This window comes from Ailuropoda melanoleuca, chromosome 18 (genome assembly GCF_002007445.2).
Source record: "Ailuropoda melanoleuca isolate Jingjing chromosome 18, ASM200744v2, whole genome shotgun sequence".
Taxonomy (NCBI): domain Eukaryota; kingdom Metazoa; phylum Chordata; class Mammalia; order Carnivora; family Ursidae; genus Ailuropoda; species Ailuropoda melanoleuca.
The window spans coordinates 27,539,532-27,611,620 of NC_048235.1; the positions used below are offsets into that span (position 1 = coordinate 27,539,532).

A 72,089-nucleotide genomic window follows, 5' to 3' on the forward strand; every position below is an offset into this window, starting at 1 on the left:
CTATAGAAAAAAAAAGATATTAGCTACATTTAAGCAGGAGTAATCTAATAGTCATGGCTGAATAGGATGGCAGCTCTGGGAGAAAATGAGCTCTCCGATTCTAGAGGTATTCAAGCAAAGGCTGAATGATAACTGGTGGGATGGCCAATAAGGGGGATTCACGAATCAGATGGACTAAATGGCCTTGAACCATGGTGGCTCTAAATTTCCCCCTTAACAGGATCTTTAGGCACAAATACAATTTGAAAGGCATGTTAGAAAGTGAGGGAGGCTTTGGTGATTGTCTTGAAGCTATGATTTGTATAAAGCTTTACATAAGATTAACAAGTATCAAGTATCCTTATCAAAGCATGAAGTGATAGGCTGAAGGTGAATATTTATTCATTCCTCAAGCACTTTTCGAACACTTACTATGTGGCAGGCCCTTTTCTAGGTTTTGGGGTAGACTGGGGAACAAACCAAAGTTTCTCTTGAGTTTATATTCTAGTTGGAGGCAGGGAAGGACCTGTAGAGAAAAGAAAAGTAGATGCAAGAAAAGGTGGGTATACGTTAAGACCCTCTGCCACCTTTGCTTTTTACCACTTCCTCTGGAGTCTGTTTGTCTTTAGAGTTTCCCTGAGACACTATTCTCTAGCACCTCTCTAACCAGATAAAGGGGAAAGAGTTGACGGATGAGAGCTAAATCTCTGATCCTAAGAGATGTGATCCTACCAGCTGTTTATCTCCCTGGACTCAACAGGGGAAGAGCAAAAACTCTCTCATTCACATAGTAGATGCTTAATAAAAAAAAATACACAATAAAAGAACGTAGAATATGTTACTAAGGGGCCTCATATAAATCCTTCTCTGTATTACTTAAGAGGAAAAAGGATATAAAGTCATCTTTCTGGGTCAGATGTGGCAGACAAGTGGGTCAGATGGTCTTTTAGTTCCTGTGAATGTCTGAAACTTTTTGAGGACCACGCCTTGCATTTCCCTTGGAGTCTCTCATGGCATTGGATCTTCTAACCCCCACTGTTTCCATCACAGAATGGATTCCTGGAAGTGAAACAGGCCTGTTAAAAAACTCTTCTTTATGCAATGAAGGATGTAAGGAAACTGGAGGAGGTTCAAAGAAGAATAACAAGAATGATTAAGGGGCTGAGAGCATGATTTATGTTGAATGATTAAAAGGATTAAACATGCAGAACTTGGCCAATGCTACATACTTAGCTATAAAAAAAAATCAAAATTAAGTGCCAAAGCTCTCAGCTCCCATGAAAAATACAAATTTGCATATAATTTGGCACATACTTCGATATGAAGTTCAGCAGAGCCTTACTGAGGCAGCATTCACACGATGCCAAACCCCACTAGTCTGTTTGGTCAGTTTAAAGTATAGTCTGGTCACATAGTAAAAACTTGCTATTTGACCTAATTGAATAGACGATTGAATCACAGTGTCCACCCAGGGCCACATCCACATGTGATGGATGTGTATAGTATATAAAACAGTGTAATACATCACTATTCTCCCAAGAGTCACAGACTGAAATCCCTGCAGGGGCAAATAGGTAGCCAGATGAGAGAATGAGCCAAGCTTGGAACATGCACAGCCCATTGAAAGGGGGCAGCCGCTGTGGTTTCCAGCTCATTGTTGCCATGAGAAATTTTGGCCAAAGGTTGCCAGATCTTCTTGTCTATCAAATGAAACCAGTGATTCAGGGAGCTTGCAGCAAGTAAGTAATGAGAACCCAGCTCACAGAGGAGTTGCTGGTGGAGCTGGTACCCCTGAGTGACATATCTTCAGAGGGGAAAGAGGGAGCTGGGGGGGGGGGCAGCAGATAGGAATGTATGTGAGGAGGCAACTAAGTGGCGCTCATTAGAGCTTAAAAGTTCAGATGGTACCATTAAAAAAATCTACTGACTTAATTTAAAAAAGTAAACACTGCTAGGAAAGTCATTCTAGGGATCCCAGGTTGTCCTCTCTTATCTGGCTCACTTCTTCATTTCCGACTTAGAAAACTTGAGGTCTGAAGACAGGGAAAGACACTCTCAAAAGCATAGTGAGGAAATTATCAGAATAAGATCTGAGTAGGAGTGGTAGACTGTCAGAGGATATCGGGGTTCTTTCCTGATTCTGCTGTCTGGGTAAGTTGCATCTGAGCTCGGAACTTCTACGTTTTCCAGCTCTATCTGCTAAATAAAGAGGCTGGACAACATGGGTTTATGATTTTCTCATGACTCTCAGCCCTGTACTCTATCAGGATCCCTGTGAAGGGAAATACATCTAAGAATTTTACAATTATAGTCCCAGCATGCACAGGCACATAGATACATAACTTTCATTCATGCGCAAGCTGAACTTGAATGAGGCATTACTGGCTATGAAGGAAGTGTATTTTTTTTTTATAGGACCATGTAGGTTTGTTGAGGTTGTGCACTGCAAAATTCTAGGGGTGTCAGTGTGAAGTGCATGTTCTGTATGTGGCATGGAAAGGAGATATCAGCTTGACAGTGTGAGCCCTGAAACACAGAGGAGCTCTGGTGTTGGCATTCTGAGACACCACAGCTCACACTCTAAAATTCCATTTGCCAATTGTGGAGATTTCTTTTACATGCTTGCTGCCCCAACTGCAGCTACAATGGCTTTGAGAGAGAGAGAGAATCAGAGAAGAATTCTGATGAAAAATTGAAAATGATTACAGTTTCAAAAGAATATTGTCCATTCTAACAGGTGGACACAATTTTTAGTAAAGGAGAGCAGTTGTCATTTTGAGAAAGGGAACATTTGGATTAAACACCCTGAAAAATTGTGACAGCGAGAATTATGAGATTGGGGAAATATGTAGTAAAGGAAGTGCTGGAAACTCCATCCCTGGAGCCATTTGAAAATCAACAGGATAAGGAACTAAAAAAAATCTATTCTAGGAAAGAATCCTCCATTGATTCTCCAGGGCCTGTGGGATGATATAATGGGTCTACTCCCGCTCTAATTGCTATAGTTCTTAGCCTTTATGTATTTTCCAGGGTTTTTATAATGCTGCTGTTAGACCAGCACTGCACCCTCTCCAAAAAAGGGGGAAAAACAAACTCCAAACAAACCCTAAACCAGTTTGCTCCAAGGAGCATAGAGATGCTCCCGAACGGAAATTGCGTGTCATAAAATTCTCCAGTGAGAACTTCATTATTTCCCAAAGGCAGTCTACCAAGATGAGAAACATCGTTATCATTTTACTTCATTTATCCAGTGTTCTCTTTCCGGTTTATTTTCATTTCAGGGGAAAAAAACCAATGGGACTGTAAACCTCATAGCTCTGGTTGAAAAGGATTTGTACTTTTTTTTTTTGCCCTTTCTGCTCACAGATATTCCACCAGGAAGAGCGGCTTTCTCGTGGTGAATTGGTTAAGAGCGGGATCAGCGCACCACGAGGGGAAATGGAGACCTCCACACCTGCCGTCTGAATGCGGGGAATTGTACGAATTCCTCTGGGGCTCCAGAACGGAATTGTTGGGTTCTCTCAAGAAAGCCGGTTTAATGAGTCAGTGAGAATACGTCCTGGCTGTGTACGGAGGCTTTGGTGATGGTGCTTTATTTCCTTCTCCATACATGTCACTGTGTGACCTCGTTTAGTTATGGATACAGAGATGGTAGAAATTTGAGTCTTACTGAGGGAATCTGGAGATTCCTTCTTACATAAAAAGTCTAGGATGCCCAGTTTCCACAGTCCAGGGTTCTCTCTCTATGGCCGTAGCGACAAGGGGGCTTAGTAGTATCATCCAGAATCATGTCTACAATGTGATGAGAGGAACAGATATTTCCATGAAATGTGGATGTCGCACTAACTATAATTTGCCTTTTGGTTTTAAAAAAAAAAAAAGTGGAAGGGCGCCTGGGTGGCTCAGTCAATTAAGCGTCTGACTCTTGATTTCCGCTCAGGTCATGATCTCAGGGGTGTGAGATCGAGCCCCACGTTGGGCTCAGTGCTGGCCATGGAGAGTTAACGATTCTCCCTCTCCCTCTGCTCCTCCCTCTCTCTCTCTCTCAAAAAGAAAAAAAGAAAGAAAAATCTGGTCTAACATTCACTCTCATTTTATCTGAGTCGTAGAAATGGGTCCACAGCCCAGTACCCTTCAATGGTTAACAGCCATCCTTACTTTTTTTTTTTTTTTAAAGATTTTATTTATTTATTTGACAGAGATAGAGACAGCTAGCGAGAGAGGGAACACAAGCAGGGGGAGTGGGAGGAAGAAGCAGGCTCATAGCGGAGGAGCCTGATGTGGGGCTCGATCCCATGACGCTGGGATCACGCCCTGAGCCGAAGGCAGACGCTTAACCACTATGCCACCCAGGCACCCCAGCCATCCTTACTTTTATCTACATATTAAGAAGCTCAGGCACCTGGGTGGCTCAGTTGGTTAAGCGTCTGCCTTCGGCTCAGGTCATGATCCTGGAGTCGTGGGATCGAGTCCCACATTGGGCTCCCTGCTTAGCGGGGAGCCTGCTTCTCCCTATACCCCTCACCCGCTCTCATGCTTATCCTGTGTCTCTCAAATAAATAAATAAAATCTTTATGAAAATGTTATAAAAAAATTAAAAAAGAAACTATAATTAGAAACCAACACTTTATTATAAAGTTTTTTTGCCCCAATTGCTTTATGTGAGTGGTAATTTGCAAACTCACAAAATTGTTTTTCTAGCAAATATTTCTTTAGAGACTTCCAGCTTTATATAGTGTGAAATGGAGAAACCACACTTGTGTCCATGAAGGCCGCAGAGCGCCCCTCGTGGCCAGAAATTCCAGAATGAAAGAATTAAGGCTCCTAACTCCAGGGCCTGGGAATCTATAACAAATGGTCTGGGGAAGAGGTGCCTCAAGGAAGGACCAAGTTCAGTTCGGTTTTGTATGATGACAATTGACGGCTAGCACCTCTTCTTTATTGCCTCCTTTAGAGTCTGAGATAGCGAACCTCCGAAACTCTCCTGTTCATCTTGTCATTTAAAAATTGAAAAAACAAACACCACCACAAAGTGCTGGTATTTGATGGGGATTTTCAAAACTGTATGATTCCGACTCAGTGTGGCCTCGTTCTCGGCCCTCCTTCCCATCCCTGTTTCTGCTCCCCTTTGGAAATTTCTGGATCTGGTTTTGACTCAGGAACATTTCTCCAGGAAATTTTGGGGTCTTTCTTTTCCAATCTCCAGTCCTTCCTCCGTTGCCTCCATCAATAAACATAACCCTTTGCCTCTAGTCTAGGGCCAAAGCCAGTATGTTACAGTGATGGTGTCACAAAATGCCTGGTGATGTCATAAAGCATTGGGAGATCTGGCAAAGCAGTGATTCTTGCTTTTACGTCCCCGGGAAATTATTGGTACCCAAAGGGCCATCCCATCTTCTGTATATGCACCAGTTGTTGTACAAATAGGGCCGAGTTAACTTCGGGCATTTACATGTTTGGCAAATTTCTATAAAATGCCGTGTACAGAATACAGATTCGAGGAGACGAAGTTATTAAAATGGGGTGGGGTGAGAGGGGACATGCCAATGAAAACAGACAATGTGGATTTTAATCCTTTCCACAGGAATTCAGGCAAAAGGGGAATAAAATAATTCTATAGGGTCACTTGTAATTCAGCTTAAACTAAGCTCAGGAAACGGAATATTTCTCAGAAGGCTGATTTATGCACTTAAAGTAACTAAGTCCCAGGTGCCATAGGAAGTAATACAACTTCGAGCGATGTCCTAGCCTGCGTGCTCACACTAACTGCCTGAATCAATTTCTAACTTCTCTTTAAAACCTTTCAGAGTCAGTTCTACTGGGAATGTTTGAGTCCTAGATTCTCCGTTAGCAGAGGCTGCTGCAGGAAAGGAAGTCCAGGGACCTAGGTAGGCTCTATGTTATAAACAAGTTGTGTTCCAAAGTGTGCCTGGGAAGCATTTCTTTGGAAACCTAAACACATTTTCTGTAAAGAAACAGAGGTAGACACAGTTAGGCCCTCTGGCTCTTAAAATGCTCCAAAGCCTATTTAAACCAGATGCAGGTCAAATCCCCTTTACTACATAAAAACTAGAGAGCAGTCACATAACCATACAAAACTGGGGAGTGGGGGGTGTGTGTCAGATTTAATCAACTTTTTTATTTCATTTTTCTCTCCCCCCTTCCCTGTATCCCTTAAATAGAAAAGGATAAGAGATGGAAGGAAATTTGATGGATTCCTGATTGCGGTTTCTCAACATTTTCAAAGATTTTAGAGACCAATGGCACAGTTTATTTATTATAATTAATTTTGCTTTGGGCACCTGGGTGGCTCAGTGGGTTCAGCATTTGACTCCATCTCAGGGTCATGAGTTTAAGCCCTGCATTGAGCTCTGCACTGGGCATGGAGCCTACTTTAAAAAAATTATATATATATTTGTATATGTATGTATATATACAGATGTGTATATATACATATACCTCTTGGCATATGGATTATTTTGAGCTAAGGCCATTTAGGACCAGCCTTGCAGGAAAAGCTCTAAAAGCTGGGTACAAGTTTTCCTTTAGCAAAGGAAATTCACGTTTGTAAAAGTGCCATTCTCCCTTAACTCCAAGGGGACTCCTCACAATTTCTATCCACAGTGAAGTCCTTGACTTAAACCTGCATAACAAACCTACTATGCAACCCTTCTTTACCATCCCTCCCTGACTTCCTTCCTCAACCCCCCAGAAGCCCAAGCCCCTTTCCCTTTGTTTAGCCTAAAATGGTAAGCCCCAGGTGTACCCAGTCCCTTGGGTCCCTCATCACTGGGTGTCCCATGTAATGTGTGATGCAGTGTTAAAAACGTGTTTGTCTTTCTCTTGTGAAAAAAAAAAAACAACCCAAAAAACAAAAAATAAAAACAACTACTTTTGCTTCACTATGCAGAGTTTATCTTTTCTAATAGAGAAAATAGCAAGAAAATGGATCAGCAAAGAAAGAAAAGAAACCTCTAGCAATTTCTGTGGGAAGGAGGCCCGTGTTGGGGGTAGCTATTGTTGTTGCTAAGTCAGGGTATCTTGGAACTAAGAGTCTCAAAGTCGGATTTACTTGGAACCATCAAGCTTTGCTTTGTGCCTTGGTTCCAGAGACTTCACTCACCCAGTTCTTTATTAGGCATGCTAATAAAAAGTAAAATAAAAACATTTCTGGCAACCTAAGAATCTTTTCTCTCAAAGTGCCCCGAGTGGTGGTACAGAGTGGAACTAATACATCCCAAACAAAGGGCTTGGATCCTTCACAGACTGGATAAGAAGACCTTGATAACTCAGTTGACTGTATTTGGAATTTTCCTGTTTCCTCCTGAACGGAGTTAGGGAACTGAATGGAGTGCTTATCTGAGAAGTGTCAGAACCTTTTAACAATGTTATTACAAGGATGTTGGTAAAGCAGAGTGAAGATTTTGGCAGGTACAGATGGGATTATATTTGACTGAATGTATTTTCTTGCTACGTGTTAATCTGTACTTTTCTAGTATTGAGCTTTTAAGGAGGTCAGATAAAGGCCTATCAGAAACTCTGTTAACCCTCTCCTTCGCATCCCTTGTCAGGAATCCAGCATCCCAGCTGTGACATGGGTGGAATGAAGTGATTTCAGTTGAATGTCTGGGAGAAATTACTCTACAGTAGGAATCATAGCAGAAGTCTGCCTACAAAAGAAGTCTCCAGAATATTCCACACAGGGCAAAGGGATGGGGTGATGGATCGTTTCTAACAGTTAACATCCAACTTCAAGTGAAAATCATTTGAAAGAATCCCAGCTAGGATTCACAGGCCCCTAATGAGAGAGAAGGCTGAAATCAGAAGTATATCCACATGAAAAAGTGTAATTCAGGGGGAGAGGACTCTAAGAGGGCCCAGATAGAGCAGGTTGGAGTTTTGGAGGAAAAATACCATTTCCACAAGGTCTTAAATTTTCTTGGCCCACTGACAGAATTTTAAAATCTCTTTCCCCATTTAAGCCAGAGCAATTTTCTAGTATATAAATAATTTAAACTCAAAAGATGAAAAGAAAACCCTCACACAAGAGTAACTAAAATGGTCATAAGAAGAGAAGCAATTTTCTTCTCAACCAATAAGGTTGGTGTAGCAGTTCACAGCACCTGAAAACCTGTCACAGTGTACTTTGTACCAAGGAGGTTTCCAATGAAGTCAGGTTTTTAAAGTATGCAGTTGAAAGGCAGAGGGGAGAGCACATGGTCAAGAACAAATGCAAAGGAATGACAGGAAACTGGGTAAGAACAGAATCAAAAGGATAACCCAGAGAAAGAGAAAAGTGATTGGAAAATGGGACACCCAAAATTAGTGATGAACAGATAATAACAAACAAGGGAAGGGTAGGGATGGTACATTGAGGACGGATGGCAGGCAGGAAACTGAGCTGTTCCACTCCCTTGGGGTTCACTTTTCAGTAATGAAGAAAAGTGTCTTCAAGCTAGAAAGAATAAAATAAACATGGTAAAGAAGAAACTGAAGCCTAAAATAGGGGAGCTACTACAAAACGCATCTTTTATTTTATTTTTTTTAAGATTATTTATTTATTTATTTATTTGAGTGAGAGAGACAAAGATAGCGACAGACAGAAAGCACAAGTGCAAGCTGGGAGGAGAGGGAGGAGAGGGGAAAGCAGACTACCCGCTGAGCAGGAAGCCAGACATGGGGCTGGATCCCAGGACACTGGGATCATGACCCGAGCCAAAGGCAGATGCTTAACCGACTGATCCACCCAGGTGCCCCAAAAGGCATCTAACTTTTAAACTATATCTAAATCTTTAGGTTCAGAAACATTATATCCTACGATACTGAACTTTGCAGATAGGACTTCTTTAAAAATACTTTTATTATGAAATAAGTATAGATACATAAAAATCCACAAAGAAATTTCCAGGGAGGCCCTTAACGTTTGCAGGTGGGATTTTAAACCATTGACCACATTTCTGAAGATGTATGAGGAATGAGAAGAATGGTACCAGAAGACTGACAGATGAGCAAATAATTTCAGAATCATCAAAAATGGTGGGAAGGTAATTTCTGAGATCTATTATTGGGTGAGCTTGTAATAAATCTCTTGATAAATTCTAGGAATGGTTGATCGATGTTTTCAGTATATGTGAAGCAGTGATACTGGGAATAATGCTAAGAAGAAGATGGGCCATTTCTTTTTTTCTAAAGAGAATCTCTTGACTGATAAGCCAAGGGACTATTCACCTCCAATATATGTTTTCCCTCCAGCTATTTGGAAAAGTCTTTCATTATATGTTTGTTGACAAATTGGTTTTAACAATAGTTTAGTTAGAGGATTTCATTGCTAGTACTGAGAGATCAATGAATCGGTATCAAAATGGAAGTCGTTTCCAATGGCCTGCACCCCAGGGTCTTGGCACTAGTTGGATGACTGAGTGAAGACTCAAAAATGACTTTGGCTGTTGGAATACTAGGTTGAAACCAAGATGAATTCTGGTAATTTTTAAAGAATCCTACCATAGAATTACAGGATGTGAGAAATGTGTTTTAACAGTAATAATTGTGAAAAGACTTTGGAGTTCTAGTTGACATCTTAATACGAATCACAAATGAGAAAAACCAGAGTAATTTTAAGATGTTATGTGTGTTAACAAAGGAGACGATAGATACTTTACACTGTCAAAACCTACCTAGAATATTGTGATCTATTGTAAGTCCCAATTTTTAGAGGGACAATGACAAGTCATTACTCATTCAGACAAAGACGAGTGTTCTGGAGACATTCATTTTAAGAGAGAGACCAAAGCAGCTGGGTTTGTCATCACTCTCTTCATATATGGGAATGGTTACCATGGAGAGAAGGATTGGATTAATTCTCTGTGGCCTACGGTATAGAAACAGTGTTAATATGTGGAAGATACAGTATTTATCTTAAAATAAGGAAAATATTTTACTCATTAGGAACAGGGGTCAGATACCATATTTTAATAGGTCAATGAATTTGTCTGAAGCATAATAGGGAGACCTTGAAGGAAGATACAAGTGTGGGAATCAACAGCAATGTAGCTCCAATGAGATAACCAGAAAGTGGGTCAGAACAGGCACACATTTCCTGGGATCCATTTCATCCTAGGGGGTCTTTTTTTCTGACTTCAGAGAACCCAAAGTTTGTTTGTATGTGCAATTCTCCGGAGAGATGGTCTATAACAGTCCACAGATTCCCAAAGATTCCACAACCTTTAAGATGTAAACTTTCCTTGTGTAAGATCAGAAAATAATTTTGACTAAACAGGGGACACTTTAGGAGCACAAGCTTTTAGAGTGTAGGTGAAGGAATGAGAAAAAACTGTCATCGAGACCTGAGGACAATTGGGCAAGGACATAGTGATCGCATTCAATGGAAGGAACTTTGAAATTGTGGGAGTCAGCAGCAGTTCAAATGCTTTGGAAAGGTTTCATAAAACAAAAATTATACCATGCCTGGAAGAGGTGTGACATACATATCAAACAAGGTAAATGATGTGCATGGCAACAGTACAAGAGCTGTCAGAAAGCCAAGTGGCAGACTAATTTAAAATAATGGTGTAGAAAAGGGCCGTAGGGTCAAATGAAGGTAAGTTTTAGTGGGGAGAGCCGGAGGTTTAAGGAGACCCTTGTGGAGACAGTGGGACACATGCTAGATCTGAGAGTCGAGACACCCTTTCTTTCTTTCTTTTCTTTTTTTTAAATCCAAAATGGCCGTTTAAACTTTCTTCTTATTATGTCTCCTGGGTAAAAACACATCCTTCACATGAGAAGTACCTAAGTGTTTGAAAATGACTATTAAGTCACCCCTTGATCTTCTTGCCTCTAACGTCAAGAGTTCCCAGTCTTCAGGGAACAGGCTATCTCCAGTGAAGAGCCTTGCAGAACTTGATTAGGAGTCAGGATTTGACATGAGGGGAAATAAAGCCTTTGCCAGGCTCTGATTAAGAGTTCTATCATGTCCCAAAAAAGAAAAGAAAATTTAAAGAGCATTTTGAGTCACAACGTTGAATGTGAATAGATCGGGAAGAGGCCAACTGTCAGTCCCTCACGACTGGTCTCAGGGCAGGGCCGTGCACACAGGAAGGATGGGGGTACCAGAGAAACACTGCAGAAGGAGGGTTGCAGAGCTTGGTGATGTGCAGATGTGTGATGCGTGAGGTAGCAGAGATTGAACTCTCCTTGACTTCGTAATGTACTTAGCAGCCCCGGTCCTCACACAGGTGCAGCTTGGAGAAAAGACTAGTCACAGCTTTTTACTACATGTGAAGTACAGATGCGTGATAGCCATGGGGGGAAATAGGGAAACCAAGGGCATGTTCCTGATGGAGAGCAAGGAAGACCAAAGGTACATCTTGACTGGATTTTGTGTTCTGGTTACTGAAATGAAAGAGACAATATCCAAGAGGGACTGGAGGGACTGTTACAGAGTGAGATTGTGGAAGTCCTTTAAGGGTTAGCTTGTGCTCTGAGCAGAGGAAGCCCAGGGTATAGCATGGCAATCTTCTCTCACACTCTGTATGGGGAGGGAAGAGGAGGATAGAGAAGAGGGTACAGGGGGACACTCCAGCCAGGTAGGGAGGGCACTAGTTACCTGGTAAAGTAACTTAAACTAATCTGACATTTGTTGAGCCTCTACTAGATGTCAGGCACTTTATATACATTTTTTTTGTCTAAACCTTAAAATAACCATAGAAGGAAGAATAAGACAAGGGGGAGGTACAGTGTGGACCCAGTGAACACCGTATAGACGGTCTCCATTGTTAATTAATAGTCCTTGGAAAGGCTCCTTTCTGGGGAGAAATAGCATCGTCTCTGTGCAGGAAGTGTGTACCTTCTCTGCGACAAGGAAACACTCAAAACAAGGAATTGGGAAACTTTAGGGGAAAATGCTAGTCTTGGAATATCATCTGTGTTAAGCTAAGATTTTATGATCAAAGAATATTTGATCACAGAGCAGACAGGACCATAAGAGTTCCCATAGTCTCCTCCCTCTATGAAAAGAGAGTGTTATCATTAGACCACCTTTTACAACGGACCGGGACCCAGGTAGAAGGAGGGCTGGAACTGAGGTGGTGACATGTTCTGGGTGCCTTGGTCCTATGGGTCTCTGACGGTTTGGGAACCCTGAGGACCCTGGAGTTCTCGCTCTGCCTTCTACAAGTTACAGGAATGTTGGATGGACCGCCACTGTAAATACACAAGGTATCAACGTGCATACACAGACGTCTTCGATACCCATTTATTTGACCCTTCCTGTCCCAGGTAAGGAGACAGGACATCTACAGCCCACACTCCCTCAAGACCAGTGGAAGATTCAGATGATGGAAAGGATTGAGTAAGCCACCTTCTCTCAGGGATGTAGCCCTTGAAAGGAAAGCAGTTGCTTGCTTCCAGAACTTGCTAGAAAATAAATGTAGCTAATCCTTTCATGCTGGGTAGATTTCGCTGCATTTCCCAAGGGACTAATATTTCCTCTCAGGGTTTTTTTTTGTTTTGTTTTTTTCTTGAAATCCTTGTGAATGTCTGAGAAGAGGTCTCCACAGAGAAAACCACCTAAGTCACAGGCACAAGGGCCCCTGAATTATGTTGCAATTTCTAGTGTGAATGCTATGTTAATGTAGTGTCATGGGTGACAATGAAAATGCACCCAAGTCACGAAATTCAAATTTATGACTTTAGCAACAGTCTTCACTTCTCCCACTCTGGTGTGCTCAGTGTTTTATGTTGTTGTACTTCCAGGGAAATTTATGCCTCGATGTGCATTGTGAGTGAGTTATGGTTACTCTGAGAACCTTAATTTTGCATTTCCTGACTTCTGTGTGTTCAAAGGGACAACTTTTCAAAAATGGCCTCCAAAAAAGGCACTGCAGACCAGCTGATGTTGTGTAATTGCGGTGCCCGTGGAACAGGAATGATGAACCTCCATGGCTGGGGCTTCTTTGAGTCTGTTTCCCGTCTGCAGTTTACAGGAGCAGAGGGAAATGGGCCAGGGTAGGGGTGGGGCTTGGCAGCCTCAGGCGGATGTTCAGTCCAGGTAACAAGTCTGAGGCACTGGAAAAGGGAAAGAACGTGGATTAATTGTTGTTTGTTGTTATGGGGGTTTTCATTTATTGCACACCTACTGCAATCCAGGAATCGGTCTAAGAATTTCACTTCTGTTTTCATGCTAGCTTGCTCTTCACCCTTTAAAGTAGGTTTACCATCCCAACCATGGATACCAGAGCACTGAATGAAGTCGAAAATACATAAATCACCCAAGGTCGTGTGAGCAGCACAGGCAGACCTCGGTTCTAGTTCCGTTGATCCCAGAGCCCATGTTGCACCCTGGGCTACTTCTCCAGTGACCAAGACCTGAGCCATAATTCCAGCTCCATCCCTGCTAGCTGCGCCATCTTTCCCAGGACTCTAACCCTGGTTTCCTCTGGTGAAACAAGGATAATACAGAGCTAACAGACTTCTGTTGGCTTAAGCGGGACCAAGTTTATTTGTTATTTTACTGTTATTACTGGTGCTCTCTGTGAAGAACTTCCCACTCGTGGTATTGGCCTAGCCAAAAGGAAATGGTCAAGTCAGAAAAATTTACCACTATTTTTCCTTGGTTATAAGCTACATGAGGGCAGAATTTTTGCCTGTTTTGCTCATTACATATGTCCGATGCCTAGAAGAGTGTTTGGCACGTAGACACTCAGTCTCATGTGCTGACTGACGGAGTGATTTGTATCATGCCACCTCCCACTCCAACCTCTCTCTCCTGTCTCCTACTATCTCAGGCACAGCTGTGTGCTCTGTACTTTGGACATCTTACATCTTCTTGCAGAAACGGCTTGTCTTGCCCAATTGCTGTGGCAACTTACTTTCTATTTGGGGACTTCCGGACCACACCGGAAACAATTTAGTGTGTTTCTACTCTTGGAAGTTTGCAAAGCAATGGGGGTTTTCTGAATCCTATGTCTAAACCCGATGCGATTCTAATGGTGGACTTTTTTGACGCTGTTGGCAGGCTTTGGGAGGTAGCTTTTGGAGACTGATATTTGGGACCCCTAAAATTAAACTAGGCCTAGATCCACCCTTGTCCCTGTCCAACAGCAACTGGGCCAAACCTGCCACATCAGACTCTGTTGCCCATGGGAGACCCGGCTACCCCCACAAGGCCATGGTTTTTAAGAAGTGTTGAGGGCTCCTGGGTGGCTCAGTTGGTTAAGCATCTGCCTTCAGCTCAGGTCGTGATCTCAGGCTCCTGGGATCGAGCCCTGCATCGTGCTCCCTGCTCAGCATGGGGTCTGCTTCTCCCTCTGCCTCTGTTCCTCCCCCCTCCACTCATCCTCTCTCTCTCTCAAATAAATTAAAAAATATATATTTGGGGCGCCTGGGTGGCACAACGGTTAAGCGTCTGCCTTCGGCTCAGGGCGTGATCCCCGCGTTGTGGGATCGAGCCCCACGTCAGGATCTTCTGCAATGAGCCTGCTTCTTCCTCTCCCACTCCCCCTGCTTGTGTTCCCTCTCTCGCTGGCTGTCTCTGTCTCTGTCAAATAAATAAATAAAATCTTTAAATAAAATCTTTAAAAAAAAAAAAAAGAAGTGTTGAAGTTTGTACGTCTTAGCACCTTTGCAATTGCTTTAGTTTCTTCTGCCTCTCAGAGGATTTTTCTCACGTGCCCTTACCCTGCTAAAAGAGCTCTTCAAGTTTCTGATGTTAGTTCTTGGGTTTCTAAGCCCTACAGCCAGCAAACAGCCCAATGCCCTACTAATTGTGTTCATATTGATATTCTTGGGGTTTAGAGCTCTGTGCTGCCCTGTGTCATCATCTCTGTTTCACTCAGCAGGAGCAAATGGTTCCAATATCATTATCCTTCTGGCTAGGTTTAAAATTCACTCTTCGTAAAACCACTGCCTGGCATTTCCATAAACAACCCATTGCCTCTAGCTCCGGAGGTCTCACTGTATGCCATGCTTCCTATTAAGGCTAACTTCCTCCAAGACAGCGTTCTTGCTCCTGATTACTCCTCAACTCCCTCGTCCCTCCCCGCTTCCTAAGGATTCTGGCTCAATTTTTCTCTGAGATTAAAAAAAGGCAAGGTTATAAACCTGGAGAAGAGGTCATTTGTAATGGTGAAAGCAAGCTCTTGGGGTTTGAATCACAACCTCACCACTTAATATCGGTGTGACAAAGACCAGACTGTTTCAGCTCTCTGAGACCCAGTTTCTCATCTGTTGAATGGATAACAATGCCTTTTGTGTAGGAATTGGCCCATTGGTGGGTAAGCACCCATTGAAAGTTCACTATCCCTCATGAAGAAGACTCATACTGTAAGTTTCCTGGAAGAAGTATTTTATTGATAGTAAGAGAAAACTTAAAAGGGGCAACTGGGTGGCTTAGTCAGCTGAGTGGCTGACTCTTGATTTCGGCTCAGGTCTTGACCTCAGCGTTGTGACTTCAAGCCCCCTTTGTGCTCCACACTGGGTGTGCAGCCTACTTGAAAAAAAAAAAAAAGCTATCAGCTAGATTTTTTTTTTCTTTTTTTGAACGAAGGGAGAGGGAAAAGATTGCAGAAAGAAATATTTTCATAACTGTGGGAATTACTGTGTTTATTAATTTGATTTTCTTAATGACCAATGAAGTAAAAATTTTATTTTGGTTTTGTACCTTGTGTGTGTGTGTGTGTGTGTGTGTGTGTTTCTCTTGAGCTTAAAGTTCCTTATCATGTCAGGAGCAGTGAATTCATTCATCCCTTTCAGTAAAAATTTAGGGAGTATCTACTGTATGCCTGCTANCTTTTTTTGAAAGAAGGGAGAGAGAAAAGATTGCAGAAAGAAATATTTTCATAACTGTGGGAATTACTGTGTTTATTAATTTGATTTTCTTAATGACCAATGAAGTAAAAATTTTATTTTGGTTTTGTACCTTGTGTGTGTGTGTGTGTGTGTGTGTGTGTTTCTCTTGAGCTTAAAGTTCCTTATCATGTCAGGAGCAGTGAATTCATTCATCCCTTTCAGTAAAAATTTAGGGAGTATCTACTGTATGCCTGCTACTCTGTAAAATCCTGGCTAAAACAGAGTGCTTTGTAGTCGAACCAGAAAATCACAATAAATGATTATAATGCATTGTGACAAATGCCACCATAGTGCCTCATCCAAGTTCATTTTTGTGGCCTCCTGTTCCTGTTTCAGGAAATGGAAGCATTTATGGGAGATGTTCTGAAGGGAATTTCCCCTGGCTCTTCTCCATGTCAGAGGGGGACATTTCTTTTGAAGTGTCTCTTATTATCGGAAGACAAAGCTATCCAGAAGGCGGCTTGCGGAAGCCTCCGGCAGTTGTAGCCACAGGAGGGAGGTCAGGAATATTGTTCCATTGTAATTAATTAAAGAACCCTCAGAAGGTTGCCTAATGCCAGAGAGGTGTGCCATGCATTTGAGGCAAGATTTTGGGGTTTGGGGTTTTGTCTTCTCTATAAGTATATAGACATGCCGCAGGGATGTTTGAATGTATGATGTCAAAGGGCGGGTGGTAGCAAGCAAAGACCTCTGTGTAATGAATGGGCCGTGTTCTGGTCTGTTCAGCCGTTCAAAGCCAGCGTTGTTTGTTTGTTTTGGTGGCTACAGAGCCCTTTGGAACCCAAGGCTCTGCACGTACACGTGGGTCCACACACACCTTTACAAGGTGACCCTGTTCCTCAGCTGAATGCAGTCACACATTCAGCAAGTGACTTGAAAAGAGCCTCAGTATCTGGAATGTCAGTGAATTTGGGGGACAGTCCCAATTCTAAATTCTAAATTTTCAGACTCCATTTCAAACCATGTGTCCTGAGTCGGGGCTCACAAATACATGATCTCCACGTGAATATTGGATCTACTCAGTATTCTTCTCCTGGCACATGAGACGCTGACTCGGTGGCGTTTCTTTGCCACCCTATAGCCCTGCTTTTCCCTTCGTCCTTGGTGGCCCCCTCCCCATGTCAGCTCTCCTGTCTAGGACGCCCTTGTGAACTCTCTGTCTGGGCTGAGGCACTTCTCATTCCCAACCTGAGGCACCATTTGACCCTAAAGACTGCAGTGGGTGTTAGGGTGGGCGAGGACAGGGCTGCGACAAGAGGTCTCTGGACATCCTCCCAGTTGCACAGTTTCAGCACCCCCAGCCCACATCCCCCCATGAGTGGAAATTAAGCGAACAGTCTGGAAGGCACAGGTTAGGCATTCCTACAACCCCGTGTCCTACTCCAGCTGTGAGTCTCCTTGTCTGCCCCTGAGTAAGTCCCTGAACTGCTCTGTGACTCAGTTCTCCTCACTGTGCTGGCTTCATAGCATGGCTGTGAGGATGAGAGTCCCTGTTATAATATATGTAATTAGAAAAGGGACTGGAAAATAGGCCACGCACAATATAAGTGTTTGCTTTTACTAGTGTGATGACTACTATTACTACGACAATTCGTTACCATTAGGTTAAGTGCTCAAACGTTCTCAGTGGAACACAAAGAACCACACGTAGGCTGGGGAAGTGCCTGAGCACCGGGAAGGTAAGAAAAGTAAAGAAGCTCACTTTAAGAAAGACCAGGGGCACCTGAGTGGCTCAGTCGGTTGAGCATCCAACTTTTGGTTCTGGCTCAGGTCATGATCTCAGGGTCATGAGATCGAGCCTGGAGACGGGCTCCACACTCAGCACAGAGTCTGCTTGAGATTCTCTCTCTCCCTCTCCCTCTGCCCCTCCCCCTGCTTGCACTCACTCTCTCTCTAAAATAAATATAAATAAATCTTTAAAATAAAAAATATAAAAAAGACTCAAAAAGCCCACATAAACATAAATTAAAAAGACCAGAGCCCTCTTTTCCCTGCACCATGTAGGGCAAGTTAATGATGAGGGCTGTCAGGACCCTTGTGGATCCCATGGGGCTATTCCAGCAACTCACATCTGTTCTAGAGTCTGTTCTTGCATCCTCTTTGTCCCAGCTTGCACTGCCACCCTCTACCCCATCAAGTTGCCAGCTGTCACTCTCCACTCTGACTCAGCCAGCAGGCATGTTAAAAATCAACACAGGGAAATCCACGGCCAAGCATCACAACTTTATCTAATGTCTTTGCTCTTTGTACACTAGGGCACAAGGTTCCCTCTGGTGAAGTGTGGGCCCTTCTCAGCAACCCCCCTTGTCATTCCCCCATCAACTCCATAAGGGACCATGATGAGGAAGATGCAATTTGGCTTAGAATTTGAGCTTTGATTTTTTTTTACCCAAGAAATTATGTATTTCTAAGTATTGGTCTTTAGTTCTACTATTTGAATCTGGATGATATGTTCATACACTTCCTGTCTATTCCGATTACTGGTAACTTAGGTGATTAAGTGTTTTTCAGGTTGTTTTGTTTTACTTAAACTCTAACCTTCTTCTCTGACCCTTGAGTTTTTTTTTTCAAGGGATCAGCCAATTTGTGTTTGGTTGTCTAGAAAAAAAAAGGTGTCTTACAGCGATTAGATAGAGGCCAACTTGCTTTCAGAAAATGTAATTTTCTTAAGATACTGGAGCGTGCTGACTTCCTTTCTCTGACACAAATATTATGCCTTATCTAGACCTACTAATGAGATTAACCTAGAAGACGGATCTGCAAAACAGAGAGGTTTAAAAACTTTGATGTTTACCCAGTTAAAAAAAAATTCTGTGAAATTTTAAATTTAAAATAAATCTAGGTGGTAAAAAAGAATGGTTGAATAATGTTCATTACATTTAGAATTTAAGGCCAAAAATACAAAAAGGAAAAAAAAATGGGAGGGAATACCAGTCCAGAAAAAGTAAAAACAGGTTGCCATCACCAGTGCCTGCCACTGCCCAGCAAGGCTCACGCTGGCCTTTGAAAGCACATTCTAGATGTCATGGCGTCAGGCAAACAACAGACAACTGCCTGATCACTGTGACTTTTGCCACGGTCCCTGCTTACCTTAGAACATACCAAGTGTGTACAATGAACGCGTGCCTGTTTTCAGGAAAGTAGAAGTTAGAACATCAGGTGGACAGAAAGGAAAATTTTACTCTTGTTCTGTTCCAAAGATACGTGATGTTTGCCTCAATCCTCTGCTCTCCATTTATGACACATAGCCTTTTTTAGTTCTAGACACTGTCACACGTAGGCATTTATCACCATTTAGTGTACTATATCTTGTGTCTTATTTATTTTCTTTATTTTCTGCCCCCCTCCACAAGAATCTAAGCACAGTGACGGTGGGGATGTTTTGTCTATTTTGTTCACCACTGTATCTCCATCCCTAAGATGGTGCCTAACACACAGTTAGGGCTCCGTAAATATTGACTGAGTGATCCTGTGATTCCCTCACAGTTCCCAAACCAAACACCAATTCCTCTAACCTCCAACAGAGAGCAGAGACGCTCAGGCATAGTTACCTTTCTTAGAATCATGGGTCTTTTGACACTAAGAAATTAGGTCACCTAGTCCAACCCCTTAATTTTACTGATAAAGAAGTGAAGGTCCAGAATATCATCAAGTTGTCCAGACACATAGTAAATTAATAAAATAACCAGGAGTAGAAATCAGGACACCTGACCCACTGCTCCCTCCCCAAACTATCCTTTCCTACTGATTTCACTATACACTCTTTCACCTGCTGGAACAACAGTGACTCGCTCCATCGTAACAGCACAATCCTCAGGGTTTCTCTTAGGTTAGGGGCTCAGTGATGCTGAACCCGCTGGGGATCCCTTTGGTGCTCTGTCTATTAGTGTTAGAGTTAGCTCTTTCTCCATCCAGGAGAAAGGATTCGACATGGTTGAGGCTTTAGAATCAGCCTGTGGGGCTTCAGACAGACATGCATATTTTCCTCTGTCTCCCTCCACCAGGTTCTAGCTCAAACCCCACCCGTTCCATGATGTTTTCTCCTGTAAATCCAGCCCGTATGGATGTTGCGTTTCTCTGAGGTGCTGAGGTAACATCAAATGCCTTTAGAAGCCAATACAGTAATGCAAATGGGGAAAGAGCCCAGGGCAGGAGCAAAGGCCCAGGATTGCTAGACCTTTCTATTTTTAGGGAAGCTGAAGTTTCTGGTTGCCTCTGGCCTCTACCTTTCCACTCCTGCCTTTCAGGAATTAATAGGAAGAGTGATCTCCAGGGGCAGAGACTTGCATTCTCCATCTTAGACACCATCTCTCCTCTGGGTGCCTCACCCATGCAGCTTGTCCTACGGACTGTCCACACCACAGCTGACGGGGTCCTATCAGAATCCTTGAAGGGGAGCACAAGGGGAGCACAAGCACACTTTGAGGTGAGTAGGCAGAAGTTTCCTTACTCTCCTCCTCTTGCAGACCCAAGGGCAGTCTTAGTCCCACTCTGGAGACTGCCTTTTTACTGTATTTCCATCTGGCTTCCATCAAGCTGGCTTTCCTAAATCCCTTGGAGAAGGGGGCTCTTTCCTTTCTGCAGTCAGGCCTGCCTCTGTTGGCCTTCAGGGTGGAACTGCTGTTCCTTCAGCCTCATTTCTCACCAATTCCACTGTTGCTTCTTCACCATTCTCTGCCCATCAATGGTTGGAAATGAAATCCCAGAGAAGTCTCTGTCAGGACGGGAGACTGCCGCCCTCCTTGGAGCAGCTGTCCCTTCGCCTTCCCAACCTCATCTTGGGCCTTCTTGTTTGTTCTCTCACATTCTTTCTTGCTTTGGAGGCTTTGCCAAAAGCCTATTCTCTTAGCACCTCACTCTGGATCAAGCTTCTTCAAACTTCCTTTGGTTTGGGGGAAAAACCACATTCCATCTTTTTTTGCCTCTGTGATTTGAAGATGGAACTGAGGATTTCCACCTCCTTGAGCTATGAGTCTCCTCCTAAGGAATCTATGATAACCATTAGCATATGAAAAAGCTGCCACCATCATTCTCTGAGGGGGTTATCTTTCTCTTATCAGTGAGAGAACTGTAGGATATACAGTCACTTCATGAAAAATCCCTGTTTCTTGGGTAGTATTTGACACGTCAGTCCCTTTGTAAGAACATCTTTAATGCAGCAAAATTTGATATTTTGTCAACTAAAATTTATGAATTACTTGTCTGGAGCTTTTCTGTGTTGACATCTGTGGGCAAGGTCAGGTAATAATTACTAAAGACAAGATGGAGACTGAATTTGGCCTCATGGTAAGTACCTAGAGTACCACATAAAAGGTCCTGGAATTTATCCCAGAGAAAATACATTTATTTGGGTAGGAGCACTAAGTTTTAGACTAAAATCACTGACATAGCAAGATGGGAAGATGGGTTTTAAAAAGAGATGCCAGAATTAGGAAGACTGGCTGTGGCCACAGGGATAGAAAAAAGTAACAGATTCAAGAGACATTTCAGAAAAATCATTGACAGGATTTCAGGTTAGTAAGGAAAAGGGAAGAATTACATTTTATGGTGAAAACTTAAGACATGAGAAGGAAGGGAATCCAATTTATTATGATCTTTTTAAAAAGGAAAAGTCACAGTATCCCGTTATTTAAAGTGATTGAACTCGATAATCTTAACGAAAAGCACCTGTCAGCTGTCCCTGAGCCTTCTGCATTGTACCCTACACACATGAGGATTTCCTTTCCTCAGTAATTGACCTTCACTCTCATAATGGCATTATTCTCACTCTGAGAACCATCCCTTTCTGACTGAGATTCTCATCTGGGCTAAACTTAGCTCTTTGTTAGCCATTGTTCCTTTAATCAAGTTGGGTTTTTTTGTTTAGTGATGCTTTTCTTTGCCTCTAGCACTCCCACCATCCCATTCATGTATCCCTCTCTATCCTCCCACCACATTGGAGTTAAGTGTCCACACACACTTGACCTCACTTGGCCACACTTGGATTTAATATGCACAATGTGGTATTTCACCTTCATTTTGGGGGGATATAGAGTTCTAGATGGATAACTTTGCTCTGTCAGTGCTTTAAAAATGTTGTTCCATTTTTCTAGCTCGTATTATTTTTGATGAGTAGTCTACAAATTTCCCTTATTTGTTCTGTTTTATTATGTCTTATTGTAAAGCCTCTTCTTTCCTATGGCTGTTGTGAATATTTAATCTTTAGCTCCTATTTCTAGCAACTTGAATATGGATGTGATTATCTTCCTTGTGGTTTGTTGAACTTCTTGGAGCTGTTGGTTTATAGTTTTCAAAAACCTTTACAATTTCTTGGCCATTATTTTTTCAATTTTTTTTTCTTTCTCCATCTCCTTTTGGACTCCAATAACATACATGTTAGACTGCTGATTATTGTCACATAGGTCACTGAGTCTTTGTGAATTTTTTTCAGGCTTTTTCATTTCTATTCCTCAGTTTGTATAGCTTTCCATCCATCCTGTCTTATTCTCTCTACTGATTTTGAGTGTCCTGTTTCTATAGATCCAGTATCCTCCCAGACTCAGATCTGTGGTATCTTCTCCCCAACTTCCTCCAGATCCTCCATGTTGTTAAATTGTTTTTTTAAAAAAATGACTGATGTGAGCACCATAGTTTCTCTTCTTTCTCTTCTCCCTCTTTGGATTACTGACATCATTATCTTTGCTTAGTTTCTTGTTTCCCCAATATATATTGCCAAAATTTAAGCTTCCTAATGTAAACTTAGATCATATCACTTCCCTATTTAAAAATCATCCATGTTTCCTCAGAGCCTACAGATGAAATAAAAACTTTAGTTTTTCATTCAGGGTCCTCCCCAACTTAGTCACAGGCTTGCTCTCTGATCGTGTTTCTCAGTACTTCCATTTATGTATCCTAGCTTCAAGAAATTCAGAAATATTACTGAGAGCTTAAAATGCATGTCCTGAAGAGTTCTCAAACCCCTCAGATTTATTGCTTTGCTTTGTCCATTCCACTGCCTCTGTCTGAGTGTCTATACCAGTAGTTCATGTGTTCAGACCCAGTCTATAAATTAAAATTCACCTTGATGGCTAACTTCTGTATGAGATCTTTCTCTCCTCCATTTTAAAGTTTTCTTTCCGACCACTGACAGCTTTGGCAGTTGCTCTATCCATACTGAATTGGAGCATAACACTTGTATTATAACCTTGCATTATAGTTATTTGCAAACATATATTATATTCTTGCATGTCCTGATAAATAATTTTTCTGGAGGAAGAATTCAAGTTCAACATTCTATCTTTTACATCCCTTGCACAGCACACTGTTGACTCTTGATAAATATTAACAGAATAAATATTTTACTTCTCTGAGCCCCATGATGCAATCATCTAACACTATAATTTTCACTGCAAATAAATATATTGCTTACTAACAGTCATTTACATCTAGTATTTTTTCTTCAGTTTACTTTTTAATATTCACAGATATTCATATTTATCATGGTGAAGTTATAATCTGACACTGTTCTCAATATGATCTTGTGTATTTTAAGAAGCTTGAAATAAAAACAGTCAAAAGATCTGGAAGCCTACAGGCTCTCTTCTTAATCATGTATCTTGGCAGTGAGAGTTGCAATATGTTGCCACCTATTAATTAAATTTGTTCTCTGGTGAATTAGCCTAGAGAGAGAATATTTTCTAAAAAAAAAAAAATGAACCAAGTAGGATGAGGAGGATAATAAGTCTAGGAAACCGCTCAGGTAATCAGAACCTGTGACGTAGCAATGCTGGGGCCATACCATTTTCCCAGTGGCTGTGAGAAAACTGCAGGGAGGCCACAGAGGCCAAGAAAGAACCTACAAATTCTGGCTGGAAAATCACCACTAAAACATTACACTGCGTCACAACATATTAATGAATAATATTGAACCAAAAGGAACAGTCAATTATGATTTTGATCAAAATGAGAGTATTAGATACAGATGAAATTTTAGAGACCATCTAGATTCTAGAATATCACTATCTATTACTGCACACAGATCTCTCTGAAATTCTGTTGACAGTTTTGTACCTTAATTCTGGAAAAAATATGCATACATACAAAATTAGCCTTAGGTCTAGACCTTTGATTCCAAACGCATTTCCTCATTATAGGTAAAAACAATGCATCTCAGGAAGAGCTGACAATTTGCTAAAATGCATATAGAAAGTTAGCGACAGAGATGTAATATCACCACAAAGTGTCTCCAGAACTCAAGCCCCATCCTGGGTTTTATCCAACACATTTTCTCTCATGTGTAGTGTCCAACAAATAAAGTAGTTAATTTTATTTGAATAAAACTCATTTATCTTTTTGCTCTCTAGGAAGGAAAATGAAAAAAAATCGAATGTCTTTGGTGTCAGGCACTGTGCCAGGTCCTTTCACATATGTGATTTTACCTCTCCAACAACCAAAGGTATTATTCTTACTTTATATTTTAAAAATGACCCTTGGGACTCCTGGGTGGCTCAGTCAATAGAGTATCCAACTCTTGATTTCAGCTCAGGTCATGATCTTCAGGTGGTGAGATTGAGCCCCACACTGGGCCCTGCATGATCAGGACAGAGTCTTCTTGAGTTTCTCTCTCCCTACCCCCACTCACATGCTCTCTTTCTCTCCAATAAATAAATAAATTCCTTTAAAAAATAATATAAAAAGTGACCCTCAACAATGTAGGGACAGAGGGAACATACCTCAATGTCATAAAGGCCATATATGAAAGACCCATATCTAATATCATCCTCAATGGGGAAAGACTGAGAGCTTTTCCTCTACAGTCCGCAACAAGGCAGGGATGTCCACTCTCACCATTCTTACTTCACATAGTACTGGAAGTCCTAGCCTCAGCAATCAGAAAACAAAAAGAAATAAAAGGCATACAATAGGCAAGGGAGAAGTCAAACTTTCACAATTGCAGATGAAATGACACTCTATGTAGAAAACCTGTAATACTCCATAATACTCCACCAAAAATTACTGGAACTGACATACGAATTCAGCAAAGTGGCAGGATATAACATCAACATACAGAAATCTGTTGGATTTCTATATACAAATAATGAAGCAGCAGAAAAATCAAGGAATATATCCCATTTACAATTGTACAAAAAAGCCATAAGATACTTAGGAATATATCTAAACAAAGAGGTAAAAAATATGTACTCTGAAACTATAGAACACTTCTGAACGAAATTGAGGAAGACACAAAGAAATGGAAAAACATTCCATGCTCTTGGGTTGGAAGAAAAAATATTGTTAAAATGTCCATACTACTCAAAACAATCTATACATTTAATGCAATCCTTATCAAAATGCCACCAGCATTTTTCACAGAGCTAAAACAATCCTAAAATTTGTATGGAACCATAAAAGACCCTGAATAGCCAAAGCAATCTTGAAAAAGAAAAGCAGAGCTGTAAGCATCACAATTCCTGACTTCAAGGTGTATTACAAAGCTGTAGTCATCAAGACAGTATGGTACTGGCACAAAAACAGACACATAGATCAATGGAACAGAATAAAGAACCCAGAAAGGGACCCACAACTATATGATTGACCAATCTTTGACAAAGCAGAAAAGAATATCCAATAGAAAAAAGTATCTTCAACAAATGTTGTTGGGAAAACTGGACAACAGCATACAGAACAATAAAACTGGACCACTTTCTTATGCCATACCATACACAAAAATAAATTCAAAATGGATGAAAGACCCAAATGTGAGATAGGAAACCATCAAAATCCTAGAGGACAGAACAGGCAGCCACCTCTTTGACCTCAGCCATAGCAACTTCTTACTAGACACGTCTCCGGAGGCAAGGGAAACAAAAGCAAAAATGAACTATTGGGACTTAATCCAGATAAAAAGATTCTGCACAGCGAAAAAGGCAATCAACAAAACTAAAAGGCAACCTATGGCAATGGGAGAAGACACTTGCAAATGACATATCTAATAAAGGGTTAGTATCCAAAATCTATAAAGAACTTATCAAATTCAACAGCCAAAAATTAAATAACCCAGTTAAGAAATGGGCAGGAACGCCTGGGTGGCGCAGTCGTTGGGCGTCTGCCTTCAGCTCAGGGCATGATCCCGGCGTTATGGGATCGAGCCCCACATCAGGCTCCTCTGCTAAGAGCCTGCTTCTTCCTCTCCCACTCCCCCTGCTTGTGTTCCCTCTTGCTGGCTGTCTCTATCTCTGTCAAATAAATAAATAAAATCTTAAAAAAAAAAAAAAAAGAAATGGGCAGGAGACATGAACAGACATTTTTCCAAAGAAGACATCCAGATGGCTGACAGACACATGAAAAGATGCTCAACATCACTAATCATCAGGGAAATACAAATCAAAACCACTCCTGTCAGAGTGGATAAAATCAACAACACAGGAAACAACAGGTGTGGCAATGTGGAGAAGGGGGAAACTTCTCGCACTGTTGGTGGGAATACAAACTAGTGCAGCCATTCTGGAAAATAGTACGGAAGTTCCTCAAAAAGTTAAAAATAGAACCCAGCAGTTGCATTACTAGGTATTTACCCAAAGGACACAAAAAATACTGATTCGAAGGGGGCACACACACCCTGATTTTTATGGCAGCATTATCAACAATAGCCAAATTATGTAAAAAGCCCAAATGTACATTGACTGATGAATGGATGAAGAAGTTGTGGTATATATACAGAATGGAATATTACTCAACCATCGAAAAGAATGAAATTTTGCCATTTGCAATGACATGGATGAAGATAGAGTGTATTATGCTAAGCAAAATAAGTTAGAGAAAGACAAAATGATTTCACTCATGTGGAACTTAAGAAACAAAACACATGAACATGGGGGAAGGGGAAAAAAAAGGGGAAGCAAGCCGTAAGAGACTCATAACGATAGAGAACAAACTGAGGGTTGATGGAGGGAGGTGGGTGGGGGATGGGCTAAATGGGTGATGAGTATTAAGGACAGCACTTGTGATGAGCACTGGGTGTTATACATAAGTGATGAGTCACTAAATTCTATACCTGAAACCAATTCTACCATATATGTTAGGTAACTAGAATTTAAATAAAAAATTGAAATACAGAAAAGAAAGAGAAAGAGAAATCAAGTGACTTACTCAAATTTATACAGATACAAAATAGGGCTCAGATATGAATCCACAATCTTACCTCAATCCAGTGTTCTTTCTTCTATGCCTTCTTACCTTTCATTATGCTAAGCTAACTCTCTGGGAAAGCTTTTCTTAATCTGGAAAACTAGGTTTACTGATACACTGCAGCAACTATGATTAAGTACATTTAAAGGAAAAAAATAACTTTATATAGAAAACCTACCAACAGAATTTATCAGGAATGTCTGGATCTGTCCTCACCTTTTTGGCACAATTTTTCCAGTTATTATTCCAATCAAGTTTACCTACCTCTCCTCTCTTTGCTTAAAACACCAGCCCCAAAGCTGACCACACAGCTGATAGAACAATTTTGGAGAGCCACCTATCAATATATATCAAAAGTCTTAATATTTTGCCTTGTACTTTGTCTCAATAATTCTAGTTCTACCAATTTATCCTAAGGAAATTATTTCACAACAAACATCAGAAAGTGTACCATGATTTATGTCTAAAATTGTTTTTTTTTATGTTGTTAGCCACCATAGAGTATTATGATATAAAAGTTATAATATGAGACAAACTAAGTATTTAGCAATAGAAAACTATGTATGGCATGTTTAAACAATGTAAAATATGCAGCTATTAGAAATGATGTTATAGACATATTTATTGGCACAGAAATAGGTTCATGGTATAATTTTTGAGCTCAATGTGATTGTATTGATTGACTTATTTTTCTCATTCTTTTGAAGTCTATATATATATATATAATATATTATTACATATTATATTTTACCTACTTTCTTTTTTTTTAATTTTATTTTACCTACTTTCTTATTGACACATGCCAATTTTTTCCTTTCTTTTTCTTTTTGATATTGTTATGATTCTCATGTCCTTTTAAGAATCCAGACAACAGAGGCGCTTGGGAGGCTCAGTTGTTAAGCATCTGCCTTAGGCTCAGGTCATGATCCCAGAGTACCGGGATGGGCCCTGCATGGAGCCCCGTATCGCATTTGGGCTCCCCGCTCAGTGAGAGGCCTGCTTTTCCCTCTCCCACTCCCTCTGCTTGTGTTCCCTCTCTTGCTATCTCTTTCTCTGTCAAATAAATAAGTATCTTTAAAAAATAAATAAATAAAAATTTTTAAAAAAAGGATCCAAACAACATCTGTTATGTTAGATACTTCTCTTCTAACTCTTTCTTCTTCATCCAAAGGAGGAGTGATCTATGCTTTTTCTTTCCATCTTTTGGGAACCTTTCTTACCTGGCATGTTACATTCTGCCTACAGTATGATAATAGTAAACCCCATGATCTAGGTCTGTCAGTTTAGCTCTTGAAATGTAAAGGAGAGACTGTAAAACTAGAAACTGTTTTCTTCACTCAAAAAACTTTGGCTATCTTTTTTTTTTTTAATTTTATTTATTTATTTGACAGAGAGAGAGCACAAGTAGGTGCTGAGAGAGAGAGCCGCTGAGCAGAGAGCCTGATGCAGGGCAGGATACCAGGACCCTGGGATCATGACCTGAGCCGAACTGTGCCACCCAGCCGCCTCCTCCAAACCTTGACTTTCAAGACAAATTCTTTGCTGTGGAATCAGTAATTGGGTGATGGGCATTAAGGAGGGGACTTGAAGTAATGAGCACTGTGTGCTTCAGACAACCGATGAATCACTAAATTGTACCTCTGAAACTAATAATACAGTATATATTAATTAAATTGAATTTAAGTTAAAAATTTAAAGAAAAAATTGTATTCTGGAAAAAAATTATATTTTTGAAGTCAAAATCTGAATATTGCCTCTTTGTTTCCCTTTGTATCCTGCTTTAAAATTCTATTTTTTCCCAAGTCAATGGAGGCCTCTGGATGAATACAAAAGCATACTATATATTTTTTTAAACGTTACCCTTATTAAATACTAACTTTATAGCTTAATTTCAAAAAGAAAAGGATATTTATAATGCATTTTCCAATACAAGAACATGTTATATCGTTTAAAGCACTTAAGTTTTATATTTCGAGAAATGTTATTTTCATAATCATCTATATGTTCGTGATTACATTTACTGGTAAGTAGTTCATAGTAGTGATTGCTATTTTAACTATGATTTTTTTTCATTTTATTTTAAAATTTTTGACAGTGTTTAGAAAAGCAGTTGATTTTGCAGGTTGATCTTATGTATAAGCTACTTTGTTGAAATATTTTACCTTTTCTAATCTTTTTCTTGGAGATGGAGAGTGATTGTTCTCTTCTATGTCCTTGTCAGCAAATGGTGACAGTCCTTTCTCTTCTTTCTCAATATTCATTCCTCTTATTTCTTGTGTGTTTTGCATTAGTTAGAACCTTAAAGAAAGTAAGAAAATGTTAGAATATAGCATTGATACAGGATACCTTTCTCTCTCTTTCTCTCTCTAACTTAACTGTAAATGCTTCTAATATTTTACCACTAAATGCAACATTTCTGCTAGATACCCATTCAGGCTATGGGATTTTCTTTCTGTTCCTAGTGACTAGTGGTTTCATTAATTATTTATGTTTTTATCAGGAATGGGTGACATCTATCATTGAAATGACCATGACTTTCTCCTCCTTTAGTATTTCATCTAGTGAATTATATGGATTAATTTTCCAATGTTGGAAACTTATATTCTTCAGTAAATCCTACTTGTCATGGTATATTACTAGATTTAATTTGCAAATACTTTAGTATTTTNCTTTCCAATGTTGGAAACTTCTTATATTCTTCAGTAAATCCTACTTGTCATGGTATATTACTAGATTTAATTTGCAAATACTTTAGTATTTTGTATCATAATGTTGGTTGGTGACACTGGTATATAGTTGGGAACTTGTCCATCAATTTCTATGCTTTGGAATGGTTGTAACATAAGAATTATCTTTTCCTGGATGTTTTGGCACAATATAATGCCAATGGAGAAAAGCAATTTATAGTCCATTATGTACAATATGATCTGCTTTTTGAAAATATAAACGCATATATGAAAAATCTGGATGAATATTTCAAAGATTAATAATATTTCCACAGAGCTAATTATGGTTGTTTTTTCTTTTTGCTAAACTATAATTTTTTACTTGTTTTTGCTGGATATGAATTTTTTGGGGAAAAATACGGGTATGAAATTGTATGTAGGTACAAAAGCATATAAAAGCAGTGACTAGAAACAACTTAGTCTGGTAATATGCTCCCAGGCCCTCTAAAATAGTACACCTTGCACTGTTGGTTGGCTTTCTCTGTGCCAAACCTTCCTGTACCCAGGTAACACATCCCTATTTCTAGAACTTTCTCTCCACATCTGTACTCATTTCCAACTTTTATCCTGGCTTCTTGTACTTTAACCTTTTCATAGACCTACTAACAATGCTGTCTTGTATGGATACTGTAACCTGTTTTTTCCTGATTTGGAGGCATTCTTTGTGTATGCAGTGCCTCCTATCCCCCTTACCTTCCCATGGCGTCACTCATGTCATCAAAACCATAGTTTGCCTCTGGTTTGGGAGTTGGCACTTGCTCTGCTAAAGGGAAGAGGGCTAATGAAGAGTTTCTGCGTTTCTTTTCCTTGGGTCTCTTGCAGGCTATTCCAGATACCAACTTTGCTTCATTTAGATATAAGACCCATGAGGATTCCACACTGGCCACTGACTGAAATTTACTTTTATTTTTGACTTGACAACAAAATAATCATTTTCCCAAGTGAATCTATTGACTAAGGATGAAGTAGTTACAGAGTTCCTATTTATGTTCTTTCCAAAGCTTTCTCTTATACTGTAGAGTTAGGGTTCTCAGCAGTTCTCACAGCCATGTAGAAATAACCTAAGGCAGCAAGTATTATCTACTTCAACAGCCTGAACTAGCTTAGGCTTACGCATATTGCAGCTCGGGGAATCCTCCTCACCGTATCTAGTCTTTCTTGATGGGCTCCAGATACTGTCTGATGAGTAGCCCCAGAATGGCCAAATCAGCAAACGCACTGCCAGCACAGAATCTCCTTGGTCAAAATGGCGTTCCTTCCCATCAGCTCACTCTTGCAGGTCTAACAAAGGTGACTGCCTGGGTGTATGGGAAATAAGCCTTACCTTCCCTCTCTCTGTTTGCCATAATGTAGTTTTAGTCTCTATTTATGTCTCATATTTAAGGACCCTCCTCTGTAATCTACCAAACTAGTCTTGATTAAGTGGATAGGTGGTTGGAGTTTCTTATGACAGTTCCAGACAAAGTCTTCCCACCCAGGGTCATTAGCCTCACCTAGATGGGGTTCCAAACAGAGTGACCATATTGTTTAGTGGTTAATGAAGAGTTTATGAAGACTATGGGGTCTGGAATAGATTACCTGGGTTCAAACTGGGCTCCGCGAATTTAATCATGTTTACTTGAGCAAATTCAGCCTTCTTCACCGCCTTTCTTATTCTGTAAAATTGGAGAAAATAATGGCTTTAGGTTTTTGGGAATAGAAAGTAATATGAATATAAAGCTCTTAGCAGAATGTCTGGCTGTGGCAAGTCCTCAGTAAATGCTATTATTATGGTTTGAAGTGTGCTTGAGACAATGTTCAGAAGCAGTTGCTGCTGGCTCTGGGATTTGCTACCCAACTTCATTGCTTGCACGGTCCAAATACATCCTCTTTGTCCATTGAGTAATGCCGCTTCTGGTCCACAGGTGTAGTTTTGCTCTCCATAACAACCCGTGTTTTTTTTTTTTTAAACAACTGTGCAGATGACACAAAACATTCTGTCCTCATGATTCGTCAGCCTCCTTATTGGCAAGGACCTTCTCTTCCTCTTGTGCTTTGTTACTTGTGCTCAAGGCCACAATCCAGCTCTCATTACCTTCACCTCCCCCCCCCCGCAAAGATTTATTTATTTATTTTAGAGAGCGAGAACATGCACTCGTGTAAGTGTGTAAGTGGGGGGAGGGGCAGAGGGAGAGAATCTCAAGCCAACTCCCTGCTGAGCAGGGTGCCCAACATGGAGCTTGATCTCACAACCCATGAGATCATGACCTGAGCTGAAACCAAGAGTCAGATGCTTAACTGGCTGAGACACCCAGGCACCTCACTCTTTACTTCTGAAACTATTCATTGATATCCACTTCTTAATACAACCTATGCCCTTTCTCCTGACTTTCTAACATGCCCTCACTTCCAACAATAGTTGGACCTCACCAAATCCTTTCCAATGCCATGTCCTGTCATTTTCCATTCACTGAACTCTTCCTTTGTTCTCCTGTCTCTGAATTTATCCTAGGGTTCATGATCTTTCATTACAGCCTTGCCCTAGTCCATTTTTTCTCCCATTGCACTTACTCCCAAAAATGTCAGCTCTTAGACTGATCCAACCTCTAGTCTTCAGTACTCAGAAAACCTTTATGGAAAGAAAGAAAGTTGAGATGACCAGGGTGAACAAAGGAAAGCAAAATCTCTCCCTGTGAGGGAGGGGATTTCAGATGATCTTGTTATAGGCTTTTCAGAGATACATGTATATTCCCTAAAGGACCCAACTTCCTATTTCTTCCTAAAGCCTAAGCAAAGCGTTGTTTTATGCCTGATTGTTTGCTTATTTATGCTATGATTTATTTTTTTAAATGTAGCCATGTGGAATAAGCCAGACAAAATTGACTTCATTTAGGAAGTTGTGCATTTTTATCTTCTTTAGAATGATTGTTTTTCTTTGTTTTTGTGTTTTGTGTTTTCTTTGTTTTTGTGTTTCTCCTTATAATGGAGAATCCATATCCTAATATTAGAGCAATATTAATGCCTATATATATTCATATATGTATATATATATTTTGGTAATCTAGCACCATAGTCTTGGTTGCTGACTCATAGCATTACTTGGAAATGAATTTGAATCTTGGAAAATTATGAAGTTCCGTTTGTAATTTTCTAAACCTCTGAAGCTAAAATTTAAAATGCAAATTTTATAAGATTAGACTTCAAAAGACTTTACTGCAATATAGCACTTACCTACTATTGGGGGGTGACTATAAAATGTTTTTCATAATTACATCTTAGTTCCTTTTCAAATATTCCAATAAGCCATTTGAAAAGTGTGTGTGTGTGTGTGTGTGTGTGTGTGTGTGTGTGTGTGTGTAGGCAATATTAGCAAGGAAGTCAGAATATTTCTTACGGGAAAAATAAATTCAGAGCAGCAAATAATATTGTCTACTGTGTGCCAGGTCCAGATTTCTCACTAAATTTTGAAAAAAGCTAGATCTAGCATTTTTTTTTAAATAAAAGAGACAAGGCTCAAATTTTTTTCTTTCCATACAAACTTGTTTTCTAAATCCCAGTCATGATTTTTTTTTTTTAAGGCACTTTCCAAATACTGCATAAATGGCTCGCTCTGTGCTGAGTTGTAGAATGAGGGCAGGTCAGCAGGAGGCCTGTTTGGCAGAACTCAAATCAATCCACCTGCCTTTGTTAAGAACTTTTATTATCCGCAAAATTCATCTTTGGCACTTTCTTTTCTAGGTAAATTCATCACTCTGCTTACTTAAGAAATGAAAAAGCTAAAATGATATTCTTTGCCAGCTCTTTTCTTTTATGAATATGGTTGCACTTTTCGCAAAAAAGAATTTAATTTGGGGTGGTTTTGTCACTACCAGTAAAGAGAAGGAGAGGTGGAGATTAAGGGAAAGAGAGAGGTAAGAGGAGAATTGAATGCAAGAGGGAACAGCAGTAAAGCATCTACATGGCAACCGCCCACCTTATCCACAGAGGATGTGTTCTGAGACCCTCAATGGATGCCTGAAACTGCAGATAGTACAAAATCCTATATGTACTGTTTTTTCCTATACTTACATACCTGTGATAAAATTTATTTTATAAATTAGGCACAGTAAGAGATTAACAACAATAAGTGATAAAATAGAGCAATTAAAACAATATGCTGAATAAAAGTATATGAATGTGGTCTTTCTCTTTCTCAAGACATCTTTCCTGTAGCGTACTTACCCATCTTCTTGCTATGATGCTGTGATGATAATTGCCCACATGGTAAGAGAAGTGAGGTGTCATGGCGTTGTGACGCGGACGCTGTGACGTGGTCGCTCTGACGTAACGTTCGGCGACCATTGACGTTCTGACTTCTGATGATTGGTCAGAAGGAGGAGCCGCTGCTCCGGGACCACAGTTGACGGTAGGTAACTGAAACCTCTGAGAGCAAAACCGAAACTGCAGATAAGAGGGAACTGCTGCTATTGTGTGCCTAGCATCATGCTCCGATCTTTCGCAGGTGTGGAAGAAATAAAGTAAGACACTTCCACAGCTGACTGTCGGCACGTCATCTCCCGTGGCCGCCATGCACAGGTAAGCAATGAGCCATATCTATGATGATTCTTGGTTTTTGTTTTTGTTTTTTTAAGCTTTATTTATTTATTTGACACAGAGAGAGAGAAAGAGACAGCCAGCGAGAGAGGGAACACAAGTAGGGGGAGTGGGAGAGGAGAAGCAGGCGTCCTGCTGAGCAGGGAGCCTAACTCGGGGCTCGATCCCAGAACTCCAGGTTCATGACCTGAGCCGAAGGCAGATGCTCAATGACTGAGCCACCCAGGCGCCCCTTGGGTTGTTTTTGTTTTGTTTTGTTTTGTTTTGTTTTTTATCAGTGCTGTTTTTGCTCACAAAATCTCCTGCAGCTTATCACATTCAGTCAAGCCAGGGAATATCACTGCTTCATTCACCTGTGTCCCCAGCACCTGCCTGATGGGTGCTCAAATATATGTTGAATAATAAATTGATAAATAAAACAACCATAAACATCCAAGTGAAGACTTGCAGTGAGGAGTCACAGAAACAGGTGGAGAATTTAAAAGCGATCTGGGTGAAGAGCAAGTTGTTGAGTCTGTCCGGATTTTGCAGTTTGAATTAATTTCTGAGTGTGGTGTTGGTACAGGCTGAAGACAATACTGGTACTTTTAATTTAACTTCATTCTCCACTGCCCTTTGTGATAGTCTTCAAACTATTTGTTTGCCAATTATTCAAATTCTTCCCATTTGTGAATATGTCATGTGACTATTTCTAGCTGGTGAGTTTAAGTGGAAGTGATATATGTCATTTTCGAGTAGAACAGTTAGCTGGTAAGGTAAGACCCTCCAGAGCTCTGTGTTTTCTTTAGCCACAGTTACTGACGTGTTTTCCGTAGCGACTAATCTATCAACCTAGGCCCCCAAGCAGACATTGGCAAGTAGAATGGAGGTCCCAGCTGACTTTCAATGACATGTAAAATGAGCTAGAAACAAATCTTTGTTGTTCTAAAGCTCGGAGATGTGGGTAGTGGTTTACTGTAAGATAATGTAGCCTATCTTGATGGATATACTTCCCACCTGAAGTACATAAGTAGGCCTGCCCCAAGTTTTCCCCTGTCTTCATCCTTGTTCTTTGTGTTCCCCTTACCTGATTTATTCTTTCCTTTCTTCCCACTTACTGAAATCCTAACCCTTCTTTAAAGACCCAACTTGAGGGGCACCTGGGTGGCACAGCGGTTGGGCATCTGCCTTCGGCTCAGGGCGTGATTCCGGCGTTATGGGATCGAGCCCCACATCAGGCTCCTCCGCTATGAGCCTGCTTCTTCCTCTCCCACTCCCCTTCTTGTGTTCCCTCTCTCGCTAGCTGTCTCTATCTCTGTCAAATAAATAAATAAATAATCTTTAAAAAAAAAAAAAAAGACCCAACTTGAGAGAGTCCTACTTCCTTCAAAACTTTCCGTGACCATTTCAGTACTCAGAGCTGAGTCCTTCCTCTGAGTTCCTGAAGTCCTGTTTATAAGTGCTATTTGTTTCTTATCTATTGCTTTGCATGATAATTTTTTAAATGAGCACATATGTCCCCACTGAAATACAAAACTCTTGAAACCATCAGAAGTCATGTTTATCATTTGCTGAATCACTCAAACCCCTCTTAATTTGAATGGATTACCCACAGCATTAATGTGTTCATTTATTCAGCCTGCCAACAGATATTTAATAAGTGCCTACTATGTGCATGGAAGAGACTGGTTAGTTGTTAAACCTTTTTGCTTTTCCTCCTGTGCACATAGCTAGACCACATCTCTCAGTCTCTCTTATAGTTACATATAATCATGTGACTGAGTTTGGGCCAATGAAGTGGGGGTAGAATGATGTTGAGTGAGTTGTCTCTTGATGTATTAAAGTCTCTTGCTTTGACTATCTTTTACTTTCTTTATTGATTCTGGGACATGCTTAGAATTGACATGTTAATGGTAGCAGAGCCTCCATCAGCATGACTCCCTGAATGACTGTATGGGAAAGATCTACCATCTGTCCCATCGATCTACTATTTGGAATTTGAGTGAATAAAACTTCCATTGTTGTAAACCATTGATAATTAGTATTTTATCTGTTATAGCTGCTAGCATTATCTTAACAAAGAGATTTGAGAGTGAGGGATTGTCTTTTTTATTTTTTATTTTTTTAGATTTCATTTTTATTTTTTTTTTGAAGAGATAGAGACAGCCAGCGAGAGAGGGAACACAAGCAGGGGGAGTGGGAGAGAAAGAAGCAGTCTCATAGCAGAGGAGCCTGATGTGGGGCTCGATCCCACAACGCTGGGATCACGCCCTGAGCCGAAGGCAGATGCAACGACTGTGCCACCCAGGCGCCCCAGTCATTTTAACACCACAGTCAGGATGTTCTTATTGAGAAGGTAATATCTGACCAGACTTGTAGGAGCAGATGGTGGGAGCCCTGTGGATACATGGAGAAAGAATGGTCTAGGCAGAAAAAACAATGTGTGCAAATGCCCCTGTGTTTCCCTGGCATGGTCAAAGGTTAGCAATTACCTCCATGTGACTGGAGCAAAGAGTGGTGGATAAAGTAAATGAGAGGGAAGGTATTGCCAGGTTTTTGAGGGCTTGAGTGCCCTAAGATACTATTCTAGGCAATCGACCTAGTCTTGTACCTCAAATGCCCATTATCTTCTTTTTCCCAACCCCATGTTAAATTATATAACTGCTCTTGAATATCTTATCTTGAAGTAACTGTAAGTAATATAAGTGAAATATCCTGATTATAATCCTCCATACCACACGTTTAAACTTCAAACTCTGTCTTAATATTCCTTCACAGGTATTGCAAAATTCATGTGCCCCATGTAGGTTCAGAAGAAAGAGTTCGTGCAGCTTGCCAATCCTGATAAATCAGGCCACAAACACAACTAAATCACGGCTTTTTCTACAAGAGCACAGAAGAACTTAAAATCAGTCCATACTTCATACAAACTCATAGGATGCTAGTGATTGCTGTCAGCTACCAGTGCAACGGGAGGTCAACCTGAGATGTCTCAATATTTTATTCTACTCTGGAATTTGTTCCAACAGTTGTCTCTCCAGGTGAGCTTCAGGTCAAAAAGATAACTAAATAGCTTTTCTTTCATTCTCTAAATATAATTAAGTCATGAGGTTTTCTAGACATGGCTATTAGTATGTGATTTTCTCTTACCTTAATATCTGAAAAGCATTAAGTTTAAACGGTTTCTTTTACTATAGTTAGTAAATGACCAGTAGTAGAAAAATGAATGAGCAAATGCCAGAGAGGTAATTTATGAAAGGAAAAAGTAAAATGCCTAGTGGATATGTGGAAAATATTTAACTAACCCAGAAATAAAATTGCATGGTTATACCATTTTTTAGAATTTATCGAATTGGTAAAGTTTTAATAAAATAAATCGTAATGATCCTTTTCTACAAACATAGAGGAAAACTTGTCTTATCATACATTAGTGGGATGATGTAAGCTAGAAAAAAAGAGAACAATTTTGCAATATATGTTGGAATCCTTAAAAATTTATGTATTTCCTAGCTCTGCCCATGAAAGGGTCTAAGATTAGTAATACCATAGTGGCAACAAACCCACATGGTCCCCAGATCTTGGTTACTGAATACAATTCTCCAGTTAAAGGAATCAAGAGAAATGATTGATTACAGGGCTGGGTGTGGAAAATACCAAATAAGAACCCTGGGACAGCTAGTGCCAGAAGTAAGGAAGGATAAACAAAAAACATAGGAGCCAGACAGAGAAAGACAAATACTCCATGGTATCACTTACATGTAGAATCTGGGGGAAAAAAAGTCAAATTCATAGAAACAGAGAGTAGATTGGTGGTTGCTGGGGGCTAGAGGGTGAAATAGGAAGAGGTTGGTAAAAGAGTAAACTTTCAGTTATAAGTTGAAAGAGGTCTGAGGATCTAATTTATGGCATGGTGACAATAGTTGATAATATTGTATTATATAATTGAAATTTACTAAGAGAATAAATCCTAAGTGTTTTTACCCCCTTCCTCTAAAAAAGCTATTATATGAGCTGATAGATGTGTTCATTAACTTGGTAGGAATCCTTTCATTATATATATGCCTATCAAATCATCATGCTGTACATGTTAAATATATTATGATCTTACTGGTGAATTATACCTCAGTAAAGCTGGAAAAACATAGAAGCCAATCTGAAAGAGTTGACCAAAGCTAGAATACTATAAGGAAGAAATAAATAAATGTTGTATTGAATTATAACCCAAAGAATAAAACAAACGTCCATGAATCCATACAGATGTAAATCAATCAGTCAATCAGTCAATGGGGGAGAGGAAATCTTTCTTACAGGACAATTCCAAAGAATTTATGGAGGTACTATTCCCTTTGGGAGGTAGAGCTTAATGTCCCTTCCCTTGAGTGCTGACTGGACTTTGTGATTTGCTTGCAAAGAATGAAGTATGGAAAAGGAAATATAGTAACTTTACAGTGGAGACATCTGGCAGACACCACTCTAACCAAGTGGTCAAGGTTAACATCACCAGTAATAAATCATGATGATATCACATACCCTCTGATAGGATGCAATGAGAAGGGCTCCTCACCTCTTTGGTATTGTTCCCTGAAACTCATAACCCCACTCATGATCATGAGAAAATCCCAAATGAGGGACATTCGACAAAATACTTCATAAATACCCTTCAAAAATATCAAGGTCTTGTAAAGCAAGGAAAACCTAAATGTCACAGAACTGAGGAGACAAAGGAGACATGATGACTAAAGGTAATATAGGATCTTGTACTGGCTCCTGGAACAGAAAAGGACTTTATTGGAAGAACTGGTGAAAACTAAGTAAAGTCTAAGGTTTAGTAAAAATAATGATAATAACAATAAACCAAAACACAAAAAAATCCTTTGAGCAAACAGTATCGCTCATAGGTGTTTACGCTGTGGAAACAATTATGACGTGTCAGTGGATCTCGAAGTTTAGCCTACAACAGAATCACCTGGAGGGACAGCTCTAACCAGATTGTGGGGCCCCTCTCCCAGAACCTCATTCAGTATGTCTGGAGGGTGGAGGGAAGTGGGGTTGTTGGTCTTACAACTCGTTCCCAGGTGCTGCTGCTGCCCTGGTGTGGAAACCACACATTGACAACACTGACATCTGCAGATGCTTCCTACAAGGGTGTTTACTGTAATTATCTCTTGGATTATATAAGTTTTGTTTTATTATCTTTTCATTAGTGTCTTCAAATCTTTAAAAATGTTCTTAGATGTTTCAAACGTTTCCGTAATATGTATGTGTTGCTTTTGTAATAAGAGAAAACCATAGTTTTAAGTTAAAAATGTAGCTCTTTTTTCACATGAGATTCTTAGTCCTGAAATGAGATTTTTGCATTCTTGAGGGCAGATTGATGCACAAGAAATGCTATTGATGGCTGCTTTTAAAAAATTAATATTCAATTTATTAAAGTGAAAAATTGAAAAACTTCATTTTCCCTTAAGATTTTAAGTTCAACCTAAAAATAGTATTATATAGTTATAAATCTAGTAACATTTAACAATCACTTCCAAGGAAACTTTGATTAATATTTTTACATTCTCCTAAATATTCTGTCCCATTAACAAACTTGGCTAAACTCTCCTAAAATGTTTTAAACTTCATTTATAAATGTAACATAATAGATTGTATTTTCACATATTTTAAATAAATGTTCAGCAAGCAAAACTTTCCCATCTACTTTGACGTTGCATGTAAATCTATTAAATTATACTTTAAAAATATAGAGAATCTAAGTTCTTCAAAAATGTTCTAATGTTATTTATAAACTAAGCCAAAAACTTATACTGTTAACTTAAAATCCAAGTCTAAAATAATGACTCAGTTATATGTGTTACATTTTACTTGTAAGACTAATCTTTCAGAATTTCAAAATGTCAAATTTTAAAAAATATGACAATTATTTTAAATGCCAAAAACCCAAGATTATTCCCAACCCTAAAAACTGAAAATAAATCATCAGTTCTTTGGGTCTAATTTACTTCTTCCTGTAAGTACTGTTATGGGCTGAATTATATTACCTCCAAATTTATATATTGATGTTATAACCTTCAGTACCTCAGAATGTGACCCCATTTGGAGACAGAGTCTTTACAGAGTTGACTAAGTTAAAATGGGTCTGGGGTGGGGGGTAATACCATAAGAAGGCAGAGAGGAGACCACGCTGACTGTTTCACAAGTTAGGGAGAGCTGATAATATGAAAGCTAATAACTGAAAGGAAACAGTATGAGGAGGTAAAAATAACTCCTCACTGGGAAGAGAGACTGTGTTAGTACAGAAACACCCTAGAGAAGTTATACATTTCATCCTTTCTCACCATTAGAAACACATTCGCTTGGGATAAGTGATAGCGTCTAGCAGAGTCCACTGTTAGCCAATTCATAACCCTTGAGTAAGACGGACAAGACACAGTTTCTATGGTCTTCAGCTACCGTACTTATAAAATGAGGACAATAATTGTAGCAAACACCGTGCATCTTTGCACCCCACTCCCATCTTTTGGGAACTCACTATTCCCCCAGGACAGAAGGCAGGCACCTTCAGCTTTCTGCCTGAGGGCTTTCTGTGGCCACCCAACTATAAAACCCAGGGAGTTAATGCTTCCAGGAACAGCTTTCAGCTATTAACTAACCGGAGTTAGTGGGTAGATACCCCTGCTAGTTCATCCCAACTCAGCTGTCTCCCAGAAATGCCCATGGATTGGATCCCAGTTACCTCCAGCGGTAATTTACTCATCAATATGCCTTTTATTGGTTTCACTTCCCCACTTCCCTAAGGATCCTGCCTAGAATTACCTCCCTAAGAAACTCTGCACTCAAGTTCTTGATATGAGGTCTATATCTGTGAGAACCCAATCTAAGACAGTAAAGTACAATTTACGAGATTATATCAGAAGAGAGAAAACTAAACGTGGATATTTGGGGGGAGTTGAGGAGGCAGTCTTCTATTGTGTAGTGGAAAGAACAGTGAACTTGGAGTCAGAAAACTTGGATAGTCACCCTGACTCTATCCCATGTTAAATGGTAAACTTTGAAAAATGGAGGTAATAAGTGATAACGAAATGAGATAATCCATGCCAAAATGTCTAGTACTAGTAGGTACTCAAGAAGTACTAATCCTCCTTCTCTTTGTTCTTATCTTCATGTTATTAATACAGAGTTGGAAAGACAGATGTCATAGATAAAAGCTTTGTGTCAGACTGGCTTAAATCTGACTCCAATGAGCATATGATCTTGGGCCAGGTACTCAATAAAAGAAATAGTAGCTTTTTCTCTCTTCCACAACTAGAAGTATTGAGATGTCATAGATAAAAGCTTTGTGTCAGACTGGCTTAAATCTGACTCCAGTGAGCATATGATCTTGGGCCAGGTACTCAATAAAAGAAATAGTAGCTTTTTCTCTCTTCCACAACTAGAAGTATAAAAAGCCTTTGTCTTAAAAAAGATGGGGGGAGGGGCGCCTGGGTGGCACAGCGGTTAAGCGTCTGCCTTCGGCTCAGGGCGTGATCCCGGCGTTATGGGATCGAGCCCCACGTCAGGCTCCTCTGCTATGAGCCTGCTTCTTCCTCTCCCACTCCCCCTGCTTGTGTTCTCTCTCGCTGGCTGTCTCTATCTCTGTCGAATAAATAAATAAAATCTTTAAAAAAAAAAAAAAAGATGGGGGGAGGACTTATCCTCACTAACAGATGCCCTAAATATTTATGATATAATCAAAACTACAATCTGGAATTTAAACATGACTCCCACTCATCTCCAATTAAAAGCTACTTTAAAATTGTGGGATATGTAAAGTATTGGAACATAAATTCATTGCAATCTGTTAGTGTGAATTTGAATGTTAGCCACCGTAGATCATTCTTCTGAAACAGATTTGTCAAGACTTGTATCTCAGTGGTCACTCAACTATACTTGATAATGTTGAACTGGCCCTAGCCATATTGTACATGCAAACATTCACACACACGTACTTGTTTACTGATTTAACATATATGTGACTGTTTCTCAGACAGTTTTTGTTGGTCACTTTAGCCCCCAAAATTCAAAGAACTTTGCCCAATTAACCAGAATTTATTTTTTTTTTTACTGGATTTTTTCGGAATAGCCTTTTTTTTTTTTTTTTAAATCACTCAGTGCTCATCACAGCAAGTGCGTTCCTTAATCCCCATCACTTATTTCATCCTTCCCTCCTGCTCCTGTCTCCTCTGGTAACTATCAGTCTGACAGAATTATTATTAATGCTGAGTTTTAAAATAGTCCATTCACTGAGATTAGCAGTGTGTTCATAATAAACATCATTTATTTTACCTATTTAAGCCAATCTTAATATGGATCTAAAATTTAAACACTTAACTTTGTTTGCCATACTCTCCATTAAGAGATGGGCTTTGTCTGGGTGTGCGTAAACGATGAATCATGGAGCACTACATCGGGAACTAATGAAGTACTGTATGGTGACTAACATAACAGAATAATAAAAAAAAAGAGAGCAAGATGGGCTTTGAGAACATCAAAACCTTAGTGTGATAGTGATCTCTATGAATTCAATCTTGAGGCATCACCTGCACATGGAAAATGAAAATAAACAATAAAAAAGAGCACTTACTCTGTGTCATTGTATTAAGTACTTTACGTACAATATATCATTATATTCTCATAAGCAATGTATAGTAGGAGGTCATCCCCTTTTTTTAGTTGAGGAAACTGAGCCTTAGGGAAGAGAAATAATTTGATGATGGCCTTAGGCTAATATGTGTTTGAAAGAGGATTTCAAATCAATGCCTGACTTCAAAATGTGTGCTTAACTAATAGGCTGTAATGATTCATGACTACACAGAATTTTGCCTGAAATTGCAAGGGTCTCACAATCTTTTTATCTTTTGTCTGAGTCCATGAACTCTGGGTTAAGGACTCTTTATTATGGTTTCTGCCACCTGTTTAAGCCTCCAGCCTTCTTACCTTCCCCAGAGTTTTATCCCTTCATTAAAAATCGCTGATCCCTTTCATCACAAACCTGAGATTGACTTGTTCAGTTTGACAAAAAAGACTCTGGATAAAGACCTAGTCCCCTTTCCATTCCAGCTTCATTCCGTTATGGTCCTTCTTCTCTCCACTTCACACCTACACAATCAACCAAACAGAACTTCTTGCCATTCCCACTGTGTTCGTTTCCTAAACTTGTCTTTAAAAAGTACTACAAACCAGGTAACAAAAAGCAGAAATGAATTGTCTCAGAGTTCTGCTGGAAGTCTGAGACCCAGAAACTAGCATCATGGTCACAACTCTGAGGGTCATGAGGGAGAATCTGACCCAGTCCACTCCCTGAGCTTCTGTGGTTGCTGGCGATCCTGGGTGTGCCTTGGCTTCTGCTGGACCTCCCTGAGATCTGGCTGCATCCCTACAGTGTTCTCCCGTGTGATTGTTTTGTCCAAATTTCCCCATTATATGATGTCTACCCTGCTCCAGTATAATCTCATCCTAAATTAACTAATTACATCTGCAATGACCCTCTTTCCAGTTACGGTCACTTTCTGTGGTGCTGAGGTTAGGACTTCAACATATGAATTTTAGGGAGACACAGTTCAACCTATACCACTTCCCAATATGCCAAGTGTTTCTGTGCTTTCAACCCCAAAGAAAGCTGTTCTAGACTCTTCTTCCCCTAATTCTTTATAGTGAATTCTCAACCTTTAAGCTATGTCAAATGTAAATTATTTTATGAAGATTAACTGCCCCACATAATTGGTTGTCCTCAAACCTAGAGGATGAACTTCCTGTTGTGTACAGCCCCCCTTACATGTGGGATTGTTATTTATCTGTCTCTTTTGAAACAGTAAGCGCTTCAAGGGCCATATTCATGTCTTAATTTACTTTGTCTCTCCAGCACTATTATAGTGTCTGGTACGTGGCAAGTGTGGAGTAACCATTGTTAATTGAGTGAATAAGGCTAACATTCTCCTATATTCTGTTATAGTCTTCCTAATTTTCTAGCAAGAAAGAGCCATACTGAAACTATTAATCTTGCAAAACATGAGGCTTTATGTTAAAGGATTTTGCTATTTAAAACTTTTGTTTTCCTAATAAAATAAGAGAAAAAGCTAAAGTGATTTTACTGAGAGAACTGGTTGGTGGCATTTTTTTTATTAATAATATTTTTTTATTATATTATGTTAGTCACCATACAGTACATCCCTAGTTTTTGATGTAAAGTTCCATGATTCATTACTTGCGTATAACACCCAGTGCACCATGCAATACGTGCCCTCCTTAATACCCATCACCATTCTATCCCATTCCCCCACCCCTCTCCCCTCTGAAGCCCTCAGTTTGTTTCCCAGAGTCCATAGTTTCTCATGGTTCATTCCCCCTTCTGTTTACCCCCCCCCTTTCTTCTCTTTCTTCTACTGATCTTCCTACTTCTTAGGTTCCATAAATGAGTGAAACCATGATAATTGTGTTCAGTGTCTAAAATTTACCAAGTATTGACTTTATACTATCTCCTACTTTCTGGCTAGTGTTTTGCCATTGCAGAGGTCAACTAGATGCTTGTGCAGCAGTCTGTGGGTTCATGCACACTCTTGACAATTTCTAAACAGGCTTGGTATCAGGCATGACAAGAAATGTGCTATGAAGGATAAATTAGCCGCTACAAGGTGGAGAACAGAAATAGCTCCTCAAACACTTTCGTTAAGCACTTGTTTAGAACCTTTACCTTGCCTGTCTCTGTCACGGACAGCTGTTTTATTTGCTGACTTTAATACTGATGATTTGCATTCACAGAATAAGAGCTCCGAATTACTTTACAAATATTCTCGTTAAAATTTAGACTGCTGTGGGAATAAACATGGTTGATTTCATTTTATTCATTTTTGGGGGGTGGGATCCTGAGTCTTTGAGTTTGATTTACCTACAAAATACAGTGATTTAATAATACACAAGATCGATAAAATGACTACAAAGTAATGCAGTTTATTTTCTTAATAAAAACTGTAGAAATTCTGTATCATGATCTAAAATATAAGTTATTCCAATGCTGCTGCCACTCTCAGAACTGAGATCTGGACAGCCTAAGTGGTAGAAAAATAGAAATTTTGATTTCCAAGTTTCTTTTCAAAAATAGCCAAAAAACTTCCAGAGTCACATCTCGTGAATACAGTGGGGAAAAAAGCCCCTGCCCAACAGAAGTTGAAGTAAAAAAATAAAAAGGTGATTTATTTTCATGTATGCCTTCTAATTTGGCTTTCTGAAAATTTCCATGTTTCCAAAAATGTTTTCAAATATAACAGCATCACTGAAAAAAGTATATAGCCTCTTAAGAGATACATGTGTTAGTCAGTATTTGAATATGTAGGTTTGAGTACATTTTCTCACCCCCCCCCAAGTTTATTGACATATAGTTGACATATAACGTAGTGTAAGTTTAAGGAGTACAGGTGATAATTTGTTAGCACATATATATTGTGAAATGATTACCACAATAAGACTAGTTAATATATCTATTATTTATTATCCATCACATAGCTACCATTGTTTTGTAGTAAAAAACAAGATCTACTTTCTTAGCGTCTTTCAAGTATGTAATACAGTATTGTTAACTGTAGTTGCCATACTGTGCATAAGTCCCCAGAACCTATAACTGGAAGTATATACCCTTTGACCAACATCTCCCCTTCACCCCTTAGCCCCTGTAAACCACCATCCTACTCTTTGTTTCTGAGTTTAGCTGTTTTTTAGAGTCCACATAGAAGTGAGATAATACACTATTTGTCTTTCTCTGACTGACTTATTTTACTTAGAAATAGCCTTAAGGTCCATCCCTGTTGTTGAATGTGGCAGGATTTACTTCTTTCTTACGGGTGGACAGCATTCCACGTGTATCTATACCCTACTTTCTTTATCCATTCATCTGTGGATCGACACTTAGGTCGTTTCCATGTCTTGGCTATCGTGAATAATATTGCAGTGAACATAGGGGTGCAGATATCTCTTCAGGACTGATTGTATTTCCTTCAGAGGCTGGGTGTGTTTTCTTTTAACGGTCCCCAGCCCTTGACCTCCACCTCATGCTGCTACCACCAGTGATTTTGTCCTAACTCTTCCCATACCCATGAAAGGCTGTGTATATCCACCTGAGTGTTCCGTACTTTGAGAAGACAGTACACCTTCTGCTTAATTTAATTAACTACTTTTTTCTTGTATCACGCTTTGGCATGATAGTCCATATAATGGACTCAGAGCCGGATCAAGGACTGGGCCAACCATGCAGATGTCCAAAATGCCAATCTTGTGGAGCAACAGACATTACTAGAGTGATTGAATGTTTCTGAAAATGAAAGAAGATTGGGAAAATTGTAATCATCCAAATTCTTCTTCATACTCCACTAATAATAGCAAATGTTCATTTGTAGTTCAACCTGTGCCAGGCACTGTTCTAAATGTACTAAGTTTGTTAACTTCTCTAAATCTCACACTAACCCTATGATGTAGGTAGTAGTCGTATTATTCCCGCTTTACAGATTTGGAAATTAAGGCACAGAGAGGTTAAATAATTGTCCAAAGTCACACAGCTAGGAAGTGGAAGAGCCTCTATGTTATATGGAGAAACTGTGGGTATTAGATGATCCTACTTTTCTTAGAGGTTCAGAAACCTTTTAGAAAAGGGGCTAAGACCCCCCTGGGGTCATGGTTCAGAAACATAAGATGTTTATTTAACTTACTAGGAACGGTCAGCGCAGAGAAAGGTAGGGACTTTTGTCTGGCCGAGGGTGTGTATACGTGTCTGGGGCCAGAAATGACTGTGCAGAACAAGGGGAGAGTCTGAGCACAGCTGCCTGCTGCTGGAGTCCTTCTCTGTCCTTCCCCCAGGCTACTCTCAACCTCTCCTCCAATTAAATGTGAACAAATGATCCAAGAATACAAGTTTGAAGGGGCAAGTGTATTAGCCTGCTTGGGATGTTAAATTATTAGCTTGCATGAGGGGCCTATACATCTTTGTCAGAGGTTGCTCAGATTGAGTGTATTTTAATGGAATAAGGCTCCTGAAGTAATTTAAAAAGAGAAAGAAGAAAAAGAAGGGCAGAAGGCTCAGAGCAAAGTGATGCAGGTGCTAGCATCATGTTCTGATCAGAGGATGGGCCCGTCCCCTAATCCGTGAGAGCTCCTGCCAGGAGACTGTGTAATAGACTTGGTCTGCTTGTGTTTGTCCCATTGGGAAGGTACCAGGGTTGTTGCTGTACTGTCTTATGTTGCCAGAGTTGTTGCTGTAGCAGGGAGATTGTTTCCCTCTTTAAGTGAAAGGTAAGTTGTTCGCATCAAGATTTTCACTGAAGTTTGTATACTTGTAGCTAAGCCATCATTAGGCAAGAAACCACAGGAACAGAATTTTATGTTAGGAAGAGCCAGTCTTTCTTGCATTGAGAAACTTGACTCATAGGGAGTCTATGAACAGATTTTTAGAAGCACCATTAGAAAACATGCTACAGTTAGGTTGTCTGACTTCAACCCCTGTGCCTTCCAATCTATCCTGCTTTTTGCATAAAAAGCTGTTCCTTAAAGTTTTGTTCAGTTTAGGAAATGATCATGAATATCAGTTGACTACATAATATACCCTATGGTATGTATTTCCAAACTTCCATCAAATGCACTACACTTTTATCTTCATTCCCCAAAAGCTTAACTTTGATACCTAACCAGAAAAATGTTTGTTTGGGCCAAGTTATACATAGATGAGATTACCAATTAGGTAGTATGACTTTAAGCAGGTGCGGTAAGGTTTGCAATCCCCAGATATTTCTCTCATCCACTTGGATGCAGCCTGCTCTGTCATTATTAGCATTTCTTTCCACCGGTTCAGATTTTGATGTTAAGAGTTGCTTCTCCGCAGATGGCTGACTTATTCTGACTTACTGTCCTGGGGTCAGATGAGTGCTGTCTGGCCCACTGCTACACTCTGTCCTCTTTGACCATCACTGAGGTGTAGTGTGTCTCACGTGGTCTTGGTAATCCATTTTTGGTCCTGCCATATCTGCTGTAGTTATCTGAGACCCTGGCCTGGACCTCAGAGATCATTCTGCATCACCTCAACCCAACAGAAAAGATAATTAGTGCTTCTGTGCTCCTCTTTGGGGGCTGGGGAATTCTTAGCATCACTGATTCCCCCACACACATATTGGGGTGCTCACATCAATCCCCTGATTCCCAGATACCTCTGTTAGCTTCCACCGGACTTGGAGCTCTTTTCTGAGGCCTTCAGTTCCTCAGGCTACACCCTGGTAAGCCAGGCAACCTAGGACCTAGGATTTCTACCAATGTTTACATAATCCATCTTCGACTGTGGATTCCTTCTAAGGTACCAACCAATTATTCCTGACCCCCTGATTCTTCCTTCCTGCTTTGGATGAACCTCTGTACCTTGGGGGTAGGAGACTGCTCTTTGATCATTACTCATAAGTCCTTTCTCTGTGGTTCATGACATAAAGGGTCTGCTATGCGCCCTTCCTGGCTGTTAGCCCTTTGGAGCTTACTAAACCTCTATCAAAAATTCTAGTTCCTACAGGAGAAGGACTTGCATTGAGGGCTTCTATTTCAGCTATTTTCAAAAATGTCTGACTTGGTATTGGAAATTCCGTAATAATTTCCTTGTTTCTGACTATTTCGGACCTCCCCTGGGGGTGGTGCATATGGAGGAGCGTTTTGGTTTTCTTGGGGCTGCTGTAAATAGGCTAAATTTCCTCTTCCCTTCCTTACCTTCAGATCTTTCTCTAAGGCTCATTTCCATAACAGTCATCACAAAATAGATCATTTTGTCGTCATTTTTTTTTACATGCATTGCTTGTTACATTTATTAATTTGCCAAGGTCACTTAATTTAAGGATTGTAGCCCTGTGAAAGACAAAAGGCACGGGATGATTAAGGAGGTGGTTTTATTCAGACTATTTATCACACTAGGGAGACCATTCATTAATAAAGATTATCTCAAAGAAGAGGGAGAAAAGCTGGGGTTTATAGAGGCAAGCAAATAAGAGTCATGAGGAAGGAGGGACAGTTGAGTCTTAACGGAATTGGAGAAGAGGGTGGAAGCTATTCTTATCTTGGAACGGGGGGAGGGCAGGGGTTAGCCATTACCCAGAATGCAAAGGGGTGGAGAACTAAAGTTTGTTATCAGTCCCCTTTTTGTTCAAGAAGACTATCAATCTCCTTCATTCTATAAGATTATTCACTTAAAAAAAAAAAAGCCTTTACAATAATCCTTTAGTAAAGCAGACAAATGTAAACATAAGCTCTTTTTTGAAAATCTTACGAATAAACCCATCAAACCTTAGCTAGCTTTGACTATGGTGAATAAAAATTTCCTTTCCATGAACGTTCTACATCCATTCTGGTTTTGTCCTACAAAACAATACCCAGTCATTTTACCTTAGAACAAAATCACTCTCTTTTTCTTTCACGGAAACACGTCCACACACGTTGCCCAAGAGGTTGTACTGTCCTGCTGCTACGGCTCCTATTAGAGTCCCACTCATACATTACTTAACCTCCGTAACTTCCATTTCACAGAGAAAACTAGGAGGCAGAGAGCTGTGAACTGTCTGTCACATGCCAGTACTTTTCAGCAGATGAGCTGAGCTCGTTAATACACATCCCACAGCTTCTTACAGACATACACATCCTTATAATACAGCTTCTCAAAATGGTAAAAATGAACATGTTCATTGACAAACTCAAATGTACAGTCCCTCTGTAACACATAAAATAAAAGGCAGAAAGTACATAAACTTAAAATTATGCTTATATATTCATGTTTCAGTGTTCTATCTTACTTTGAAATGATCTGGGCATTCAATTAATATCTATTAGTTAACCCAATTTAGTATAAATCCAAGGTTTTACGTTTCCTAGAGATCTTAGAAATTATCTTCCTGCTGACATACTATAAAACATAATTACCTTTAAAATAAAGTTTGTTATTACAATGACTTTATCTGGTTAAACACAAATTTACATTTTTCATATATTAAACATTAACAATCTTAAACATTACTGATACTGGCTTCAATCAATCAGTAAACCTGTGTGAGTTCATGCAGAACATTTCCAAGTAGAACAAAAATCTATGTATATATTATTCTTAACCATAATCAGAGAAGACATGGCTATTTTCATTAAACGAAAAATATTAAATGGGCTTTGTTTGCCAAAGCCTTATCTAAAATTATGTGAACTTGAATTCCTAAAGCATATCCAAGTTGCTTTCTATAAAGATAACTTTTAGTGTAGCACATTCAAGTATCTGAGACTCGATTTCCTTAATTTCTGGGAATATGAGGAATATTCAATTTACGTTAAGTGCTAACTTATTGCTAAACCATCAGAATAGAGCTCCTTTAAGAAATTGTATAATCTGATTTAGTAATACCATCTTTAGGTAGAGAAGTATTATACATCACACAATGAGAGGTAAGAGCCTTTCTGAATTACAGACGCATCGTCATGCGGGCGTAGCGACACCTTATAGCTTCAAATCTAAAATTTCAGCCATGAGTCAAGCATAAGCACATAATTACAGAGCTCACTGGTTCATATCAAAGAGCTGTTTTCTTCACAGTGGGTGCGAATCTTTAATTTATTTGAGCTCTATATAGACAGGTAGACAAACAGAAAAGGCCAACAAACCAGATTATTGTTGTCTCTCACCCCAGAGAGCGATCTCTATCAACCATTGATCTGTTTATAGAGATCACCAAATGGTCAAAACATGAAACCAAAGAAGCCAGAACCAGAAATCACCTGAATACTCAAAAGACTCTAAGTCAAATCCTTGGCATACTGCCAGTGGACAAGAATGCAGAGCAAGGCATGAGAAGTCAGACTCACTGACCTCTTATCCTGGGTGGAGCAAATGGGGATATGAAAACAGGGTGCAAGACTGTCCAAAGCAATGGCACCCCAACTGTGAAAGGCAAATGTACTATAAATTAAGGAGATGATTTTTTTTCAAGCTAATGCAATAGATGTAACTATCTTTAATGAGGAAGATCTCAAAGACGAAAAGAAAATCTGTGAGAAAATGTGAGGTTTTATAGTGGCAAATAAATGAAGGCGTCAGGAAGAAAAATGGACACTAAGTCTTATGGGATTCACGAGTCAGGACATTCTTGTCTTGGAATATGCAAAGGCAGCTTGGTCCTTTGGGGTTAGCCGTTTCCCAGAATATAAAGAAATGGGAAGATTTCTTGAAACCCCAGGGCTCAGATAAAGTTCAATACTATCACTACCTCATCTTCTAGTAGATTCTAAACTGGTATGGAGGTTTAGGAGTTAGGATAGGTGTGAGGGAGCAGAGTTGTATGATTTGGAAACATTACTCAAGTGATTTTGATTACAATACCTCCCAATGAAAATCTCTTATCCTGTAATTTCCCTCGGGTCAGAAATATGTGGTCATATCCTTTTGTGACATTGAGGAAGTTGCTGAATTTCCCTCAACATCTCTTTCCTAGTCAGCAAAATTAGGAGGTTGTGAACAAGTAAAATGATGTTCATTGTGTATTTATCCATAAGAATTAAAAGGTTGAAAACAACCTAAATGTATGTCAGTGGGGGAATAAATAAATAAAATGTTTTATATTCACACAGTGAGATGCAGCATGGCAGTTAAAATATATTAATTTGATTTACATACATCATCACAAATAGATCTTAAATTTATTATGTTGAAGAAAGAAAGAAGAGAACGATACTAGCAGCATATAACCTATATAAATTCAAACTCACAATTCAGAAATAATACTATATATAGTGAATATATATATATATATATATATATACACACATATCAATGAGAAACCACATTTCCTATCCACTAGCCATAGATGGCAAGCGAGCCCTCGGTATGCTACTAATCTGAACTGAGATGGGCTGTAAGTATAAACTGCACACTGGTTTTGAGATTTATAATTTAAAAAGGGAGTGAAAATAGCACATTAACATTGTTTTATGTCGATTTCCAATTGCAATGATATTTGGGATACATTAGATAATAATTTTAAATATATTAAAATTAATTCCACTTTTCGTGTGCGGGGGGGGGGTTGATTTCTTTTCTTTTTAAAATGTGGCTTATAGGCATTTAAAATTACACATTTGGCTCACATTATATTTCTAGTGGACAGCAGTGGCCGAAATTTGCATCTCAAACCCAGCACACTGGTTACCCTCGGGGGAGGGGAAACAAGTAGCACTTGGGAGGATATTTAACAGGGTGTTTTTTTCAGTAAGGTTTAATTGTATTAAAGATTAAGGAGACTAGCAGTAAATATGAAAAAAATATTACTACTTCTGTAGTATGAGCAGTGATTGCTATTCATGTCGTTTTGTCTGAGATGTCTTTTTAATTTCTCAAGAGAAAAAATGAAACAGACTGTCTCCAAAAACTGACATAGCTCCCATTCCCATGTTTGACTAGAGAAAATGAACAGTATGCTGGAGTTTATTAAAAACTAGCTATGTAGCCTTAGATAAGTCACCTACATTTTTTGTCCTTCATTTTTCTTTTCTATAAAATTGAGTAGTTAAAGAGAATTTCAAAGTCTCAAAACATCCTGATTTGTTCTTTACGTATAATTATAGGAGCCTAATATGGCAAATATGTAATACATTACTGTGAAAAAGCCTGTATTTATCAAAAGAAATGTTTTTAATAGTGGCCATAACATTGACCTACCATATTCCATCCAACTAGCTTGATGGATTTGTTTCAGAGATTTGGTGTAAGTTTGGTTTAATCACCATGAAAATATTGGGTTCTTTTTCATTTCTTTATTTTTCTATAAAGAAATTTGCATCAGGAAACTTGGTGCCACAGACTATTACGCAGTTGTTGATATTATGTTAATGCTATATAATGTTGATGATAGTACTTGGGGGTAACTTTGTATGCAGTCTTTTCTCTGGACTCGCCATAAAGTATTTAGGCATAGATAAATGTTTAAAAAAGATGCTTTACCATACATATTGACAAAAAAATAAAGTACTGTATAGTATCACTGCCTATTACTGGGGCTTTTTTTAGGTTTTTCCCTTCAGTAGCAGAACTGGACAGAGTTTTCATCATAAGAATTTTTTTAGGTTTTTATTTATTTGTCAGAGAGAGAGCACAAGTAGGGAGAGCTACAGGCAGAAGGAGAAGCAGGCACCCTGCTGAGCAAGGATATAGGACTGGATCCCAGAGTCCTGGGATCATGACCTGAGCTGAAGGCAGACATTTAATCCACTGAGCCCCAGAGTCCTTCCTGTTAACTGTTTTTAAACTCTTTCAAAACTTAAGTTGGTTCTCTTCATATGCAATAATTATTTTTCTTTATAATATGTCTTTCCAAAACTACTAATTATAGCTTCCTATCTAAATGGGAGAGAGAAAAAAGTGACTCCTTCTCCCACTTCTGTTGCTTTTTCTCCTTATATTTCCTAATTCATCATTTTTTCTTGTTTTTATTTGTTCTTTTCTATTTAATGAGTATTTGGTTTGGTGATCCTGGGTCACTACTCATAGTTAGGTAAATATGAAAGCTAGACAAGAGCAGAAAACTTAGATAAATCTCACCTTACAATAATTTTTATCAAAATATGTTCAAAGGAGACTACATGGTAAGATACGGAGTCTATTTCTTCTGGGCAGATCACAGGAAAAAATGAAGAATAACTTCTTGTTAAGAGCTCTAAAACAAAGTTATCATTTTAACAGATGGAAAACCAAATTCTAGTTTTTCATAAACATAATATTTGGCAATAAAGAATACACAGAAAATTTTCCTTATGGATAAACCCATCAATACCCACTCAACTTTCAACTTTCATAAAAATGTTTAGGACATTTTATTGCTTCTTTTCAGACTGATATTATAAACCAAAGGAAATAAAAGTATCTTTTCTACAAACTTTCGATATCTTTCTGCATCCATGTAATGTTTTGTCTTTTACTATCCTTTGCAGGTTTTGAATTCTGGAACAACCAGACTCTTTAGGAAAAAAAAACAAACTCATTTTATCTTGATAAACAAAAACACAGCCCATTACTTTGCCTACATATGCATACCTCTCTGTCACCATTGTTCTCGGTATACTGTCAAAGTAACTACTATTTCACAGGGAAAATTAGGAAGTAAATAACCAAGATCTATCTGTCATATATAAGCATTTTTGCAAACTAGCAAAACTCATGAATACACATAACACATATTTCACAGCCGATCACTTCCCATCTACATGTTTCCTACAGTGGAAAAACTAAACATATTTATTAATGTGACCCAAACATCTGGGTATTCCCCAGCATGTAAACACAGAGGCAAAGAATATCCACTACAATTATGTTTAATATCTATGCTTTAAAATTTAGTCATACTTAAAATTATCTGGGTGTCCAATGATTATTCATTAATTTAATATTAGTCTAAAGCTTTGTGTTATCTAAGGGTCTTAGATACTATGTTCAAGCTGATACACTATAAATATGATTAAATGATTAAAAAAAGTGATTAAGTGATAAAAAAAAGTTTCAGGATAAAGACTCAAATTAATTGAACATGAAGTAACATTTTCATAGTCTTCAGTATTATATAGTATTAGCTTTTTCTTGATAAATAATCCAATATATAAAAAATATTTAGAACATTAAACTTAACTAGTTACTTTATGAGAAAACAGACTTTAATTTTACAAAAAAAATATTCTCTTATATTTTGTGCTGATAAAATTTGGGAAAATCCCAGATTTATAGTTGAATTATTTTCTTTCTTAAACCTGAATTATGAAACCAAGGATTCATCTTAATTGTGTGAACTTGTATTCTTATATTAAAATATTTTTGAGCTAGTGGTTTCTGTAAGAATTTTTTTCTTAAGAGTCCCATATATTTTAAATTTATAAGATCAATTTCTTCCTTTTCTGAGTATTTTGAAAATAGTATCTATGAATCAATATGAACAGAGCTCCTTTAATTCAAGATATATTATAATCTAATTTATTAAACTCTTTGGAGGTAGGAAAACGTTTCATACCAACAACAAGAATCAAAAGTCTTCTTGAATTACAGACATACACGCAGAGAGATAGCTTATCATTTCAAGTATAGGTCAAAGTCAACACAGAAACACAAAAATTCACTGTCCAGAGTTTTTTTCTTACTCAGTGGCCACAAAATTCTTAATTGATTGAGCTCACAAACAGTTGACTAACAGATTGAAGTCTATGTTGTTTCTCATCTAATAGCAAAAAGATCTATATTATCCATCCAACAGATATCATCAAATGGCCAGACCATAAAACCAAAATCCCAATCATTGCTGCCACCAAATATTGAATAACTTACAAGCTGCTTATGGTAGAGAAAAAAGACACAGCCACAAAATTAATAGAAAATGGGGAGAAAACCTAGAGAGTCAGCAAACTTAAAACTCTTGCCCCATGGAAGGAGCCAAAAAGAAAAACAAAGATCCAATTTCCATGCTTAAACAGCCCACTTCTCCAGCAAAGCATTTTCATGGATTCTGCCAGTGAGTCCCCTTGGTGATCTTGGTACAGCAAAAATGACATACCAAATTTGTCAGTTGACTTTTTTAAAAAGTTTTTTATTGTGGAATATTTCAAAACATATTTATAGGGAAAATATAGTATAATGAAATCCACATACCATTACTGAGCTCTAGCAATTGTCATGTCAATTTTCTTTCACCTAAATCCACACTACTTTCCCCTGAATCCCACCTCTGCCCCTATAATTTACCAGATACTATATCGTCAAGTATCTAGCAGATTTTAAATGTCACTAATGAGCCTATAACTATGTCTTATATATAATTTGTTTGGGTCAGAATTTAGACTAGGTCCACACATTACCTTTGGTTGATGTATCTCCAGTCTCGTTGGATCTATGAATTCATCTTCTATTTCTTTTTTTTTTTTTCCCTTTGCCTCTCATTTGAAAGGCAGTTGAAGAAACTGGGTCACAGATCCCTTAAATTTTTCCATATTCTATATTCTGTTGATTGCACCACCATAGTTTTGTTTAATACCGTTCTCTGTCCCCTATATTTTCTATAAACTAGTAATTATATCTAGATATTTGGTTAGATTCAGCTTTGATTTATTGGCAAGGATTCTGCTTAAGTTAAATTGTATTCTTCCATCAGGATGTACTTTGTCTCTCTTTTTTGTCATGCTAAAACCCATCACTGGGTTTGGATGTCAGCCTGAAACTTCCATTATTAAGCTTCCTTTTAGCTCTTTATCTAATGATTTTAGGTTGATGAGCAGTGTTAGATACATTATTTCATTAAGGATTGCAAAATGGTGATACTCTATCATACCTTTACGATCTATTAGCTGGAATAGTTCTAATAAGAAAAAGGCTTTTTTGAACAAAGAAGTGACATAATCAAAGTTGCACATTAGGAGAATATATCTGATTATCTGTATGAAAAATGGGTAGGAAGGTGAGATGCTAGGGAAAAAGATAGAATTCAGGATTTCTGTGAGTCGTCACCTCCAGAGCCAAAGGGTGGCGTGGTGTAAAAGGTAAATGGGAAGGACGAAATTGACAAAAAATGCACCGAATGAAACCAAACTGGCAACTGGCTGCCAATTGAGAAGAAAGAAAATGAGAGTTGTTGGTGCTACCATCAGTGACACGGAGGAGTAGCGGTTTGGAGAAGGGAGAGATGATGCATATCACCCTGTCTGTTTTCATCTCTTTGTTAACACAGGTCTTCTCTCCCTGGTGCATTTTCTGTTGCTTTGGGCAGTCTGATTTTTAAGAGCTTCACAGTGATTTCTGTCAATTCCCTCAGGGACCTCCTTCATGATCTAATATTTCTCACCATCTGGAAGTGGAAAGATTTTCGACATCTAACCAGCATTTTTATTCTTTACTTTTTCCTCTCTGAGCTGCAAACACAATCATTTCAGGGGTTTATGGCTAGGCATTTTGATCTTTTTAAGTTTGAGGGACCACTGGGATGACTCAGTTAATTTGGAATTCAGAAGGTTGTCTCTGAGGGTCTTTTAAATATACAAACAAGGGCATTTTATTCCATCCCACTGCCCCTACTTAACCTTTTTTTCTACCCCCTTACAATATTCTTCTCCCTCCTGTGTTCTTCAATTACTGACCTGTCACTTCCGAGTTTGGCTTCATGCTCGAGTAACCTATACGGACAGTATTTATTTCTGTGGGTCTTTGCCCATAAATCACTCTCCCAGTTTCTAATCATATATGTTCCTATTCTTTTAACTCCCTTGAGTTAATCTATATTGTTCTGGCATCAGTATACTCAGGCTTGTATTCAGGATTCCAGAGCACTTCTCAGAGACACTTAAAAGAGATTTTTTTTCTTTTTCCTCCATTGGTCACCATTCTTTGGCCTCCATTGCATTCCCTGCCAATCCATTAATTCCTTAATGTTTATCAATGTCCTCCCTGATACTGGGAAAGTCACATTCAACCTAAGAGCAAAGAATTCAGAAATCAGGAAATAGTTTATTTCTGCTTTATTCTGTTTGGACTGTGGCTCGGTTGAGCCATTCAGTTCAGAGAAATGTCATTCCAGTTGTATCACAACATAAATAATAGACATTTTTCCTTAAGTGCTGTATAGAAATTTTTTAAGTGGGACCTTTCTACAATTACACTAGTTGAGCTGAATACATAACATACCTTATGTAGACACTCTCTTGAAAAGTAAAGAAACCTTTTTTAGTATTGAATAATAAATCCCAAACTAATTTGTCGAGTTTTTGTGTATTAGATTTTCTTTAAATGGGATGGGAGTCTGGGGGACACCCCTATTTTTATTTCCAATATACTTTTCAAAAAAAGTAACATTCAAACACAGAACAGAGTATTAACTAATGCCAATCAGTAGGATTTTTAAGAATAAAGGACAGAGCATGAGATGGATTGGTCACTTAGCTTCCATGGACATGCCTGCTTTGGAAAAGGGAAAGTAGCAATAGCATGATAGACGTGGCTTATATTTTAGTACAGTCCATGTGGTGCTCTGTCCTTTGTCCCTCACCACTAGCAGAGAAAGACAGTCACTGAGAAAGATGGCTTTTATATTTGGAGCTGCTCCAGGGCTCAGAAATGGTGAGGAATGATGTGACCTATTTCATGATTCCTCAAACTTTGGGAGAAACAATTGGTATGTCATAATACCCACCTTCTGGGGAGTCTATAAAATAGACTGAGTGACCTCTGAAACCTCTGGAAAAAAAAATGTGCTGAACCCTTCTATCCCAGATTCTCTAAAAGAAGCCAGACTCTCCGTAGCAGTTTACATATAAAAGCTCAGCCCATGGGAGCTAGCCCCACCGGCCTTTGGGATGGAGATAAGATGCTGTGTTCTCCAGTTCCTGTATGGGACAGTACACATGTGGCAATGAGTCAGATCAGAGAATGGAAACTGAGTCAGGCTATCTGTATACCAGGCCAAGCGAGGCCACCACGGAGGCAGCAGGGCTGATCTGAGGGCTCACGGGCTGGGTGCAGCTCACAGGATGTGTGCAGCACACTAGTGTTTACAGCTGGCAGTCTTGCTGACGTGTGGTTGAGTACAGGAAAATTCCTGAGTTGGCAATATTTTGGACCTCACCCAGAGAGAGCATTCCTTGCCAAGGTCAGAGAAGAATGCATTCTCAGAGTTAGAGTAACCTCTGAACTATTCAGTCCTGCTCATTCAAAAATATATTTGAGGGCACCTGGCTGGCTCAGTCAGTAGAGCATGCAACTCTTGATCTTGAGATTGTGAGTTCAAGCCCCATACTGGGTGTAGAGATGACTTGAAAAAGAAAAAAAAAGATATTTGAGTGTTATTAAACTAGATCTCAGAACTTCTACATTATAATATATTTATATATAGTTCTCAATTTAGCTAAGCTCTCTAGAGTTGATTGACCCAGTTAATGAAAAGCAGTTATTTGGTTGGGGGAGAATTCATTTTTCTACCTAGTATGTGTTAGTGAGTTGTGAACATAAAGAACAAGGCAATCTTTCTGAAATGTGTGTTTGGTGGCTCATTTGTTTTTTCTTGCTAAATCCTAAATTGAACAGGGTCATATCTGGGATGAGAAGCTCCAAACAAGTCTTACAGAATGATATGTCCCACCCCTTATTTAAAATCCAGTGAAATCTGGTTAAAATGAACATCCCAGGAAGCTGATGAGGGAGAAAGAAAATCTCTTGAGAAATGTATATGGAAGACCAGGTAATACATTGTGAACAAGTAGCAATGAATTTTTTTAGCTCTGTCTTGTTCCTGGGAATTGGGGAGGTGGGGAAACAGTACGTGGTGGGGCCATATTCTTCCCTTCTATTCCCCTGCATGTCATTTCAAATCTCCACCTGATCCTTCCGCAGAATCCAAGGTTATTTCCCTGATTTGCCACTAGAAACCCACACTAAAAGTATTGACAAACTCCTGTTCAATGGGTGAGAAACCTCCAAGAGCTCGAATTTTCTCCCCCTTGAAATAAAGTTTCCAACTCAATCACTGACTGATGGTTATTAATTTCACCTCTGGTCCCACCTGCTTTTTCTGAGATGATAAGCCCTATGAGGCTGAATCTGAAACTCATAGAATTCTCTCGTCCTTCAGTCTTAAAAGCCTAAATGAATTGAACAAATGAGATGATCATGTGAATAATTCAGATGATGACTTGGTGGTGAGGCTGGGAATGGTGGTATGGGATGTATTGAATAATCCTAAGGAAAAAAAAAAAAAGATTGGATTAGTGATCTGGGTGTTAACTTTGCTTTTCATAGTGTAGCTGGACAAAAAGCCCCATCATGAGAAGAAAGGCGATCCAGGGCTTTTCCTGACCTGCTTAACAAAAGAGGCTGAAAATATAGTTTGACCCCAGCAGGTACCTGTTAAAGAGATACCCTAGAGTCTGAAAATGCCAGAAATATGTTAAGTTTGTGACTCATGCAGTAATGAACTATAGAGACAATGAGCTAAATTCATCTAATTTGTTGAAAGTCACAGCTAGGATTTTAATTTGCAAGTAGAGTGACTGCAGCTGTTCTGCCCTTCAGTGTAAAACCTTCAGCATAATATCTTCTCTGTAATAACCTCCATAGCACTGCCTTGAAACAAAAGTCCTGCAACCTCCGTGGGCCTAAGTGTTCCATGCTCAATACTGTGCTAATAAAATACTGAAAGATCCAGGCAAACAAAAGGACCCTGTAGACCACTGGGAATAGCTTCAGTCCATCTAAGAGTGATCAGATCAAGCCATGTTGGATTAAAATGCAGACATTCAGTTAGGTTGTCAGTAAGTGATGCTTTTGCACTGGGACATAAATTGTCCCGGGTGAAAAATGACAAGTTCTCCAAGGCTCAGCCGATAACACCTAATAAGTGGCATTCTTTTTGGAAAATTCGCTCACTTCTTTTAGCATTTGCTTTTGCCTTTCTCTGTAGTTCTCTTGAAAGTTTCAGAATCAAGCAAATAATCACTGTCTCAGGGAAAAGACAAAGTAAATTGTATTTTTTATTATGTTAAATATAAAAGGGAGATTCTTTGTGTTACAAGAAATCAAACTGTTATTGCTACCTTTGTTTTCAGTCATTTATTTTTTATGTTTAATTTTAATTCCAGTGTAGTTAACATGCAGTGTTATATTAGTTTCAGGATGTACCGTACAGTGGTTCAGCAATTTATATTACTCAGTGCTTATCGAGATCAGGGTACTCTTAATCCCCATCACCTAGGTGAAGGGGTTTTCATTCATCCTGAACAATTCTTAAGACATTGCTTGGAGTGACCCTTGAAGTTTCCTTCCCTTTGCTAACGTTGTGTGATATAAATTAGAGAGTTAAGGTTTTGATGGCTGTTAACCGCAAGATCATGAGATAATTTATACTTGGTTTATGTATAATTCTTTTTTAAAAAAAAATTATTCATTTGAGAGAGAGAGAGAGCACAAGAAAGGGGAGAGGCACAGGGAGAGGGAGAAGCAGACTCCCTGCTGAGTTGGGAGCCCGATGTGGGGCCGGATCCCAGGACCTGGAGATCACGACCTGAGCTGAAGGCAGATGCTTAACCATCTGAGCCACCCAGGTGCCCCTATGTATCATTCTTTATTATAGGTGTTTTGGTATGTTTTCATTTGTGTTTGGGTATGCAGGTTTATATTTATATAACTGCATAGGTACACAAATATCCAGACCAGTACAACCCAAAATATGTTTTTCCCACCCCTCTCAATCTGTTGTATATGCACCTAAATCAGTTTGGCCACAAAACCATTAGGTTTTTAAAAAATAGATGCTGGTTGCCCCAACAATTAGGAATAGGTGTTATAAATACAGGGTTTTCCACAATGTACTTATCATGTAAATTGTAAAATTACAACAAGTGTCAGACTAAGTACTGACCCACAGATCACCATTTATTAGCAAACAGACATAGAGCAATTCACAGACCCATGTGGTAAGTAAGGTGCCAACGGTCCCAGTTTGCTCAGGATTGTCCAATTTTAACACTGAAATTGTCAATCTGGAAAACTCCTCAGTTCCAAGCAAACCAGGACCTTTGGTCATCCTAGATATTTTCTCTTCTTCCAGTGTCCTAACCACACCCTGAATGACAGATTTACTTGAGGCTGATGAAGGAATTCTAAAGCAAGGTGCAGTCAGGCTCATAATTGGCCTCTCGTCTGGACACAGAACAACTTGGGAATACAGTCTCAGGTGCCATTTTTTAGGGTAAATTTGAAGAATCTGCAATACTCCTTTACCTTTTTTATGCAAGTGTGGGGAGTCTCTAAAATATTGTAGCCTAACCATGAAGCTTGAAAACCACTCATTTCACCATGGAGAACTTATTTCCGGCACATATTATGTAGTTGATTAGCCATTACTTTAACCAAGGAAATCCATTTCTAATACTCAGTTGTTCCATTTCAAAAAGCCTGCACTATAGATCACCAGAGTAGTGTTAGTGGCTTCTGGTTTTCTGGTTAAAAGTTTGCTGACTACCAAGAGGATGTATTAAAACTGAAAGTATGCATTGGCAGGACACTGTATATGAATAAATATTTTAGAATAAAGAACAGTTATCAAAATGCCTCATGTGTCAGGAAAACTGAAGGAAACCAATACAGTGAGAAACTTAGGAAGGCGTGCTTTCTAAGAACAGCAAATCTGAAGAACGCGTTGCTAATGACTTTGTCAGAACATCAAGGTTATCTCTGTAACTATATCAAACTTCAACAAAAAGGAAGTGAAGACCCTTTCCCTGGAAATTGTAAGATTAAAATAAATCCACACCAGTCTAGTAAAAAGTCGACCTACTAGAGAAAGTTTGGGGAATAGGGCTTGAATACTAGCCCTTTCCTTACCTCTTAGCAAGCTCTTTACCTTGAACAAGTCACTTGATTTCTTTTTGGATTTGTATATCTTTTGTTGTAAAAAGTAGTTGATCTTGAAGTCTCTTCTAAAGTCTATATTCTAATCCTAAGTGTTTGAATTTTTCACTTTAAGTTCGAAGGAGATAATTAGCTTCTCTTGTGTTTTGCCAGTATTAAGTAGAAATTTGGCCGACCTCTCTGCTGCTAGTTCTTCAACCACCGTCTTTGATGTCATTGGAAATGGTAGATGATTTCTCTGAGGCAGGAAATACAGCTATGAACACAGTGGTGGTTTGCAGATGCCATGCATCTTCAAGTTGTCTGAGTCCTTTTGACTCCTAGGAATAGTGAGCATATCTTGGCCATTGAAAGAGCCTCATACAAACATTCTGAGTGTGTGTTTACTTCATATTCAAAGACAATGCCCTAAATAGTCATTCTCTAGGAATGCAGATCTTACAGCTTTGGCATTAAATTTCTCTAAATGGAATTTTCTGTACAGATAAAGCACAAAACACAGCAAGCTTTGACTGTGAGGACATTTCCTTTGATAAAACACTCAAAAAAAAAGTCTATGGGAATAATATTAGTTAGCCCCTTGTTTACATGAGAGCAATGATCTTTACACTGCAAGGTGAAGCTATCCAGACCAATTTTTTAGAATGTTGCAGTTGATTTCTCAAGCCGATGTGCTGCCTTATTCTGACATCTAAATCAAGTGTGGCTGTATACTTCAGGGCACAAATTAGAGGACGGGCACCAGACTAGAGCAGTTAGACTGCCAGAGGATCGATCCAGGCCATTTAAGCATCAGGACTGCCTATGTTTCATTTTTGACACTCAAGTTTATGCTTATTGAGTGGGGGAGCTTTAACTCCACAGCAGCAATAAACTCATTAGGAAGTGTCAGCTGGGATTATAGTGCATGTTAAATAAATACCACCAGTGCTGAGACACAGTCTTCATTAACTCTTTAGTAGAGTATCTGAATGCGAAAGCAGTCTAAACCGTTTGGGGTATGGCGGGAGAGAGCAATTTCTCTCTCTCATAGACTTGTCACAATGCTTGCATTCCAATAGAAGGAAAGAGTGTCTATGAATTTAGTAGACTTTTCTTTTCCCTAGAAACCTCTAACAAGATGATATGCCGATGAACACCTTTAAGAGGATTTGCTCAAGGGGCACCTGGCTGGCTCAGTTGAAAGAGCATGCCACTCTTGATCTTGGGGTCATGAGTTTGGGCTCCATGTTGGGTGTAGAGATTACTAAAAAAATAAATTTAAAAAAAAAGTTAAAAAAAAAAAAGGATTTGCTCAATGTGGTCTGAAAGCCAGGTCTTGGAATGAAATTCTAATGAAGCATCTGGGAAACCTGCATTGGACAAACAGACAGGAGGTTGTTTTAAAGAAGTATGATCTCTCCCTCAGCACACATTTTTCAAAAGTGATGCTTTACAACAAATTTTAAAGTCAATAGGTTGATGTAATCACTGGTAAGGTGATGATGAATGCAGTTGGAGGAAGCAAAATGATGGAGAGCAGGACTTGGAGAACTGCCCTGTATAGATTGTACTTGTGTTCCTTCTGATCAATGGCTCAGCTCTGCCCCCACCCCAGGTTCCCAATCCCAGTCCTCACTTTCCCTGGCTACATTTTTTTGATCCATAAGTGAAATGGGGTCGCTGCAGGGGGAAGTGGTTGCTGCCAGAGACGAGCCTTACCTGACACATTACCTGCACTAGTGTTGCTTTTTTTCCCATCCACTGTGTTCCGTTGGAGTCAACTGAGACCCAACTATAGCTTTGACATTAGCGGCTCTCTGGGTCAAAATAAGTAAATCTCCCTCTTCCCAGTAGGAGATCTTTTAAATATTATTAACTTTTAATCAATAGCTCTAAAATGTGACCCAGATTATCTTTTGTGCTCTATCTTTGCCAGATGGAACTCTTCGCCTGCCTATTTCCAGCCAGTCGTCCTCTCCTGCCTGTTTTCCCAGAACTGTTGTTAATTATATCAAAATAATCTTATGACAGAGAACCTTATAAGTACTGTTGGTCTTGTAGACTTCTTCATGTAGTTCATGTAATGCGTCTTTGAATTCTGGCAGGATCTAAACTTGGGGGCCCACTGTGTCTTTCTGTATCATGTTTTCCTAAGACAAATTAGAAAGCTGGGTCATGAGGACAAAGGCAAATTGTTTCATCACCCAGATTGTATTCCTATAACCAGATGATTACCAAGAATCTACTAGGGGCACACAGCTGGCCTAGAGAATGTGCATGCTGAGCTCTGGGCATTAGCCTTACTGCTGCAGAACAACTCAAAGCACTATTCTGGTGATAGTGCATCTGAAAACTTTGAAATATTTAACTGTTTCCAATAATTAATTGACCTGGAACATACCCTTTGTTCAATAAAAAAGTACTGGATTCTAATGAAAAAGAATGAAGCCATTTACTAAAATGTTAATACATGTAAAGCACTTGGAAGAGAGCCTGGTCCATGGTAAATGCTTGGGCTGACTATTCTCCATTTGATCCTCAGCAACCCCAGGCCTCCCACTATTCATTCTCCAGTCTTCTCTCTGCTGGTCCCTTCCCAGGAAAGAAAAGACTACATCACCCAGGTTCCTTTGCCAGCCAGCTTCAGTTTGGGGCCAGCCAATGGGAGGAAGTGTCAGGGAACCAGAAGGGAGGAAGAGAGAGAGACCAGAGAATTTCCTTCCTGCCCTCTTCTGCTTACTTCTCTGGCAGTAACCCAGTCCCTCCATTATGAAACTCCGTCTGGTGGCCCTTTCGCCACTGCCACAGTGACCCTGCTTGCTCCCTCTGTCCCTGCAGCCCTGGAAGGTTAATGCCTTCCCTCTGTTGTTGCTCCCCGAGTACTTCAACATCCCATTTCTGTTTCCTTGACTCTGCCCCAATCTCTGTAAGCAGTCCCTTCATTAAAATCTACTCACTAAAAGCAGTGGTTCTCAACTCTTCCTGCACATTATCAACACCAAGGGAGCTTTTGAAAACTACAAATGCCTGGGCCCCTATCCCTAGAGATTGATGTAACAGGCCTGGGTTGGGGCCTGGGCACACTGTGCTGTTTAAGAGCTCCACAGGTAATGAAGCCAGAGTTGCGAACGGCTTACTGAAACCATGTGAGTGAATTCTGTTTCCTGCCAAGACTGTAACTGATAGAGCACTCAGTGAATGTTACTGATCATTATCACAACAACTACCACCACCACCACCTTTATTTCTACCGGACTAATAGTAACAGTGCTCCCCAGTTTACAGATGAGGAAACCTATACACAGAGCTTAAGCAGCATTCTGAAAATCACATGATTTCTAAATGGCAGAGTTAGAATTCAGTTTATTTGAATCAAAAGTTCATACCTTTCAGGCTCTTTCCACTGTGGCAGACTGTCAAGACCAGAGCTTCTCAAATTTTAAGGTGCATGTGAAATACTTGAGGATCCTGTTAAAATGCATTTTTTGAGTCAGTGGTTTTGAGGCCTGCGAGTCAGCATTTCTAACAGCCTCCCAGGTGATGCCATTGCTGCTGGCCCAAGGACCTCACTTTAAACATAAAGGGCATAAACGACTGTATTCCACTTTCTCCTTTCTTCAAACCTTCAAAAATTCCTCCCCTGTTCTCATAATTTCCACCTGATAGCTTTGCTTCTTATCTCACTCAGAAAACAGAAGCATCCAAAAGACTCATATTATCACATCTTCCCAGTTATCCACATCTGTCCCTACCTACTCTGTCCCTCTGTAACCATAGATGGAATACCTATGCTCCCATTCAAAACCAATCTATCCAGGGCACCACAGCTCAGCTACCTTCATTTACTCCAAGGTACTACCTTAGGAATACTCTCTTCTCTACTGCGTCATTAATTTTTTCCCCTCTGTTCTGGATTTTTCCATCAACATGACATATAAACTTCATTATTTCTCTTATCTTAGAAAATGAAAAAAATTATTTTGATTCCATTCCCCCCCACCAGCTTCCACTCCAGTTTTTGTACTTATTTGCAGAGAAATTACACAGGTTTTCCACATCTGTTGTCACCAGCTATGTTCTCATTCTTAGACAGCCTTTATCAAGGTCACCAATGAGATTTACACTGCTAACCCCAGTGGTCTATTTCACACTCCACCTTACTAATCTCATGTTTGTACATTTAGTAACTCTCTCCTCCTTTTTGCAAGTGGTGGTGTTAGAACACCACACTCTCTTTTTTCTTCTTTGCTGGTTCTTCTATTATCCCTGACCTCTTCGGTGTGCTTTAGGGTTCGGTCTTTAGTTCACTATCTACATTTTCTTTTGGTGATGTCCTCCAGTGGTACGATTTTAATTACCATAGATATTTAAAAAATATACCAAAATTATAGCTCCACTTTATCTTTCATCTGAAATCTACACCTATAAATATAGCTGCCTATGTAACATCTCCATGAGGTTATCTAATAAACATTTCAAAGTAACATGTCAAGACTGAAGTTATGATATTTTTCCCCAGATGTGTTTCATCCACAGTTTTCCCCATCTCAGTTGATACATCTCTATCCCCCCAATTGCTTGCTGAAGTCAAAAATCTTGAGGTCATCCTTGACTCGTTCACACCTTACATACAACATAACATGAAATCCTATTGACTCTTCAAAATGTATTCAGAGTCCCACACTTCTCACCACCTCTACTGCTATCACCTTTTTCTGAGCCTCTTGCTTGGACTATTGCAGTAGTCTCCTGAAACAACTGCTTGATTCTACACTTGCTACCTGATATCCACGGTCTTTTTTTTTTTTTTAACAAAGCAGATAGTGATTCTTTTAAAATGCAAATTAGGTCATATGGTTCCATTGCTTAATACTCAGTAAAAGACTTCATTTCACTCAGAGTACAAGCCAAAGTTCTCCCTTCAGTCAAAAGTGTCTGCATAATTCATGCTCCTCTCTGTCTTTCAGTCTTACTTCTCTGACATTAAATCCTCCTGCTTCCCTGCTTGATCACTCCTCTTCAGGCCTATTGACTTCTTCAATGCTGCTTGAACTTCCCAGGCATGTTCTTGCCTTCTTGGCCTTCTATCCCTTGCAGTGGTTTTTTTCCCCTTCTCCCTAGAATATTCTTCATTGAGGATCTGGATGGATGCATTGCTCTCTCATCTGCATCAAGCCTTTGCTCAAATGTCATCTTTTCAGTGACTTATAATCTTGATCATTCTTTTAAAAATAGCGACTGCTTTCCTTTTTTTTTTTTAAGATTTTATTTATTTATTTGACAGAGACAGCCAGCAAGAGAGGAACACAAACAGGGAGAGTGGGAGAGGAAGAAGCAGGCTCCCAACGGAGCAGGGAGCCCAATGCGGAGCTCAATCCCAGGATCCTGGGATCACCCCCTGAGCCGAAGGCAGACACTTAACCACTGAGCCACCCAGGCACCCCTGCAACTGCTTTCCATTCACTACCTGTCGGTCTTTTCTGATTTCCATTACTCTGTTCATTTCCCCCCCTCACAATGTGCAATCTCTTTCTTTACTATGCTGGTTATTTATTGCCTATAATCTAAGTTTCCAGGAGGAGAGGGATTATCGTCTTGTTTCTTAATTTTTTTAAATACCTGAAAAAATGTCTGGCACATAGAGAGATACTCAAAAAATTTTGCTGCATAAATGAATGAATAAAAAAATAGTTTGCTTTATTATAGTTATAAAATGGTAGAGAATAAGCTTTTGTTAGTCAAGAACCAAGAGTCTGAGTGTTCTAAGTATGATAAGACTCAGACATAACACACACACACACACACCACAAGACAAAAGTCCCATTTCCTTTTAGATCTATCTACTTATCTAAGTCCAAGGAAATGAATTCTGGTTATTCAGGAGTAAGACTGGTTTATATATGACGAAGAGTCTCTTCCTTAAGCTTTGGCCTACTTGAATATCTCAATCAAAGTGAACAGCTATTACCTACTTTCCAAAATTTTTTAGCATGAAAAAATGTCTCATGGCATGGAATTTGGGTTATAGACAGACTGTATCAGGGTATCTAGAGGGGGGTAAAGTTCAGTGTTTCACTGCACAGAGCCCCCTGAGGCAGTGTTCTTAAGAAGAATCAATAATTGGAGGCCAACTATAGCCTTGTTCTCCTCAAATATGAACCTGGTTACCTTATCAAGAAAACAGATGTTTATTGCTTTCAGGCAGAAAATAATAAGTCAGGCAGGTTTACAAGCCCACTTTCCATCTTGAAAGCATTTCTGTCAGCTTCTTCATTCTTGGAGAAAATTACCCAATCAAGCCCTGAAAGGTAGATGATTAGTGGGTGTCACACTTGGCATCTCATTTCTTCTTCTCGGCCGGGGATATGGAGATGCTATGGACCTCCCACTTAGGGAAAAACATATTTTTGACAGCGGAGTTGTCAGGGCTTTTTCCTGGAACAAAGAAACCATGCAACTATATGTTAATGTAGAAAGCCGAGGGAACCTGGCATGAGGCTCTCAGGACAGCTCTAATCATGGTTTAGAAACAATGATCCAAGGGTTGGCATTTATTATAAGGAAGAGAAGAATCTTAGGTCCTCTCTTGAAAAGTCATTTGTAACAGGCTGAAGGAGTCACTTAGAAAATCTGTTCATCTTTTTTGATGATCTGAATGTTTTAGGACCAACTTCTATGCCTTGGGGAAAATTCAGTAAGGAACAATGATGGATGATGGTTATAAGAAATGGTCAGAGTCAAAAAAAAAAAAAAGTCAGAGTCTTTGAGTCTAAATCCCAAGTTCAGGGGGCACTCAATAAAGTCCTCCAAACATAAGGGAGTGGGGGTTCCTTTGGATGTTCCAACTTTCAAGCATTTTAATAATTTAAAAAATACATGAAGTGATACATGAAAAAGGGAGGGTTACAAGATTTTACCTTTTGAGGTAGAGAACAACTAGGACCAAAGGAGCCTGAAATATCTTTAGCGGCACTGGGTCCATATGTTAGCCACAAGTGGAAGGCAAATCCAAGCATTGCTTGCAGATTGAATCAATACATGCTTTGCAGACATATGAAACAATATTTTTCATATGGGTATACCGCTATATGAGGTCAATGAGAATCCTTCAAGCTAGTCTCAGAGTTACTTCAGTCAGCTGCTAAGAGTCAAATATGCCGTGTTGATCCACCAGCTGCACCTTGTCAGCAGAGTGAGGACACTCACCTAGTGTTCCCCTTATGTGTTCTGCTTAACTCTCTGTTATTTCATATGTGTGGGTTGTACCTTCCCACATAAAGGCAGGGAAAGCAGCAGATTTGGAGCTAGTCCACTCGGATTTGGGTCCTGGCTCTGTACACAGTCGCTCTAAAGCAAAGGACTAGCCATCTCTGAGTCTTGGTTTGTTTATTCCATTTGAAAAGTGGAAGAGTATTCAAAAATAATACCTCTAGCATAGGAAGAATGTAAGGATCTGGTTTCAAGGTGATTCGTAAATTAAATATTACACAATTATTAGTTTCCCAAGTGTCATGTAACTCTGTGTGCCTCACAGTGTAGGTCAATTATTTACAGTTGTTCATCTGATTTTCTTGGTCTTTACTGAACCATCTCAGCCATTTTATCTTAAGAAATTGGGTTACCCAGTGGGGAAGAAGGAAGATATGAGAAAATTAGATTTACATCTCTATAGCACAGCCATTATTGTGCCTCTATTGCTTCTGCCTATCTAAATATTTTACATTCATGAGATGGTCCTCCTTGTCATACCCACTCTCCAAAATAAGCTCATGAAATTCATGAAGTTCATTTTTAATGTAATGTTCCCAGTTCAGGGCATCTGATATGCAGATGAATCCAAAGTTCTACAGGACCACCAGCACTTCCCCCTCCTCCACACTCTCTCTAGCTATGCAAATTGATGCCTACAGATAGCATGAAGTATGGACATTTCATTTGGTTATTTTTCTCTAGAGAAATACACTTCCATAGATGTTTTAATGAGCTGCAGAAGGATATTTCCATGGTCTTAACACCTTGGGCTTCAATTAAGTCCACCTTCTTGGTTCTCAGTTCATGCTTTTATTTATTTTTTTAAGATCTTATTTATTTATTTTTGAGAGAGAGAGAGAGCATGAGCAGAAGGGAAGGGCAGAAGGAGAACCAGACCCCCTGCTGAGCATGGAGCCTGTTACAGGACTTAATCCCAGGACCCCGGGATCATGATCTGAGCCAAAGGCAGACACTTAACCAACTGAGCCACCCAGGTGCCCTCAGCTCATGCTTTTAATGAACAAAACACTGTTTGCCACCCACAGGAGTAGAGGCTAAACAAAGTTAGGGACATTTGCTAAATGTCTAAAATGAAGGCTTTCCAAAGTATAAACCCTCTTTACAAGTGAGATGTTGCTACTGTTAACAAAACAATAGATGAAATGCAAAACAAGAGGGAGATGATGTTAAAAATAGATAGGAAAAAAATCAAATAACTTTCCCAGCAGCTCCCACCAGAGAACCAACCACGAATTGCTTAGGTCATGGAGGCAAGAGTGGAGGAAGTTAGTTAGAAATGTTAATGGGGGCGCCTGGGTGGCACAGTGGTTAAGTGTCTGCCTTTGGCTCAGGGCGTGATCCCGGCGTTGTGGGATCGAGCCCCACATCAGGCTCCTCCACCTATGAGCCTGCTTCTTCCTCTCCCAGTCCCCCTGCTTGTGTTCCCTCTCTCGCTGGCTGTCTCTATCTCTGTCGAATAAATAAATAAAATCTTAAAAAAAAAAAAAAAGAAATGTTAATGAACAGAAAATAGGTAGTTGGGCTGCAAGCCAATAGCTTTCTCTCTTTTGATCACATTTCTTGTCAAGGTATCACATCTCTTAAATATTTATTCCTCTTTTTACAATTAGTACTGGTTCTTTTTAAGGAGGGCAGTAGTAGTTCCAAAGTTACAATTATTTGCCGAAGTATTATTTAAAAATTCATCTAGAAGACCAATATTGGTGATCATAACCCCTTTTCAGTAATAATTATATATATGTGTGTGCTTATAAGATAAGCACACATAAGATATATGTGTGTGCATATATATATATATATGAAAAATGAGATTGTTTGAAGGCTTGGTGTCCATTCTATAGTGACCACTGGAGACATTGTGGCAGGGGTTTGCCTTACCACTGCTGCTCTCGCATTGAATGATGACATATCTAACAACTTGCTTAAGAATGAGTTTAAAAACTGATAACTTATGGAAATACTTTTTTTCCTTTTAATGTGCTATCAAAATTATGTTGGCTTCACAAGACATTAAAAATTGTTCTCTCTTTTTTTAATTTCTGGAGGATTGTTTACTCCAGGATGAAATAAAATTAAACCATAGAAGATTAAACTGTAAAGCTACTCATCACATTTAATAAGTAGGT

General features: G+C 39.3%; 1 long non-coding RNA gene across 1 annotated transcript; it reads right to left on the reverse strand.

Annotated features, from left to right (window-relative positions):
* Positions 1-12,197: 12,197 nt before the first annotated feature.
* On the reverse strand, positions 12,198-34,061 carry LOC105239945. Its single transcript, XR_858858.3, has 3 exons — positions 33,915-34,061; positions 29,151-29,286; positions 12,198-13,041 (listed from the first exon to the last, which is right to left on the reverse strand). It is a non-coding gene; the product is annotated as an uncharacterized LOC105239945 (long non-coding RNA).
* Between the last annotated feature and the right edge of the window lie 38,028 nt (positions 34,062-72,089).